This window comes from Xenopus laevis, chromosome 1L, assembly GCF_017654675.1.
Source record: "Xenopus laevis strain J_2021 chromosome 1L, Xenopus_laevis_v10.1, whole genome shotgun sequence".
NCBI classification, from domain to species: domain Eukaryota; kingdom Metazoa; phylum Chordata; class Amphibia; order Anura; family Pipidae; genus Xenopus; species Xenopus laevis.
Window position 1 is genome coordinate 21,797,629 of NC_054371.1, and position 60,948 is coordinate 21,858,576.

The window sequence follows — 60,948 nt, forward strand, 5'->3', positions numbered from 1 at the left end:
TAGTGATTTGAGTCATTTTTATTGTATTTGTTGCTTTGCTTCTTTGATTGCTTGTTTTTGTCATTGAGCAGGATCAGGTATTCTGACCACTGATCTCAATATTTTATTAATTTGAGAAATTTCATTCCATTTTTTAGGTCTGCGTTGTTGGTGAGTTGTTTTTTTTGGTGCTCTTTGCACTAGTAATATGGACCTGTTCTTGGACCCCCCTCCTGTACTGAAAAGGTGAGCATGGGAGGGGGAGAGGGATGTTGGCAGCAGAAAAGCCACCGCAAGACGGCAGAGGGGTCAGGGTCGCCCTTGTGTCTGGTGTAGCGTCCTGCACTAGTCCAGTTGGGCAGACACTTGCCCAACCCAGACCCACAAACTTACAATATGAATGGGAGCCGCTGGCCCGATATCAATCTGGGAACTGTATAAACTGGAAATGACATCACTAGTGGGCAGAAGTGATGTCACTCCAGAGGCAGGTCAACCAGGTCCTGGTGATAAAGTTAAACTTTACCACTTTGCAGGGTACCTGACCCACAGTTCCCAACATTTGAAAAATTAAAAGATGGACAAAACTTGTGCCGTGTGAAATGTTTTGGCCATGCCCATTTTATGGCCACACCCTCTAATTACCATGTCCATTTTACAAAAGTTGTCAGGTTATGAAAGTTTATGAAAGTTTCTGGGAGTTTTAGTGCAATGTTTTATGTGTTATAACAGTTTTGCTAATAAAAGTGATTAGCACTTTAAGATGCTAGTCTCAGTTCTCCCAAGAGACGTACTTATATTAAATAGTTACAATTGTTTCTTTGCTTATCTTAAATTGTTACAAATGTATCTAAGTGCAGCTGCTTAGTTTTCTGGGCTCTTTGCCAAAAGCCAATTAAGTTAGAGACTTTGTATCTTTTTCTGGCCGTTCAGGGCAGGAGATCAAAGAGAAAGTCGGGGCATATCAGTAACAATCTGGGACCGAGGTGTCAAAATCTGGAATGTGCTGCTAAAAACTGGACAGTTGAGAGGTAAGCTGACCCATTGCAGGACTCTAGTATGGGGCACACCCTTGGATACCATACACTTGCACGTGCAACCAAGCCCATTTGTGGTGCTACTGCACTCTGCAGCTTTTTCTTCATGGTGCACCATCAGCAAAATAAAAATGTATTTCTGCAAGTAAAACACTCTATATGTGGCAATGCAGCTAATTGATAGAAAATGTGGAAGAAACCTTGCAGCAATTACGTAAGCTGGATTGTTGCGTATAAAATGTTTAACATGCAGTAAAAGGTGCCATAGCTCTTATGTGACAACACAGCAGCCAAATCACTTGTTTATACAGGTATGGGACCTGTTATCCAGAATGGTTGGGACCTGGGCTTTCCGGATAACAGATCTTTCCATAATTTGGATCTTCATACCTTAAGCCAGCTAAGAAAGCATGTAAACATTAAATAAACCCAATAGGCTGGTTTTACTTCCAATAAGGATTAATTATATCTTAGTTGTAATCAAGTACAAGTTACTGTTTTATTATTACAGAGAAAAAGGTAATCAATTTTTAAAAATTTGGATTATTTCAATATAATGGAGTCTATGGGAGACGGCCTTTCCATAATTAGGAGCTTTCTGGATAACGGGCTTCCTGATAACGGATCCCATTCCTATACAAAAAATTGGATGGGATAAGAAAACAAGCAAAACATTTCATAATAGCTTGATAACACCTCTGGCCGTAAAGCAATAATTATGGATTCCGATAAGGAGCACGGATCACAAGTAGTCTTCTTTTTTACTGATAGAGTAATCCCTATGGGGCAAATATACTGAAGGGCGAAGTGACTAAAGCATGTGAAAATTCGCCAGCGTGTCGTCATTTTGGTACTTCGCTAATTTACTAACGGTCGCTGTGCGTAACTTCGCTAGCGAAGGAGATAGACTTTAGCGGCACTTCACTCCCTAACGCCTGGCAATGTTGCGCTCTGACGTAACTACGCAAATTCACTAAGATGCGGATTTTACTGATCTTGCGGCAGACTTTCCTTCGGTATCTCAGACCAGGTGAAGTGCAATAGAGTAGATAGGACTTCCTAAAAAAAATGGTTGAAATTTTCCCCAAAAAACGCTAGCTTCTTTTCCTTTTTCAGGGTTAAAAAGAGCGTAAAATCTTTTTGGGGTAACCGACTTCCCCCCTACATTTCCTAACATATGGCACATAAACAATACACTAGGCTCATGTGTAGGGCAATATAACAACTTTATTTTATTTTATTAAAGTTTATTTTTTTTATTTTTCAAAATGAACCAGTTAATAGCGCTGCTCCAGCAGAATTCTGCACTGAAATCCATTTCTCAAAAGAGCAAACAGATTTTTTTATATTCAATTTTGAAATCTGACATGGGGCTAGACATTTTGTCAATTTCCCAGCTGCCCCTGGTCATGTGATTTGTGCCTGCACTTTAGGAGAGAAATGCTTTCTGGCAGGCTGCTGTTTTTCCATCTCAATGTAACTGAATGTGTCTCAGTGGGACATGGGTTTTTACTATTGAGTACTGTTCTTAGATCTACCAGGCAGCTGTTATCTTGTGTTAGGGAGCTGTTATCTGGTTACCTTCCCATTGTTCTTTTGTTTGGCTGCTGGGGGGAAAAAGGGAGGGGGTGATATCACTCCAACTTGCAGTACAGCAGTAAAGAGTGATTGAAGTTTATCAGAGCACAAGTCACATGACTGGGGGCAGCTGGGAAATTGACAATATGTCTAGCCCCATGTCAGATTTCAAAATTGAATATAAAAAAATCTGTTTGCTCTTTTGAGAAATGGATTTCAGTGTAGAATTCTGCTGGAGCAGCACTATTAACGGATTCATTTTGAAAAAAATTTTTTTCCCATGACAGTATCCCTTTAAGGTTCCCTGGGCTTGTGTAGTGTAATGTATTTGCTGCAACATATACGTCCATTGTACTTTAACTTCCGCCATATGCAAATTAGCCAACGCTGGCGCAACTTCGATTCGCTTGGCGCAGTAATGCTAGTGCAACTTCGCCAGCTTTTGCCGTCCTGGACGCAACTTCAGATTTTAGTGAATTAGCGTTGTCCTGGCGAATCTACGCCTGGCGAAGTGTTGCGCTGTGAGTGAAGCCGTCGCCGGCGAATTTTCAGAGGTTTGTGAATATGCCCCATACTGGAAGTAAATAAATGAAAAATATTTAGCGATGGGCCAACTTACAAAATTGCAAAATAGTGAAAATTCGTGAAACGTATTGAAGTTGCGGTGACTTTTTTAAAAACAAAATGTGGTCAGCATTAAAAATATTCATTTATGTGACATGAATATAATATATATTTTTTTACAATTTTCCCCTCCAAGGAAAATCAGCTACCGATCATCCGCTGTTTCCAGGTGTAAATACATTTTCGGGTGTTAGTGTACCTTTAAAACACAATGAAAAGATCTAATCTGGCAGCCGCACACACACAGCTTTCTATGTATGGGGCTCGTGGGAATACTAACTGACAAGCTATTCTGAGAAGGAGGGAAAAGTGTAAGGCAAGCAATACTAAAAGTGCCCAGCAGTGATTTCCTAACATTTTGGGCATAATAGCATGAAATGACATGAACCAGATGTTCCAGATTCTGGCAGTTTTTTTGATGTGAAATAAAGAAAATGTTTTCTAGATTCTTCATATTTCATTTCGGATATTTTCGTTCTTTTGGCAGGAGTCGTATTTTACCTCCACCGAAAACATTTGCTTTATGAATAGACGTTCTTGTGCTCTCGTACAAAAGGAGACAGACGACGTCTGAATTGATTATTATGTTGTTTCAAATCCCTCATTTGGAAAAACGACGCGGCGGTACGAGAAATCTGACATGGCAGAAACGCGCAGGGTTTATTTTGGGGGGGGGGGGTGTATTGTGTTCTTAGATTGTGTTATTGTTGCGTGGTTGAGTGTTTAACTGATGAGGCTGGCCATTGAGAAACATGTTTGTTTTACATGACTATAAATATTTCACACAGCGGCCAATGCCAATATCACTTTTATAGCGGCCAAGTATAATACTGTTGTATTGTTTCTATTGTCAAGAATAACACGATGCCTTTCAGCCTGGCTGGATGAGCTTCTTAGGGATTTACAGACACAATGAGAACATCCCAGCCTGTGGTGGATTAAGATGTGGGGCCCCTAAACTACATCCACTGGTCCCCCTTCTAGGCTAAGGCAGGGTCCTGATACGTGCAGATCCAGACATTAGTGATGGGCGATTTTTTTCTGTTTCGCTTCACTGTCAAATTTGCGAATTTCCTGCGAAAATTGGCGGAACGCGGAAATTCGCCACTAAATTGCACCAGGCGAATTTATTTGGCCATCACTACCAGTCATGCATTGACCCTCAGCCCTCTAACAGGTTTGGAGCACGCTAGTGACATCATTGGATCTGCACCAGGGACATAATTGCAGAGAAAACAGACCCTGTGGCTGTGGGGGGACAGGAGGTATAAGGGGCCCCATGAGGGCCAAAACAATTGCATTCATTCGCAAACATTTGAGTTGTGAGTTTATTGGAGGTAGAATAAAACCTCACAAACCCGACCTTTGATAAATAACCCCCTTAATGTAAGCATGACTTAGACATTGGTATTCTAAGAATGACTACAATTAAGCTTCAACTTTTATATTGTGTTGGGTGCTCCTTTCTTCACCCAGGACTTAAGGTGGCCATAGCCAAGGGCTAAACAATAGGGACAGCTCAATATTGGCCACCTCAAGGTAGGCATATTGGGGAAAGATACACTTGTTTAGTGACCTTGTGTGTATGTTCAGCTTTACTGTAATAACAACAAACTAGTGTTTGCATGAGAGTCTGGAAGATAAATATGAAAGGTCCCAAGTAGATAGATCTCAAGTTGATCTAGGGCAGTGGTCCCTAACCAGAAGCTCGCGAGCAACATCTTGTTCACCAACCACTTGGATGTTGCTCTCAGTGGCCTCAAAGCAGGTGCTTATTTTTTAATTCCTTCCAGGCTTGGAGGCAAGTTGTGGTTGCATAGAAAACCAGGTGAACTGTCAAACAGAGCCTCCTGTAGGCTACCAGTCTATATAGGGGCTACCAAAAAGTCCAATACCAGCCCCTATTTGACATCCCCATGGACTTTTTCATGCTTGTGTGGCTCCCCAATTCTTTTTTTACATTTAAATGTGGCTCACCAATAAAAAAAATGGGAACCCCTGATCTAGGGTCTAGTCCAATTATTCCCAATTAATAATGAAACTAGGCAGGGTTGTCCCTTCTCTAGCATTCTTTTTTGCCATTGCTATTCAACCTCTCAACCAGAACCAATACTTGATACCAAAGCACAAGAAGGGAAGGAATATAAGGCAAGTGTATGTACTGATGATGATCTTTAGTTTGCCGTGACTGGGCCTTCTATAAGTATTAGGCATAAAGTACAAGTCACAGGCTTCAGTCACTGCTGATATATCAGAATTCAAATATTTGAATGCTTGGGACCTGGAGTTTTCCGGATAATGAATCTTTCCGTAATTTGGATCTTCATGCCTTCATTCTACTAGAAAATCATGTAAACATTAAATAAACCCAATAGGCTGGTTTTGCTTCCAAAAAGGATTAATTATTAGTTGGGATCAAGTACAAGTTACTGTTTTATTATTACAGAGGGAAAATGAAATCATTTTTAAAAATTGTGATTATTTGTATGAAATGGAGTCTATGGGAGACGACCTTTCCATAATTCAGAGCTTTCTGGATAACAGGTTTATGGATATCATAGCTGTATAATGAATTATATGATAGATATATCAAAGGCCCAATGCAAAGTCTAAGGGCAATGGCAAAATGGGCAATGGACATATTCATACATAAACGCAAAGTAACAGGAAACTGCCAGGAATTAATTAGAAGCAAAAAAGGGAATGAAAATATGCTTTTAAAGCGGGTTTTATAAAAATGCATAGAATTATGAAGAAGGGGGTATTTAAGCAACAACAGTATGCCTTTAATGAAGTTACAGTAAGTGGGATTCTGGTAGCAGATATTTCTCTAATGACGAAATGATGGTAAGAAAGGGAAACATTCCTAAGGTTTAGCATGTGTATATGTAAGTACAGTGACCTGGCCCGGCACACACTCTGGCTAATACTCCATCACTCAGATTCCTTTCCCTGAATGGGCACATAGATTCACATCACTTTCTATAAATCATACCGCTAAATTACATCTGACCTCAAGTGCTGAAATACCTCTCACTATTTACATAGGGAAGCATTCAAGTATATGCGTGCAACCCAACAGGATATTTAAAAAAAGAAAAAAAGAAAATTAAAAGAAATGAAAATAGCAGTTCATTCTCTGTGTGTTTCCATATCATTCTGTTTTGCACAATATTCAATAATGTATAGCAGCTGGAAAGGTTTATAGCAATTAATCATGGAGGGGGGGATTCACTTGGAAAGTCAGCGAGGGCTGAAGCTGGTCCGAGCCATTGATTTGAAACAATCTGCGTCGTTCAGGGGGGGAAAGTTTCGGGTTTTGCTGTGATGGGAGAACAGAATTCGCTGTTTAAAAAAAATGATTGTGAATGTTAGAACCTGTCATCAAAAGAGCCCATTAAGCTGGCAGGTAGGAAGCAATTTTGAAAAGATGGAAAGTAATATTTCAAGAGCTCTTTAAAAGCCTTCTCTGCAGTCTGCCATTAGCTCATCGTGTTTGCTTTGTAGGGAATAGGGATACTTGCTAATGATTCCACAGATAGCTTGGGAGATGGTGTCTATAGTAACAGTGGGATAATAGTCTCTGGGAAGGGAGTGTGACTGTGGGATAGCAGGTATAGTAGGGAGAGATGGTGCCTATAGTAACAGTGGATAATAGTCTCTGGGAAGGGAGTGTGACTGTGGGATAGCAGGTATAGTAGGGAGAGATGGTGCCTATAGTAACAGTGGATAATAGTCTCTGGGAAGGGAGTGTGACTGTGGGATAGCAGGTATAGTAGGGAGAGATGGTGTCTATAGTAACAGTGGGATAATAGTCTCTGGGAAGGGAGTGTGACTGTGGGATAGCAGGTATAGTAGGGAGAGATGGTGCCTATAGTAACAGTGGGATAATAGTCTCTGGGAAGGGAGTGTGACTGTGGGATAGCACGTATAGTAGGGAGAGAGATGGTGCCTATAGTAACAGTGGATAATAGTCTCTGGGAAGGGAGTGTGAGTGTGAGATAGCAGGTATAGTAGGAGAGATGGTGTCTATAGTAACAGTGGATAATAGTCTCTGGGAAGGGAGTGTGACTGTGGGATAGCAGGTATAGTAGGGAGAGATGGTGTCTATAGTAACAGTGGATAATAGTCTCTGGGAAGGGAGTGTGACTGTGGGATAGCAGGTATAGTAGGGAGAGATGGTGTCTATAGTAACAGTGGGATAATAGTCTCTGGGAAGGGAGTGTGACTGTGGGATAGCAGGTATAGTAGGGAGAGATGGTGTCTATAGTAACAGTGGATAATAGTCTCTAGGAAGGGAGTGTGACTGTGGGATAGCAGGGGAGAGATGGTGGTCATTTCTAATTTTGAATACAGATAGAATAGCAACTTGTAATTGCAATGACAATAGAAAACAGGATGAGGGAATTATATTTTCAGATGACCCCCTCAGTGACTTCTAATATCCTTATCCTTTACAGTAGGGGGTACATTATCCCTTATAATACATGAGTGATACTCAGAGTTCCCTGTATAACTCAGCCTGTAGCCTTGTGTCTTTATATGGTCACAAAACTCCTCAGTGACTTCTAATATTCATATGATTTACAAAGAGTGTATTATTCCCTATAAATAAATTCACACACCTGCATGTCCTTACTGCCTAATGTATATGTTTTTCACGTAGGCTTCATGTGAATTCTCTTTTTTCCATATCTTAGATAATAATAGTATGGAATTCTATGGCAGCTCTTCCACATGATCCTGCTTGTTATTTCTATAGTCTTTTTAATGTCCCAGAAGTGCCCATGTATTGTAACAGCTGTACTGCAGTGCCATCTGGCGACATTTGTATGTATTACAAGTATGGGATCTATTATCCAGAATTATCTGCACTATAAGATGGCACAGTTAAACATTCTAGTGCAAGAACTGCAAGGCTATGTAGTTCCCTACTGATGGAAGAAGTGGTAAGAGATTCGCTGAGGAGTAGTGCTACTTGCTTCCTTTTAATCAACCAGATTATATTTCATTCTTGCTATCAGAAGTGGATCCTTGGACCTTATGGCCTCCCCCAGTTATAGAGGCCAGGGGTCTGGGATTAAATATTCCTTATGAATGCATGAGTGATGTCCCAGCCAATCATGAACATAGGGGTCATTTATCAAGAACAGGGCAGGGTAGAGTCCTGTGCGGGTCCATTTTTTGGAACCCGTACTCGCAACCTGCTATCCGCAATCCGGACCCGCATTCTTACCCACTTGGACCCGCTACCCGATCCAAAAGTACCTTATCCGCAACCCGGACCCGCTGACTATCAAGAATCAGGAAGTGCAGTCATTGTAAACCAGAAGTGACATCATCAGAAAAAAGGAGTAAAAATTGATATTGAGAAGACCTGCGGTCCCTCTCCTATTCATATTCCAGTCTCTTATTCAAATCAATGCATGGTTGCTAGGGTAATTTGGACCCTAGTAACCAGATAGCTGAAATTACAAACTGGAGATCTGCTGAATAAAAAGCTAAATACCTGTAACTCAAAAACTACAAATAAATAATGAAAACCAATTGCAAATTGTCTCAGAATATCTCTCTACATCATACTAAAAGTCAATTAAAGGTGAACAGCCCCTTTAAAGGAAAACTATACCCCCGAACAATGTAGGTCTCTATTAAAAGATACTGAGTAAAACAGCTCATGTTTAAAACCCTGCTTCATGTAAATAAACCATTTTCATGACAATATACTTTTTAAGTAGTATGTGACATTAGGTAATTCTAAATATAAAAGTGCCATTTTAAGAATTACAGGCCACCCCCTGGGATTGTAGGATTCACTGTGCACACAAACAACAAACAAACCATACTTCTTAGGTCACATGAGCCAATTAACAGACAGAGTTGTGTCTTTTGCTTCCTCAGTTCTTCCTGTTACAGTTAGAGCTGCAGTATTTCTGGTCAGGTGATCTCTGAGGCAGCACACAGACCATCACAAAATGGAGGTTCAAGAGATATAAAAGGGCAATATTTATTAAATATATATTCCAGTTTGGTAAGATACTTTAATATGCCACTTAATTTGATTGCTTAAATTACTTAAACTGTTGCTTAAATATTCATTTTGGAGGCAAAGTTTTCCTTTAAATGAGCACCATGAACCTTGATTTTGCACCAGTTAGTGCTTTATTACTTGCACCTCAGGGCTCCATAAATGACCCCTCACATTTTGGAGTAGTTATTTTCCCAGATGCAGGTAAGAACTGGAAATCTGGGGCTACTCTACCATTGTGACCTCTGGCAGCTAAACGTCTCCTATAGCCCAAAGGATAAAGCAGAGGAAAAGTTACATTATCAGTGTTTATCTTCTGAAAGCACTCTGTAACCTCTTCCATTCAATGTTCCCTTCTTTGTCACGTATTTGTGCTCTTCTGGCTTCAACTCCCTTAGTACTGGTTGCCATAGGCACACTCCCTGCCCTGCCTTGGAACCTACAATTCCCACAGCTCTAAGAACAGGTCCATTAGGGTCTCTGTGGGCCTCATGCTCATATGTTGACCCCAGCGAGGGCAGAAGGAAGTGACGTGCAGGCTAGTCAAGATGGCGGCCGCTAAGCTTCAGGAATGCTCATGGTTTGGAACACATTTACATTTCAGTGGGAACAAACTTACAACGGTCTGTTGGGCTTAATGAAGCCTTTGCTCATGGATAGGAAACTGGCTACAGGATCGGGTACAGAAGGTGGTTGTTAATTGTACTCTTCTACTTGGAGTAAGGTTCTTAGTGGGGTCCCTCAGTATTAGGTCCACTTTTATTTAACTTGTTCATTAATGACTTAGGGGAGGGTATTGTAAGTAATGTATCAGTGTTTGCAGATGACACAAAACTATCAGCCCAATTAATTCCATCCAGGATGTGGCACTTGCAACAGGATCTCGACAAACTGGCAATCTGGGCAGCTAAGTGGCAAATGAGATTCAATGTTGATAAATGTAAAGTCATGCACCTGGGATGTAAAAATATCCACTTATACCCTTAATGGGACTGCACTAGGCAAATAAATTTTGGAGATGGAGTCCTTGTAGATAATAAACTTGGCTGTAGCAAGCAATGGCAGTCAGCAGCATCAAGGGCTAGACCCTCCTCCCCCAACCTACCTGCCCCCCCCCGGGCAAATGCCCCTAATTTTTTACTCACCCCTCCGTGCAGTTTTTGTAAACTACGGGTTGAATTCTCTTTTAAGGGGTGATATGATAACTGTATAAATATATAAGGGGATCATATAATAATCTCTCTAATGCTTTACCATTAGGGCTTTCCAGCTGACACGGGGTCACCCATTCCGATTAGAAGAAAAGAAGTTCCGCCTAAATATTCGTAAGGGGTTTGTTACAGTGAGAGCTGTGAAGATGTGGAATTCTCTCCCTGAATCAGTGGTACAGGCTGATACATAAGATAGCTTTAAGAAGGGGTTGGATGGTGTTTAGCAAGTGAGGGAATACAGGGTTATGGGAGATAGCTCATAGTACAAGTTGATCCAGGGACTGGTCCCATTGCATCTTGGAGTCAGGACGAATTTTTCCCCCTCTGAGGCAAATTGGAGAGGCTTCAGATGGGTTTTTTTAGCCTTCCTCTGGATTAACTGGCAGTTAGGCAGGTTATATATAGACTTAAAGTGATACCGAGACTAAAAAAATGAATTTTAGCATATGAATGTACATTAAATGTTACCTATAGGTCATGTTGATCATTTTTTGCGGAGAGGTTTGTTTTTGTATATAATTGTTAGTTGAAGTTCCTAAACCTGACTCTCTGACACTCTGAAATCTGACATCTCAGCTTGTTAGTTAGAGTTTCTAATGCTAACGGACTCCTGCTGCACAAATATGGCAGCCCCCTCATACAGGAACATGGGGGATCAGAAAGGTAATGTAAAAGCATCCTGCAAATACTTTATGGCAAAGTTAGAAGTAGCTTGCAAAGCCAATATCATAATAGATGTAAAAAAAGTTTAATTTCAGGTGTCAGTATCTCTTTAAGGTTGAACTTGATGGATGTGTGTCTTTTTTTCAACCTAACTTACTATGTTACAACATAACATTTTAAGGCACCCTAAAGTACTATATACCTGTGGGCACAGGCACGGTTGTGTGAGTTTCAGTCTACTTTATAAAATATGATTTATATCACTGAATGGCTTCCAGTAAAGTTTTCGTTGTGCCTTGTGTATGCAGACTACTACTACTACACGTTTTACGGAAATAAAGACAACAGTCCCATGAATTGCAAACAGAATTTATTTAAATTATCATAACCAATTTTTCTGATTCTCTTTTTTTCCTTTTTAAATAATAATTAAAAACAAATTTTCTTTAAAAAAAAACAAAAAACCCAAAAGGTGCATGATCAGTACAACACATCCGGTGGTGTGCCTTTTATTAAAGTCCAGCCGTGACTATTGATACGTAATCTATTCACAATGGGGGGAGCTGACTCTGTCCTACAGAGATATAACGGGAGTGTTTTCAAACCAGTTTCTTGGAAGTCACAGACAGAGGTATGGGACCTGTTATCCAGATTGGGACCTGGGGTTTCCAGATAACAGATCTTTCTGTTATTTGGATCTTCATACCTTAAATCTACTAGAAAATCATGTAAACATTAAATAATCCCAATAGGCTGGTTTTGCTTCCAATAAGGATTAATTATATCTTAGTTGGGATCAGGTACAAGCTACTGCTTTATTATTAAAGACAAATTATTATTAAAAATTTGGATTATTTGGATAAAATAGAGATGGCTTTTCTGTAATTTGAAGCTTTCTGGACAACAGGTTTCCGGATAAAGGAACCCATACCTGTATCTGTAAAGTATGTGATTGTTCCTAATGCCCAGAAGAACCATACAAGAGATGATGGTTAAATAAGGTAACTGTGAGACCCCAGCAAATCTGTAGTTTGATGAGCACATTTAACTCACCCCCAATTCTCATTTATATGGGAATATCCTGATAAGTTATTAGTGGAATAGAAGAAGGCCTTCTAGGGAAATGTGGCCTATTTAGAAGTAGGGGCATCACATACTGTACAGTCATAGATTATTGATAGTGCTACAGGTATGGGACCAGTTATCTAGAATTCTCAGTGCCTGGGGTTTTCCGGATAACGGATCTTTCTTTAATTTGGATCTTCATACCTGAAGTCTACTAGAAAATAATGTAAATATGAAATTGATTCCAATAAGGATTAATTATATCTTAGTTTAGAAGCTACTGTTTGAATATCACAGAAAAAAGGAAATCGTTTTAACAAATTTGGGTTATTTGATTATAATGGAGTCTATGGGAAATGTTCATTCCGTAACGGGTTTCTGGATAACGGATCCCATACCTGTACTAGCACAGGTAGAGGCAGCCCCAATATCCAAGGTGGATGCTCTAGTCTGGCTATGTGTCAATGGCCATTCCCTGTCCTTGATCTACGGAGAAAAAGCAATATGGCAGCTTAAAATCTTATGTATAAATGTTATAAGTAACTATGGTCTCATAAAATGAATGCAAGATACAGAACTTTGACTTTATATTACACAGAGCACTATCTGAGCGTAAAGGCTTACACTTTCTATATTGCACATATCACTATAAAGCAATATTTTCAGATCGCTGGCTAATTTTCGGGTTCCGTTTCGACTGGTTTGAAACAACTTCAGTCAATCCGAAAACTGAACGTAAAAGCAATTCAACGCGACACCCACAAAATTACACCATTGCACCTGCTATGGGGGGAGGAAGTGGGGGTTCAAGTCCAACTGACCAATCAAAGTGGCTAAACAGAAATAGTGCAGAAGCATTTTCACTGGACAACTGAGTGCAACTTTATACACAACTATGTGGCTACGGATACATGTTCTATAGAGCATTGTTACATTGTCAAAGTATTATTTGTTGAATTAACATTAAGCGACACACACAATATACATAAAAGCAGCAGGACGGACCATTGGTTTGTGATTAATATGCAGGACGATTATGCCCTTGAAAAGGAACAGAAAATAAAGACATTAATAAGGCATTATTTCCCTTTAAAAGGCAGCTTGAAATTCAATAGCGGTAAGAACAGTTTGTCCTCGATAATCTGACTGATACGCCAATATTATCTTTAATTAAAAGGGGTTGTTCACCTTTAAATTAACTTTTAGTATGATGTAGAGAGTGATATTCTGAGACAATTTGCATTTCTTTTTCATTTTTTATTATTTGTGGTTTTTTTTGTTATTTAGCTTTTTATTCAGCAGCTCTTTAATTTGCATCTTAAACAATATGGTAACTAGGGTTCAAATGACCCTAGCAACCATGCACTGATTTGAATAAGAGACTGGAATATGAATAGAAGAGGGACTGAATAGAAAGATGAGTGATAAAAACTCAGACCGTTCAGTTCTAAGATGGGATCAGTGACCCCAAAGCTAAAAAGAGTCAGAAGAGAAAGGCAAATGTTTCAAAAACTTTACAAAATAAATAATGAAGGCCAACTGAAAAGTTGCTTATAATCAGCCATTCTATAACATACTAAAAGTTAACTTAAAGGTGACCTACCCCTTTCAAGGGAGGCTGGAGCTCAACGGCAGGCTTGAACTGGAAAAGTCAGATAACTACTGCTGTAGAGTGTGTGCAATAGTACAACAGTAACACTGTGTATCTGCCTGAGCTTTAACACTCGTGTGTTAAAGCTCTAGAAACACGTGTCTGGCAGGGGACAGTGACATATTGGATTTGGGGAAGAGAGACAAGTTTACATTGGCTTTTAAAGGGACACCTAATTCAGATAAGCTAAACAACACTTAAAGGCCTTTGGGTGCCACAGCCTCTCAGATTAACTAATAGGTTAAATATATATATATATATATATATATATATATATATATATATATATATATATATATATATATATATATATATATATATATATATATATATATATATGTATATATGTATATATGTATATATATATATATATATATATATATTTTTTTTTTTTTTTTACAGGTATGGGGCCTGTTATCCAGATTGGGACCTGGGGTTTCCAGATAACAGATCTTTCTGTTATTTGGATCTTTATACCTTATGTCTACTAGAAATCATGTAAACATTAAATAAACAGGCTGGTTTTGCTTCCAATAAGGATTAATTATATCTTATTTGCGGTCAAGTAAAAGCTACTGTTTTATTATTAGAGAGAAAAAGGAAATAATTTTAAAAAATTTGGATTTTTTTGAATAAAATGGAGTCTATGGGAGACGGCCTTTCTGTAATTCAGAGCTTTCTGGATAACTGATTCGTGTGTGTGTGTGTGTGTATAAAATAGTACAAGATTCCCAAGGAGTGCTGCTGCTTTAAATGCATTGAAAAAAAAGAAAACACTGACAAATACATTCCTAGTGCATAATTCATAAAGCACCCGCAGGACTGGCTCATAAATAGATATTTTTCTATGCTCTTCATGGAGCCAATCCACCCTGAAAAGCAATAAACCATTATAATACATTCTCTGCCAGTAAGGCAACAGCAAGAATTTAAATTAAGGTTCAAGTGAAACAAACAAAAAATGCCATTATCGATCAAAGCGGCGGCGGAACAAGCAGTAAAAATACTTCTGTGGCAAGTCTAAAGGCCGTTGGGCCGGGAGTACATACACAGCAACAATTGCCCGCTGACCTAAGTGGTTGGAAACAGAAAGGACCTTAAAAAGGAAATGGTACCTTGTTTGTAAGAAGCTTTCCTACCTATTTTAAAGGAATTGTTTGCATAAAAATAAAAACTGGGTAAATAGATAGGCTGTGCAAAATAAAAAATATTTCTAATATAGTTAGTTAGCCAAAAATGTAATGTATAAAGGCTGGAGTGACTGGATGTCTAACATAATAGCCAGAACACGACTTCCTGCTTTTCAGCTCTCTTGGTTTCCACTAATCAGAGACTTGAGGGGGAGGCCACATGGGACATATCTGTTGCTTTTGAAACGGAGCTGAATGCTGAGGATCAATTGCAAACTCACTGCTATGTCTCATGTGGCCCCCCTTATAGGCAGTGACTTACTCAGAGTTAGAGAGCTGAAAAGCAGGAAGTAGTGTTCTGTTCTGTTACACATCGTCACGCCAGCCTTTATACATTACATTTTTGGCTAACAAATTAGAAACATTTTTTTATTTTGCACAGGCTGTCTATTTCCCCAGTTTTTATTTTTACACTTCCTTTAAAGGGCACTTTTTCCATATAATAAATGTAAAATTGTTCTTCTAAGCACTTTTGCCATTTATATTCATTTAAACTTCATGATATTAACAAAATTTATAAACTACGTAAAATGCAAAAGTGCGCAGAAGAGCTTTCGTCCGTTACTATGAAAATGGGGTGAAAAGTGAAAACAAGGCTTACTTCTTCTAAACGGGGCACATTTTGTCTTTCAAAATGGAGGAATGAGCTAGACAAGCACTGGCTAGACACCAGCATTCGGTCTGAACTGCAACCACCAGCATTTACATGCCTGGATCTGATTTAGGATATTACAATCGTTACGTTGCCTATTACAAAATAAAAATGCCAACGAAAGTCCCCAGTGCGGGTCCGATACCTATGGAATGACTGTAATTAACCTTTTGGGTCATGGAAGCTTTTATTTCACTCCAAAAATGAATATAGAGAAGTTGCTTGGCAATTATATCGCCCCAAGGACTTAAGCGAGTCGGGACACGGTAGCAGCTCTATGGATAGTTTACACGATGAGGGGAGGATGGTTTCCTTCACCGACTAATTCTGGGCTTCTGCCGCCTGCTCCTTCTCCACCTTTTCCTTTGCCTTCTCCTTCTCAGCCAGTTTCTCTTCCTTCTGCAGCAGTTCCATGATATCAGCGACCTGGCTTGTAGAGATGTCTATATCTTCCTTGTCAATCAGCTCCACCACCTGCAGGATGGGAATGGTAAAAGCAAATAGACTCAATCTCCAAAAAATCATGTCAGTGGGAAGCAAACCGTTGCCCTGGGCATAAGCCGTGGCTTTCTTGGAATGCTGGGAGTTGCAGTTTAGGAAGAGATGTCATCCTCATTTCTAGAAAACTTTTAAGTTTTTAAAGGAGAAGGAAAGGCTAAAATTAAGTAAGCTTTATCAGAAAGGTCTATAAAAATACACCAGTAAACCCTCAAAGTAATGCTGCTCTGAGTCATCTGTCAAAAGAAACACAGCATTTCTTTCCTTCTATTGTGTACTCATGGGCTTCTGTATCAGACTTCCTGTTTTCAGCTTAAACCTCCAGGGCTAGGGCTTGAGCATGCTCTCCCTGCCTCTCACCCTCTCTCTTCTTGCTGTAATCTGAGCCCAGAGCTATGAGTGAGCAGGGAGAGATTCAGGCAGGAAGTGATGTCACACCAAGCTAAAATGGCAGCTGCTATACTAAACAAACAGAAAGAACTTCTAGAGCTGTTTACTTAGGTATGGTAAAGCATTCTACAGAATAAATATAGTGTTATAGCTGCACTATTGTGGTTAATCTATTGGCAATAAACTGCTTTGGTAGCTTTCCTTCTCCTTTAAGAGGTTGTTCGTTAACTTTCAGTATGATGTAGAGAGTGATATTCTGAGACAATTTGCAATTGGTTTTCATTTTTTATTATTTGTGGTTTTTGAGTTATTTAGCTTTTTACTCAGTAGCTTTCCAGTTTGCAGTTTAAAAAATCTGGTTGCTAGGGTCCAAATTAACCAGTAACCATGCATTGCTTTGGAGAGAGACTGGAATATGATTAGGAGACAGACTGGATAGAAAGAGGAGTAATAAAAAGTAGTAATAACAATACATGTGTAGCTTTATAGAGCATTTGTTTCAAATTTGAAATTTGGAAAGAGAAGAAGGAAAATACTATGAATAGAAACAATGAAGACCAATTGAAATGTTGCTTAGAATTAGCCAATCTATAACATACTGAAAGCCAACATAAAGGTAAACCACCCCTTTAACTTTTAAAATGTTATAGAGTGGCTAATTCTAAGCAACTTTGGTATTTTTAGTCTTCATTTAAATGTTTAAATTATTTGCCTTCTTCTTCTGACGATTTTCAACTTTCAAGTGGTGGTGGGGGGGAATATACCCATTTAAAAAAAAAACAAATGCTCTGTAAGGCTACAAATGTATCGTTATTAGGGATGCACCAGATCCACTATTTTGTATTTGGCAGGACCCCCGAATCCATCGCAAAAGATTCGGCCGAATACCTAATCGTGTAGGAAGGGGAAAACATTTTTTACTTCCTTGTTTTGTGACAAAAAGTCACACGATTTCCCACCCGTCCATAATTTGCATATGCAAATTAGGATTCTGATTCGGTTCGGCGGGGCAGAAGGTTTCGGCCAAATCCGAATACTGCTGAAAAAGGCCGAATCCTGGCTGAATCCCAAACCGCATCCTTGATTCGGTGCATCCCTAATCGTTATTGCTACTTTTTATTACTCAACTTTCTATCCAGTCCCTCTCCTATTCATAGTTCAGTCTCTTATTCAAATCAATGCATGGTTGCTAGGGAAGTATGGACCCTAGCAACCAGATTACTGAAACTGCAAACTGGAGAGCTGCTGAATAAAAAAAATCTCAAAAATGAAATGAAAATCAATTGCAAATTGTCTCAGAATATTGCCCTCTACATCATACTAAAAGTTAATTTAAAGGTAAACACTCACTTTAAGAAGGTTGTCATAGAAACAATATATACTATTGCTTTATATTAACGGAGTAGTGATTGACCTGCCTCCCCCCCAAGCTTTCTGAAACCAACCTTAGCCACATCATCTAAGTCGATTTTGCCATCTTTATTCTCATCCAGTGCGTCGGCGATTCTCTGCAGCTTCTGCTCGGGGATTTTCTGGATCTGCCTCATGATGCTGATCAGCTCGTTGATGCTGACAAGGTTTTCCCTAAAGGCGAAATACAATCTGTGTACAGCAGACAGTTACAATTAAAATGAGGTGGCAGTGCAAGCGGGAAAAATACGAGGGGAAGAGGGTCGAGGAGGCTGCAATTACGCCAACGATTCATTCCTAACAGACCTGGAAGTGATTGCATTAACAGCGAGAATCAAGAACTTAAACTCTACGGTGTATTAATGATGCCCAAAATAGCGAGGGCCAAAGCACAGCAATGACAGTGTCACTATTACAGATACATTAAAGGGATACTGTCATGGGAAAAATCAGTTAATAGTTTGTAGAAAATGAGCAGGCACTTCTAGGAACCAATCTTCCAAGCAGACTTTTTCAGTTAAAACGTATGTATTTATTGAGGAGCACTAGGACACAGCCTAACGCGTTTCGTATCAACAGGACACTTAATCATAGGCTCATGTCCTTTAATAGGGCTGCTCCAGCAGACTTCTGCACTGAAATCTGTTTCTCAAAAGAGCAAACAGATTTTTTTATATTTAATTTCAAATCTGACATGGGGCTAGACATATTGTCAATTTCCCAGCTGCCTCCAGTTATGTGACTTGTGCTCTAATAAATTACTGTACTGCAAGTTGTCATATCACCCCCCCCCCCAGCAGCCTAACAACAGAACAATGGGAAGGTAACCAGACAGCAGCTCCCTAACACAAGATAACAGCTGCCTGGTAGATCTAAGAACAGCACTCAATAGTAAAATCCAGGTCCCACTGTGACTCCTTCAGTTACATGGAGTAGGAAAAACAACAGCCTGCCAGAAAGCAGTTCCATCCTAAAGTGCTGGCTCTTTCTGAAAGCACATGACCAGGCAAAATGTCCTGAGATGCACCTACACACCAATATTATAACTAAAAAATACACTTGCTCGTTCAGGAATGAAATTTTATATTGTAGAGTGAATTATTTGCATTGTAAATAGTGTAATTTAGGAGTAAAAACGACATTATAATAAATCATGACAGAATCCCTTTAATAAAGTCAAATACTTATAGATTATAAATCACACAGAGCACCATTTGAAAGACATTGGCCTTCTGGAACAGCTGAAACATGCCCATCTCATCTCTCCCCATGGGGGGAGGGTCATTTGTCAACCCATAGCAACCAATCAGTGCCTGGCTTCTTTCAGGCAACTGCAATGAATGTAACAATTCGATTGTTTGACATAGGTAACTGCTCACGGGCAAATATGCCCAGTGTTGATAAATGACCCCCGGGATGTCCAAACCATGTGAATAACCCAATTCTTACCCCACAGGAGGGACAGGTCCCTTTTCGATGTGCTCGTCCAACACTTTATCTTCATTCTCCAGTTCACAAATGATTTTGTCCATCTGACCAATCATCCGGTTTACTCTCTTCGTTAGTATCTTGCTCGCCTTTGTCTCTTGCAATACTTTCTCTTGACCTGTTTTAGAGAGCTCTTTCTTGATTTCCTCCAGGTCCTGCATCAACAATAAAAGGAGGAACAAGTTGCAAAGAGACATTGTTTCAGGCATCACAGTTACTCCTACCCTGGCACTTTGCAACCTTCTTCATTTATTTCTACAGTGGATCTACTATCACTAAAAATTCAAAACACTACACATATTCTATACAATTGTGTCTAAAAATGAAACAGATTATTAAAGGGGTTGTTCACCTTTAAATTAGCTTTTCGTATGATGTAGAGAGTGATATTCTGAAGCAATTTGTAATTGGTTTTCATTTTTTATTATTTGTGGTTTTTGAGTTATTTAGCTTTTTATTCAGCAGCTCTCCAGTTTGCAACATCAGCAATCTGGTTGTTCGGGTCCAAATGACCCTATAAAGACCAACTGAAAAGTTGCTTAGAATTAGCCATTTTATAACAAACTAAAAGATGAAGAGCCCCTTTAAGGCTAATGTGAAAATGTTTTCTTTTTATTGTTGAGAGGGGAAAAGCAGTTTACATGGTTTATACAGTTCCTCCAAAATAAGTAAAGTAAAACCAAAACATTTCAATATTGCATATGCAATGATATACAATGGAAGTGTCCATTTTTTAGGGATGCACCGAATCCAGGATTCAGTTCGGGATTCGCCCTTTTTCAGCAGGATTCGGACGAATCCTTGTGCCTGACTGATCTGAATCCTTATTTGCATATGTAAATTAGGGGTGGGTAGGGAAATCACATGACTTTACGTCACAAAAGAAGAATTTTTTTAACTTTTTCCTTTCCTGCCCATAATTTGCATATGCAAATTAGGATGGGACGAATCTTTCACTAAGGATTCTGCCGAATCCCAAATAGTGGATTTGGTGCATCCCTCCCATTTCTACTAGTGCAGAACAACAGTGATTTATATTTAAATGCATATAAAGCAGTTGTGTTTTTGTTGTTACTTGTCATTCAATGCGTATGATTTGTTATTGTCCTGTTGATAAGTATAAAGGTGAACTGTGACAATGTTAGGGTTACCTCGCTGTATTCCTGCACGTCGTCCTTTAGTTCAGAAAGTTCTCCTTTCTCCTTTGTAAGCAATTTCTTCTGCTCTTTCAGTTTTGTGCAAGCGTCACTTAATATGTCGATTTCTTCCTTGGTTATCTCTTCACCCTAAAAAGAGGGAAAAACCCAAAAGGGATAATAAGCTTTTTGCAGCACATTTTTGTTGTTCTCCAACCGTACCCTAATCTGCCGCTCCCGTTCCCATGTCAATATCATGTTGGGCAATGCAAATGTCTAACTAATTGTAGCATTTTATTAGTCCAAAACACATAATTTTACTTTTATACTACCCTGTAAATTAAAGAAACAGTAACATCAAAAAATGTAAGTGTTTTAAAGTAATAAAAATATAATGCAGTGTTGCCCTACACTGGTAAAACTGATGTGTTTGCTTCAGAAACACTACTATAGTTTATATAAATAAGCTGCTATGTAGCAATGGGGTCAGCCATTCAAATCACAGGTTACATAGCAAAAAACATATGCACTTTGCAGGATATAACAGATATTATCAGTTATCTGTTAAGTAGCCTGAGCCTTTTCTCTTTTTTAGCTTGAATGGCTGCCCCCATGGCTACACAGCAGCTTATTTATATTAAAGGGCACCTGTTGCGTAAAAATGTTATCCGCAACTAAAGGTGTGGTCTAATATAGCCAGCATTCTGAGCATAATGAGCAATTCGTGGCACATTTTCATTATATTGACCAGACATAGCTACAACAACTGGAGCTCACTCTGGGTGCGGGTAGTGTAGCTCTGGCAGGGGGCATTTTTAAAAACAAAAAACGACTGTTATCCCCAACCAGAATGCGGACTCTATTAGGGGTCTTTCTTCCGTTCACCCGCAGGGGAGCACATGAGTAAATGCACTCAATTATTGTCAATGGGGCGGTACTCACACAGATGCATGTATGTGCCAAATGCTGGGAAACTGACAATAGGTCTAGCCCCATGTCAGATTTTATAATTGAATGTAACAAAATCTGGATTTCAGTGGATTTCGGTGCAGAATTCTGCTGGAGCAGCACTAGTAACTGATGAGTTTTGAAAAAAATATGTTTTCCCATGACAGTATCCCTTTAGTCAATGGGTGATGTCCATGGATCAATTTCGAGTTATTTGCAGCCTTCCTGCCTTTCGAGTTTTTTGAGAGAAAATACTCAAATCAAGTTTTTTTAAATTAAGAACAGTGATCCACAAACAGTAGTTCCAGAGCAACATGTTGCACCCCAACCCCTTGTATGTTGCTCCCAGTGACCTCAAAGCAGGTGCTTATTTTTAAAAGCAAGTTTTGTTGCATAAAAACCAGATGTACTACCAGAGTCTCCTGTAGGCTGCCAGTCCTCATAAGCCCTTATTTGGCACCACCCAGTACCTTATTTCATGCTTGTGTTGCTGCCCAACTCTTTTTACATCTGAATGTTGCTCACGAATGAAAAGGGTCGGGACCCCTGCTCTAGAAGTTACCTCTGCATTTAAAGGGATACAGTCATGGGAAAAACATTTTTTTCAAAACACATCAGTTAATAGTGCTGCTCCAGCAGAATTCTGCACTGAAATCCATTTCTCAAAAGAGCAAACAGATTTTTTTATATTCAATTTTGAATTCTGACATGGGGCTCGACATATTGTCAATTTCCCAAATGTCTGAAGCTGAGCATAAACATAGTTATTGCCCTAATGCAATAGAATCAGTGCCAGGAACAGCACCACCGATTGTTACAGCAGGGTACCTAACAGTAATGTAAATCAAATATAACAGCCAATATTTGTTACTATAATTAAAAGACGCTTCCCACAGAGAGAGTGTGTGAGTGTGTGTAGTTGTATTAGTTGTCATTATATCAATTTCCTACCTTGATGCCCTCCAAGACTGGAGCTTTATCTATCAAAATCTCAGCTTGCTCCGAGGCGCTCATTTGGGCTACAGATGGTACAGAGGCCATATCAGCGGAGCCGATTTTCATATCCCCCGATAACGCCTCCTCAGTAGCCGACTGTACATCCACCTGAGTAGTGAAGGAGACGCAAACAATGGTGGTAAAAATAAGCCAATATCGTTTACTAGTGAAGTATAATTAAAGGGGTGGTTCACCTTTGAGTTAACTTTTAGTATGTTATAGAATTGCTCATTCTAAACATATTTCCAATTGCATTAATTTTTTTTTTTAGTTTTTTGTTTGCCTTCTTTTTCAGACTCTTTCTAGCTTTCAAATGACTAAAAAACAAATGCTTTGTAAGGCTACACATTTATTGTTATTGCTACGTTTTATTTGGGATGCACCGAATCCACTATTTTGGATTCGGTCGAACCCCAAATCCTTTGCGAAGATTCAGCCGAATACCTAACCGAATCCTAATTTACATACGTAAATAAGGGGTGGGAAGGGGAAAACATTTTTAACTTCCTTGTTTTGTGACAGAGTCTCAAGATTTCCCTCCCCCACCCTATTTGCATATGCAAATTAGGATTCGGTTCAGCCTGGTAGAAGGATTCGGCCGATTCCGATCCTGCGGAAAAAGGCCGAATCCTAGCCGTATCCTGGATTCGGTGCATCCCTACTTTTTATTACTCACTAGCAACCAAATTGCTGAAACTGCAAACTGGAGAGCTGCTGAATATAAAAATTAAATAACTCAAAAATCACAAATAATAAAAAATCAAAACCAATTGCTAATTGTCTCAGAATATCGCTCTCTACATTATACTAAAAGATAATTTAAAGGTGAACAACCCCTTTAAATCAAATAATTTTAGCTACAACTTGTCTTACTGACACCCAGAGCTTTTATTTGTATAAGTTTTTATAGGATGTACAATCCTAAATGTCTGGCTGTCAAGTCGGCATACGTGATGTATACAGTGAAACCTCAATTTTAAGTCCCCCGATTTTAAGTTTTCCCACATTTTATATTTTTTATTTGTGGTCCCACCAATTTATAATGCATTTCAATGGGTGCATTTCCCTGATCTTAAGTAATATTTTCCCTGATTTAACATCAAAATTTTGTTCTGATGTTCCCAAAAACTGCTTTTTTTCCTCTATGAATGTTATTATTTGTGAAATAAAGAGGCTTAAAATAATAACCAGATGTATATTATGCCATGGTTTTGTCTGTAAATGGTCAATTGCAATGAGTCTGCCCCTTATACAGTCCTGCACCAATCACTTATTGCTTTAGGTTGTGTATGTGACTGACAGAGAGTCTTGCACCCCCCATAGTGTAACATTAACCCTGCAATGTTTAACCCTTGTTATTAACGCACTAAGGGGCAGATGTATGAAGGGTCGAATATCGAGGGTTAATTAACCCTCGATATTCGACTAGGAACTAAAATCGTTCGACTTCGAATATCGAAGTCGAACGATTTAGCGCAAATCCTGCGATCGAACGATCGAAGGATTATTCCTTCGATCGAACGATTAAATCCTTCGATCGAACGATTAAATCCTTTGAATCGAACGATTCGAAGGATTTTAATCCAACGATCGAAGGAATATCCTTCGATCAAAAAATCTCAGGCAAGCCTATGGGGACCTTCCCCATAGGCTAACTGACTTCGGTATCTTTTAGCTGCCGAAGTAGGGGGTCGAAGTTTTTCTTAAAGAGACAGTACTTCGACTATCGAATGGTCGAATAGTCGAACGATTTTTAGTTCGAATCGTTCGATTCGTAGTCGAAGGTCGAAGTAGCCCATTCGATGGTCGAAGTAGCCCAAAAAACACTTCGAAATTCGAAGTTTTTTTAATTGGAATCCTTCATTTGAGCTTCATGAATCGGGCCCTAAATATTGTATCTCACACGGGCAGATTCGGCGAGATTAGTGGCCAGGCGACAAATCTCCACAATCTGCCTTCCGCCGGCTAAAATGCAAATCGCCTGGGGGCAGGCACAAGGAATGATTCTATTTCCCAAAGTTACTCGAAGTTTCCTCGTGAGACAATTACTGGCGACTTCGGAAAACAAAGCACTCCGTGTTCCTGCCCCCAGGTGATTTTCATTTTAGCCGGCGGAAGGCAGATCGGGGAGATTAGTCGCCGGGAAGAAGAGGAGATTTGTCGCCTGGCCACTCATCTCCCCGAATCTGCCCGTGTGGCCAGAGCCTAACACATTTCCCTGATTTTACATTTTCCCTGATCTTACATAATTTTTTCCTGGTCCCCTGAAAAAAGTTAATCACATAACACACAGTACTGGAATTCTGCCCGTGTACCTACGGATTTATTATAATTAAGAAGTTCAGCCGTTACCTTTGCTGCTGCCTGCTGGATTTCTTTGGCAGCCTCTGCTAATCTCTCCATCTCTTTCTCCTTGTTTTCTCTCCGTATGGCTTCTTCCTCCTGGAGAGTTGCTTCAAGTTTGGTTTTGTTATCCACTTTATCACACTCCACAGCTGCCACTTTAACCTGTGCTTCTTTGGCCTGAAAAACACCAGTTTTATCTTATATTATAACCGGCATCTTCCAAACGGAGGCCTTGAAAAATAGCTCTTTGCATTTGAAATACTAAAGCATTGGTAGGGGACACGTTATCCGGAAACCCGTTATCCAGAAAGCTCTGAATTAACAAAGGACGTCTCCCATAGACTCCACTTTATCCAAATAATCCAAATTTTTAAAACAGATTTCCCTTTTCTCTGTAATAATAAAACAGTAACTTGTACTTGATCCCAACTAAGATATAATTAATCCTTATTGGAAGCAAAACCCGCCTATTGGGATTACATGTTTTCTAGTAGACTTAAAGAGATACTGACATCAGAAAATAACCATTTTTTAAGATCTATCATAACATTGTCTTTGAATGATATTTATAATTTTGCCATAAAAGTATTTGCCTGATGCCTTTACATTACTTTTCTTACCCCCATGTTCCTCTATGAGGGGGCTGCCATATTTGTGCAGCAGGAGTCCGTTAGCATCAGAAACTCTAACTGACAGGTTAAGAAGGGACAGTCAGGTTGGCAAAACTGTCAGGTTTAGGAACTTCAAGTGACAATTACTTACAAAAGCAGAACTATCAGCAACAAACTATCAACATGACCTATAGGTCATGTCAATGTAGATTTATATTTTGAAAATAAATGTGTTAGTGTCAGTATCACTTTAAGGTATTAAAATCCAAATCACAGAAAGATCCATTATCCAGAAAACCCCAGGTCCCAAGCATTCTGGATAACAGGTCCCATACCTGTACAATATAGAAAAATATATAAGTACAAATAACCTATGAGAAATGCTAAAATAATTATCTCATCAGAGAAGTGCCAATTGCAGTCCCAAGCCGACTGCTCACATCTAATTGGACACGCACCCAGAACCTTCCAGTTGAATAGCTGCACATAATACAGGGAACACTGCTGTTCGCCGCATTGCTGAGCCAGAAATGAAACTATAACTCACAGAGGTGGAAGACAAAGGAACAGCCAAGGGTTCCAAATACTTAGTTATTTGTAAAACTGAAATGAAGTTTGTACCAGGAAAACACCTCCTCATATCGATGGTGCCTTTCTGTTTCTGCACAAGCACAGGATTTCCTTTTATACTGAGCCAAGTCAATGAAGCCAGCTCTCTAGTATCCATAGACTTTATTATTAAATATTGTGTTTAGCTCAAGCAGCTGTCTGGTGTGAATAGATGGAGATTATGAAGGTGAAGCGCTAAATCACATCTAACAGTCTTTATTAAATTAAATACAGGTATGGGATCTATGATCCAGAATGCTTGGGCCCCAGGGTTTCCCGGATAAAGGATACTTCCATAGTTTGGATCGCCAACCTTAAAGCATACTGTTGCGGGAAAACATGTTTTTTCAAAAGACACCAGTTAATATATACCCGTATATACTCGAGTATAAGCCGACCCGAGTATAAGCCGAGGTACCTAATTTTACCTACGAAAACTGGGAAAACTTATTGACTCTAGTATAAGCCTAGACACAACTACAGCCCTGTCTCCCAGCAGCGCACATTCTGCCAAAGCGACCCCCCCCGCGATCAACCGGACTTCTTTGCAAAGTTGATGGTGACAGAGAATTGCCAAACGAATTACTGTGTGCATTGTACCACTGTCCCACTACCATGTGCAGAGGGTGCTGTGTGATATTGCCATCACTGTTAATCCTTCATATAACCAACAGAGGGCGCTGTGTGATATTGCAGTCACTGTTATTCTTTCATATAACCAACAGAGGGCGCTGTGTGATATTGCAGTCACTGTTAATCTTTCATATAACCAACAGAGGGCGCTGTGATATTGCAGTCACTGTTATTCTTTCATACAACCAACAGATGGCGCTGTGTGATATTGCAGTCACTGTTAATCTTTCATATAACCAACAGAGGGCACTGTGATATTGCAGTCACTGTTATTCTTTCATACAACCAACAGATGGCGCTGTGTGATATTGCAGTCACTGTTATTCTTTCATACAACCAACAGATGGCGCACTGTTATTCTTTCATATAACCAACAGAGGGCATTGTGGGATATTGCAGTCTCTCCCCAAGTGCACTGTTGGTATAGGAATGATTAAAAGTGACTGCAATCTCGGCTGCTCGGTCGGGTACCGCTGACCCGAGTATAAGCCGAGGTAGACTTTTTCAGCACATTTTGGATGCTGAAAAACTCGGCTTATACACGGGTATATACGGTATATACACACATCCCACAAAGAAGGTCCGCACTCTCAGGACTTAAATTGAAATCAAAATGTTTTATTAACTAAACGACTAACGTTTCGGCCTCTCTGAGGCCTTTCTCAAAGTGACAATAGGCAATCCGAAAATGCATTATATACCTATGATGGTGGGAAAAAGAACTTAATTGGCTAACGTCATCATCATCACTATGCATCAAATAGTTAAATTACATGTAAAAAATTGTATTATTACTTAGCAAAAATAAATACAGCAATATCCACATTTATGTTAAAACACCCCTATTGGGCGAACAACAAGTTTAAAATAAGGTTAAAATGTATTTTGTAACAATTATTAGTCTTAATTGTAACTCTCTGTAATTCACAGCACAAACTGTTACTTGTGTTACAAATACCTACAATTGAGTCAAGATCCTAAGACAGACCTTTGATCTTGACTCAATTGTAGGTATTTGTATTTTGTTTCAAAAAATGTTATATTTCATTTTGGCGTGGGGCTAGACATATTGTCAGTTTCCCAGGAGCCCTCAAGTCACGTGACGTGCTCTGATAAACTTCAGTCACTCTTTACTGCAAGTTGGAGGGATATCACCCCCTTTCCACCCCAGCAGACTATCAACCAGATAGCAGCTACTCTAGTCCTGCACGGGTCCATTTTTTGGAACCCGTACTCTAAACCTGCAATCCGCAACCCGGACCCGCATTCTTACCCACTTGGACCCTCTACCTGACCCGACCCGCAAATATCTTATCCGCAACCCGGACCCGCGACCATCAAGAATCAGGAAGTGCAGTCATTGTAAACTGGAAGTGACATCATCGGAAGTAGGTGTGATCAGAAAAAAGGCAGTAAAACAGGAAGTGCTGTCATTGTAAACCGGAAGTGGCATCATCGAAAGTAGGCGTGATCAGAAAAAAGGAGTAAAAAATGAGAAGATCAGCGGCCCAACCCGCAGAACCGTGTCTTTACCCGCACCCGGAAATTCTACCCGCAGATCTTTGCGGGTAACCCGCAGGTAGCCGACCCGCTGCAGGACTCTAAGCTACCCAACACCTCTGCTGAAGGATTTGTTTGCATTGCAAAAATTGCTCCCTAGCCCCACCTAGCAGATAGCAACCACAGCAGGAAACCGCCTGCTTTTTTCCTGCTTGGGTGCTACCACTTGGCATTTTTATCTTTGCAAACATGACCTGAAGTCATGGTATAATACAATGGGAAGGGAAGAAACAATAGCCGTCTCAAAGCAGTTCCATTTTGAAGTGCTGGCTCCTTTTCAAAGCTCAGAATCAGGCACAATGCACTGAGATGGCGCCCCCACGCCAATATTACAGCTAAAAAAAAATACACTTCTTGGTTTAAGAATAAAATTTTAATTAGTAAAGTGAATTATTTACAATGTAAACAGTGTCATTTAGAAATAAAACGTGAACCATAAAAATCAAGACATCTGCTAAAAATCATTTAAATATGAAATAAAGCCAATAGTATTGTTTTGCCACCAATGTGGATTTGTGCTGCTTAGTTATCACAGTTATCATCATGCTTAGTTATTATTACAGAGAAAAGGGAACTCATTTTTAAAAATGTGAGTTATTTGCTTAAAATGGAGTCTATGGGAGATGGCCTTCCTGTCATTCGGAAGCTTTATGGATAATGGGTTGCCACATAAGCAATCCCAAACCTGTACTAAAAAATACATGACTAGCATTTAAATGGACTATATCATAAAAACATTATGTTTATAATCAACAGTGATCTGTGACCTATTATTTATTATCAGGGATGCTGCAGCCCAATGGCTGTTGAATAACTTTCTAATACAGTCTTGAATTCTGGGAGAGGTAGTTCAGCAGGAGAAGGCTAGATATATCTCATATAAAGTATTGCAGACATCGTCTGAACTTGCTATACACGCTATTGGCTATATTGGAAACCCACTTGGCCTGAAACCATCTGTACCTTATTATATGCCGATCACACTGTCACAATCCTTTCCCTGGAACCCTTTTGCCTTCCTATATACGGTAGATCGACAGATACAGGCAGATTTATCAAGGGTCAAATAGCTAATTTGAATTCTAGTTTTCGAGTGTCAAAATTCACACATTCTAAATTTATTCCCCCTATTTGAATGTAAATTACAATGTGAGATGTATCACACCTCGACTGTGGAAACAGTCCTAATTCCAATATTAGTCACCTAAAACCTGCCGAATTTATTTACAAGTCAATGGCAGAGGTCCGTTGGAGATGTTAATAGCCTTCCTGACATTGGAGGGGGTTTTTTTTCAGAGAAAAATTCGATTCAATCGAATATTAGACATCCAAATGTTTCCAGTTAAAAAAAAATTCACATGAATTCGAAATTCGACCTTTGATAAATGGGCCACTTACAGTACCGTTCCTGACACCATCTTGCCTTAGTGTCAGACAATCCCTCAACTGTAGCCCCTTGCCCTGACACCATCTTGAATTCCTATACCCAAATCTGTTGTCCAATAATGTAAGGATAAATCACAAAAGAAGAGTTATATGACAATAAAGAGAGCCGAGGTACATACCACACTTTCAGGCAAAGTCTGTAGGGTTGTTTTGAGCTGATCAGCTGGCGACAGTGTGTCGGGGAGATACAAAGCTCGGGATAAAAGGAGCAACGACGTAGGAATTTCCTGATCCAGGTGCAGCTCCAGCCACTAGAAGTGAACAGAGAACACGTCACTGGTTTTAGCAATAGCTTTTTATTAATTTCACTTTAACAACATATAGCCACCAGAGGTGGTTCCAATGAATGTTAATAAAAACAAATAAGCAAATAAACTAGTTCATATTTTAACTTGTTCGGGACCTGGGGTTTTCCGGATAACTTATATTTCTGTAATTTAGATCTTCATAATTTAAGTCTACAAGAAAACCATGTAAACATTAAATAAACCCAATAGGCTGGTTTTGCTTCCAATAAGGATTAATTATATCTTAGTTGGGATCAAGTACAATCTACTGTTTTATTATTATAGAGATAAGGAAATCATGTTTGAATATTGAGATTATTTGGATTAAATGGAGTCTATGGGAGACTGTCTTTCCGTAATTAGGAGCTTTCTGGATAACAGATCCTATACCTGTATAACTATGTGATGGTCCAGTGATAGAAGGTTTTACTTTAGAGATACTGGTGTTGGTATACTAACACAGATAAAACTTCATTAGCAGTATAGTAATCGACCACCAAATTTTATTTGCCAACCAGATTATTGCTTTCATTTTCTAGAGGTGCAACACGCACAGGCCAATTGCTGACCAGTTAACCCATGGGTCGAAATGAGCTATTTTTTTTCTGATCAAAGCCGATTGCCTACTATGGACAACTGTACTAGTGCGATTTAGCAACAATATAGTGCAAGTCTCTTTAAATGAGACAGTAAGCTCCCCGCTGGCACTGACCTGCTTAAGTTGCTCCTTGAGTCTCTCTTCTGTCACCCCGAGGGCCCTCATTCCTCTGGCACGACATGCTGCTTGCAGTTCTGTTACAGTCAGGGAATCCAGCCCTTCATCAGCTATTAGCTAAATCACACAAATATAAAAACAATGTCAAAGAGGTTCACTGGTAAAGGACAACAGTTCAGTGACCAATATCAAGCCATATGTAGTTATACAGGGTGAAAAATATATATAAGAATACTGAAACACCCACTTCTCCAATGTGTCAGTACAAGATGGAAAAATAATTCACCGGCACAACTTGGGTAATGCTGTTAGGGAAAACCCCTTGCTAGTTTATTGCATGCGTTTCGGGGCATGCTTGACAAAGGGGTTCCGCCCCAAAACGTTGCATCCTGCAATAAACTAGCAAGGGGTTTTCCCTAACAGCATTACCCAAGTTGTGCCGGTGAATTATTTTTCCTCTATACTGATTACGAGGTCACCGATTCCGCTCTCACCGGGCACCGGGGATTCACATTGATTGGACGGCCAGGTTGTGTGAGTGTAATCCTTTCTCTGAGTTCAAGATGGGACATGTAATAATGAAAACATCTTATAGCCCAATTGCAAAACCATACAGGTGCCCAATAACCATGATAAAGTACACAAATAAAAACATGGTTTTTGTTTGCTCTTAGAATAGCGTTTTCAGCCTTGTAAAGACATACATTGACACACAGCTTTTTTTCTCAAACAGTGAAGAAGAGTCCAAATCAGAGCAGACTCATCCCAGTCACACCATTACAGGTGTTTTTCAGCCCAGGGATGCTATAATAAGATTTTGGGCTTGCTAACACCAGTACTAGAATAAATTAAAAGGGGCAGATTTCGTCTCTTCTCTCTGCTGGCTGAAATATGGTGGTAGAAAAATTGCCCAAAGTGTTATCAGCCTTGGGTCTAATGTAGACTAGTGTTTCGTGTGTTAGTGATTTGGTCAGAATGAATTAGCATTTTGTTTTTTTTATAGCTTTTGGACACGCCTAAAAAAATCAGACTTTTTTTTTTTTGGGATACATGCACCAATGCATATGCTGTATGTTTTGGCAGAGGAAAGCTTTAAACGTCATAAAACTATAAAGAGGACTATGTAAAATGGCAGATCCCTGTAACGGATATTCTGCTTCCAATAGCATGTACATTAAAGAGAAACTGATATCAGAAAATACCATTTTTCATTATCTATCTACAACCATAACATTGTTTTTGAATGATATTTATAATTGTGCCATAAAAGTATTTGCCTGATGCTTTTACATTACCTTTCTTACTACCCTGTTCCTCTATAAGGGGGCTGCCATATTTGTGCAGCAGGAGTCCGTTAGCATTAGACAGGTTAATATGGGACAGTCAGGTGTTTAGGAACTTCAACTAACAATTACTTACAAAAGCAGAACTATCAGCGAAAAACGATCAACATGACCTATAGGTAACTTTTAATGTAGATTAAAACTCTTTCAAAAGAAAATTTTTAGTGTCAGCATCACTTTAAAAAAATACATTTCTTAGTTTTGAAATCAAGGTACAATGGGAAGTAGTTTATCATTTTTTTTCTTGGGATGAGTTGCTCTTTTCAAAAGGAAATATACAAAGATCGTATCCATTCCAGGTGATAACAGCAAACTCCATTTACTGAATTAAAAAGGGTTTAATTTATACAGAATGTATGTAGCAAATATTTGGCCTGCAAACACTGCCGGGGGAAAACAAAACAAAGCGTATCTATTTACTTTGTCATCTGCTTTAATGGATCTCAGTTTCATGGTGAGCTGAAAGCGCAGGAAGTTGTTGGTTCCAATTGACTGGAGTTCCAGCAGTTTGCAGAGAGCCACCAGTTGTGGTCTGGTCAGATTATCCAGTGTCAGCTCATCCTCAAACAGCTTGGAGAAGCGGACAATCTCCTCGTTGCTGGGCCTTTCTCCGGTGCTCCGAATCTGAAAGAAGCAGGAGAGAAGACACTTTGTTCAATTAGATCATCTTTGTCCAGAACCCCTTGTCCTGAGCACGACCCCTTTATGGGTATGATACTTTTTTCTCATTTTTGGGAAGACAAGTGTCTGTGGTCAAAATGCCCCATAAATCTTATCAAGTCCAATATAATTGTGAGGAATGGATATACATTATGTCTGAGTGAATCACGCCTTCATTCTATAACAAACAATCTAAAAATGGAGAAGGTTAATCTGATATGAGGCATTTATATGCCAGCTGTCAGTCAGCAGAGAAGCACCATAAACTGCTCCTGCCTCCCCATGACTTTAAAGCAGGGGTGTCCAACCTGCGGCCCTCGGCCCTGGATGGATATGAATGTGGCCCAGCTTGAAGCAGAGAGAAAAGGAAGAAAAAAAAAGAAATTAAGAAATAAATGTATGGAAATACAGAGAACATGAGAGTGAAATAACACTTTGTGCTCTCCAAGTCCAGACACATTAACCACCTCAGTCTGTCGCCTTGTTAGGAACAGGCTTACTATGTCAGGTTGTAACAATGTAGTGACCTATGGAGTAGGGAGGATGGGGAACTCTGCCCTTTGCCCAGTTAGTAATAATAATAATATAATGATAAGTCTGTTTAATATCCAGGTGTCCCATATTCCAGTGCATAGCTGCATCTGGTTATCCAACTGGTATTGTAGTTCTTTTCTGTGTATTTTCTTTAATTTTACAAATCAAAAGTGTTTGTGTGTTTCATGTGTGGGCCCCAGACAATTTTTATTTTTCCAATGTGGCCCAGAGAAGCCAAAAGGTTGGACATCCCTGCTTTAAAGGGACATATTATATATAAAAAAAAAAACAATGTTCCGGTGCATTAAACTCTTTTAGATATAGAAGGAATGAGCTTTAAAAAGTTGTGTTATGGTTACTTTATTGAAAATTTCTGCAAAAACCCCAGTCCTGTCCATCTGTTCTATTTCCTGCTCCTTCCTATCCCAGGGATACTCAGCTCACTGCACTGTAGGACAGGAACCAATCAGCAGTTAGGCTGACCTGATAGGGAACTGAAGTCTGTCTTTGCTTGTATGACTGCAGGGCTGTCCCCTCCTACTGTGCTTTTGGCAGGGACCGTTAGGAGACGCCCACCCCTCATTTGAAACAGGGACCAGAAAACGTCTATGGGGAGCTCCAAAAAAGGGGCTAATTTAAAACATCTTCTAGGCAAAAGGAGCCCCCCTATAAGATATATTGGATCATTCATCTGACACCCAACTCCTGAATGAAGACAACAGATGCTGAGAGAGGGAGATTAAAGATAAACTTGATTGTTCCAAAAACATTTCAGAATATTTATTTGATTGTATTTAGAAAAAATGTCTTATTTCAGTATGCTGAAGCTTATATTAAATTTTCATTTTCGGTATCGTTACCCTTTAAAGGCGAACCACCCCTTTAAGGGAAGGTAGCATTGGCACTTCTCCTGTGGCTGTAACACAGGGTAATCTAGAACAGTATTAATATGATGAGCAATGCAAGGCTGCAAGAACATACGGCAGTTCATCTTCCTCCCTTCATCAGTATGTATTTATAGCAGCAAATTAATTACAACAGCAGTATGGCTGTCTGAGCAGCATGTAGGTGAGTATTGAATTCCAGACTAAAATAAACATTTAATTCCAAGTACTGACATGGCAGGAGAGCTTACTAAAAGGGGTAAAAACCCAACAACTGTCAGTCAAGACCCAACACGTGCGTTTGCAAAAATCTTTTAAATTGCCAACCAAACAGATCTAGTCACATATATGGAAGGCTAAATAGTAGTGATTTACTCCATTGGCTCAACTGGATTTCAAACACCTATACTGGGAGGCTGGCTGCGGCCACTTCCAAATTGACTTATGAATGAAGCTTGAAGGGGTTGTTCACCTTTGAGTTAACTTTAGTATGATGTAGCGAGTGATATTGTGAGACGATTTGCAATTGGTTTTCATTTTTTATTATTTGTGTTTTTTGAGTTATTTAGTTCGGCCGAATCCAGCTGAAAAAGGCCGATTCCTGAACTGAATCTGCATCCCTACTATTTTCATTATACTGATGTATACTTGTGTACTGCTATTATTTCCAATAGGAAAAAGGCTAAAAATAAATAAATATCAGCCACAGTCCCAGTTGACAGGTGAATAATGACAAACTAAGTGAAAGGGGTAATCAACATGGCCGCACCCATATATATTCTCCAGCCTTCGAACGACCTTTAGGGCAGAGACAGATGAGATGATTTGGGGAGATTTAGGGCAGAGACAGACAAGATGATTCAGGGAAATTTAGGGCAGAGACAGACGAGAAGATTCTGGGAGATTTAGTGCAGAGACAGACGAGAAGATTTGGGGAAATTTAGGGCAGAGACAGACGAGAAGATTCTGGGAGATTTAGTGCAGAGACAGACGAGAAGATTCAGTGTCATTTAGGGCAGAGGCAGACAAGACGATTCGGGGAGATTTAGGTCAGAGACAGACGAGATGATTCGGGGAGATTTAGGGCAGAGGCAGACTAGAAGATTCGGGGAGATTAGTCACCAGGCGACAAATTGCCTCTTCTTCGGGTGACTTAATCGCCCCGAACTGCCTCCCTGCTGGCTAGAATCAAAATCCTCTAATCCACGTGAGGCAACTTCAGGCGACTTCGGAAAAAACAAAGCGATCCAAATCTGGTCTGTGATTTACATTCTAGCCAGCGGGGAGGCAGTTCAGGGAGATTAGTCGCCTGAAGAAGAGGTGATTTGTCGCCGGGCGACTAGTCTTCCCGAATATTCTTGTCGGTCTCTGCTTTAGTTGCCCAGGGACAAATCGCCTCTTCTTCGGGCGACTAATCTCCCTGAACTGGCTCCACGCCGGCTAGAATGTAAATCGTCGACGAGATGGCACTCGGAACACTTCCTTTCCTGAAGTCGCCTCATGATGAAACCTCGGGCGACTTCAGAAAACAAAGGGCTTTGAGTGCCATCCCGCCGGCGATTTAGATTCTAGTCGGCGGGGAGGCAGTTCTGGGAGATTAGTCACTCGAAGAAGAGGCGATTTGTCGCCGGGCAACTAATCTCCGCAAATCTTCTCGTCTGTCTCTGCCCTTTGTATTGTGAACAGGAGACCTCACACAAGGTGCATAGACTTTTTATGGACCATCAACATCAGGCTGTGGACTAGAGGTATTTCTAAGGAAAGAGAAGGCAACTACCAATGTTAAGTGTTATAACAGGGTATTCAGTTTTTGAATAGCTGAAAAAGCCCTCAATTTCCTCCGAACTTTATTGGACCGTGGGTTTAACTCCCTGCATGTCCTAAGCCACCCCCAGCCCACGCTCATCTGCTATAGCCCCTCCAACAACATTTAGGGCCCCCAAGAAAGTAAATCTTTTTATATACATATAATTTCTGTTACATGAAAGGGTAGTTTAATAAGTGTCCGTGCAATACACTCTCCGCTCTGAACCAATTTACCTTTTGGAAAAAAGATGAAAACTCAGCGGCCACGTCCCCCTTGGCGGCTTTATTCCTCAGTGCAATTTCCTCTATGGTGTCCTGCAAGAATTTGGCCAGTTCCAGCTTAACTCTGAGCTCCTTTTTCAATCTCTCCTCCTAGATGCACAGAAAAGTACCGTTCATTGTTAAAATCAGTATAAAATCGAATAGGATAGTTTACTGATAAAGATCAGGGTTTGAAACAGAATTTAGGGTTTAAGCACACGGGCAGATTTGGTGAGATTCGCCTCTTTGCCCCCTGCTATAATGAGAAAACGCCAGTGCCAATGCATTCGCGGCACTTCGATTTCTGAAGTTTCCTCACAAGGAAACTTCGGGCGACTTCGGAAAACGAAGCGCCACGAGTGCATTGGCGCTGGCGTTTTGTCATTATAGCAGGGGGAAGGCAGTTTGGGGAGATTGTCGCCCCACAGAAGAAACGACTAAATCTCCCCAAATCTGCCCGTGTGCTTAAACCCCAAGGGTAAAGTATATGTAAAGCATAGAATAGATTATGGCTAAAAATTGCTACATTGTAATTACCAAATTTACTGTATCAGACTAGACGTTTTTATTATTTATTCATTAGCAGTTATATATTAATCCCATCAGTCCCTGCCCCATTGGAGCTTACGGTCTAACATCCCTATTACACCCACCCACACACACCCACCCAAAACACACACACACACAAACACACACAGACACCCACCCAGACACCCACACACTTGAACCAATTTTTCTCAGGAGCCAATTAAAGTGCCTCTATGATTTTGGATTGGGGTGATTTGTGACAATCTGGTTTTCTCCACACTCCAAAATCATACAGGCAGGTTAATTGGCTCCTGAGAAAATTGGTTCAGAGCAATTTATTACACATGGGACTTCAACTCTCTTGCAATAGACAAACTGGTCAGGTTACCTTTTTCGAGAATGTTTCAAAGGTTGAAGGCAGCATATTCGGGAACAACTTCAATGCAACTGGCAGCAGGAACTCCATGAAGGGAACGATAATGAAGACGAGGAACGGTACAAGCCGAAAAAGGTCAGCGCATATCCTCAGAAACTATAGGAAAGAAAAAGTACCATCAATCAAAGTTGTTATCAGCTGGGGAGGTGGGGGGGGTTGAACTACGAAAGTTTGATAACCACTGCCCTAAAATCATGAAGGGACACACTGTGCTCTGACCATAGCCTGTTAGTCACTGTAAATTAATTCATGGGAAAATACAAACTGAGATGAGCACAGAATCGAATTCAGAGTATTTTAGGACTTATAAGAACAGGTATTGGACCCGTTATCCAGAAAGCTCTGAATTACAGAAAGGCCATCTCCCTTAGGCTCTATAATCATTCAGATTTTTAAAATGAATTTCCCTTTTCTCTGTAATAAAAAACAGTAGCTTGTACTTGATCCCAACTAAGATATAATTAATCCTTATTGGAAGCAAAACCAGCCTTATGTATTTAATGTTATTTAATGTTTAAATTAATTTGAAGCAGATAGTGTATGGGGATCCAAATTATGGAAAGACCCCTTATCTGGAACAACCCATGTCCTGAGCATTCTGGATAATAGATCCCATACCTGTACTAATAAACACTGTCCAAACACAAATATAAGGCTGGTGGAGAAAACAGCAATACACCCTTGTGTGACATACACATGCGGATTTGGGTTATAATGATTTTTTTCTACTTTCATACAGATATAGGATCCCTTATCCGGAAACCCGATATCCAGAAAGCTCTGAATTATCCAAATAATCCAAATTTTTAAAAATTAATTTCCTTTTTCTCTGTAATAATAAAACAGTAGGTTGTACTTGATACAAACTAAGATATAATTAATCCTTATTGGAAGCAAAACCAGCCTATTGGGTTTACTTAATGTTTAAATTAATTTCTAGTAGACTTAAGGTATGGAGACCCAAATTACGGAAAGATCCATTATCCGGAAAACCCCAGGTCCCAAGCATTCTGGATAACAGGTCCCATACCTGTATTAAGTCTGATATACCATGTCTAGGGATGGGCGAATTTGACCCATTTCGCCAAAAATTAGCAGCCGGCGATGTTTTGTTTTAGATTTTTTTTGACATGCGTCTTTTTTGACGCACAACGCCATACAAGTCTATGGGCGTAATTTTTGCGGCAAAACATGGCGAAAAGAGAGATTTTTGTACTTACCGTTAAATCTTTTTCTCTTGTCCTATATTGGGGGACACAGGCACCGTGGGGATGAAGATCCTGCAGCTGGAGATGGACACTATGTTGCAAAATAAGACTCCTCCTCCTGCTCTGGGCTTCATCCCCTGCCTCCTCCTACAATCCTCAGTTTCAACCGAAGAAGGAGCAAAGCAGCCCAAAACAGAAGAGAAATCAAAAATAACACCCTCTGAACTAAACATTAGAAAAATAGAAAAACCAACGTAATGGAAAAAACGTCACGGTAACCGTGAAAAAACAGTGTCAGAATAGGGAGGGAAAGCCTGTGTCCCCCAATATAGGACAAGAGAAAAAGATTTAACGGTAAGTACAAAAATCTCTCTTTCTCTTGCCTAATTGGGGGACACAGGCACCGTGGGGACGTCCCAAAGTTCCCAAAAGGGTGGGACACTGTATGGTAGGTGTCTAACGAACCGCAGCACTGAGCACCTTCCTCCCAAGAGCAGCATCGGCTGAAGCATGCGTGTGGAGCCTGTAGAAGCGAGTGAAGGGATGAAGGGATGCCCATGTGGCCGCTTTACAGATCTGATCCGCTGAAGCTTGGTGACGGAAAGCCCACGAAGTGCTGAGGGAGCGAGTGGAGTGAGCCCTAACCTTGATCGGAGGATCCTTGCCCTTGACAGCGTATGCTCTGGAAATGACGGACCGGATCCACTTGGCTAAAGTCGCCTTGGCGGCCTTGGTGCCCCGTTTGGGGCCATCAGGGAGAATGAAGAGCGCATCAGTCCTACGAACATGCTCTGTGGCTTTCAGATAGAATGAAACGGCTCGAACAACATCCAGAGTGTGGAGGTTGTGCTCAATCGGGCCTTTGGGATTTGGACACAGTGAAGGGACAACAATGTCCTGGTTCAAGTGGAACGCAGATACCACCTTAGGCAAAAAGTCTGGAGTAGGTCGAAGCACCACTTTGTCCATGTGAACGACTGTGAAAGGCGATTTGCAGGAGAGAGCCGCAAGCTCCGAAACTCTCCTAGCGGACGTGATCGCCAACAGGAACAACACCTTCTCAGTGAGGGTAGACAGAGGAAGCTGATCGAGTGGTTCGAAGGGTTCCTCTTGCAAGGCTGAAAGCACCAAATTGAGGTCCCACGGGGGCACAGGGCAGCGATACGGAGGGATGATACGAGTCGCACCTTGAAGAAAAGTCTGGATCTTTGGGTCAAGAGCCAGCTTGCATTGCAGGAGAATAGACAAGGCCGAAACCTGCACCTTGAGGGAGCTGAGGGCTAAGCCCTTTGAAAGACCATCCTGCAAGAAGGAGAGGACCTCCTTGACTCGCGCCTTTTGAGGATTAACGGCTCCGTGCTCACACCATGATATGAAGGTTCTCCCAACACGGTGGTAGATTCTTGCGGAGACAGGCTTACGTGCTCGCAGCATGGTGGGAATTGCATCCGGGGGTGCTCCTGAATCCCGCAGAATCAAGGCCTCAAGAGCCACGCCGTTAAAGCCCAGAGATGAGAATTCGGGTGGACAACCAGACCCTGAGTGAGGAGGTCTGTCCGTTGAGGAAGATGGAAGGGTCTGTCCGCGGCCATGGCGATGAGATCTGCGAACCAGGCACTGCGGGGCCAGAAGGGCGCCACCAATACGGTCAGGGTTCCCTCTCTTTTTATCTTTTTTATCACCTTTGGTAGGAGTGCCAGAGGGGGGAAGATGTAAACTCTGGAGAAGCTCCACGGAATCACTAGGGCGTCTACTGCGTGAGCCAAGGGGTCGAGGCTCCTGCTGACGAAGTACGGAACCTGCCGGTTGGATCTGGACGCCAGAAGGTCGATGTCTGGCAGGCCCCACCTTGCCACAATGAGTTGGAACACTTCGTGGTGGAGGCGCCACTCCCCGTGATCGATCGTTTCTCTGCTCAGGTAGTCTGCCAACCAATTTTCCACCCCGGGTATGTGGACGGCCTAGATGGCGGGGACGTTGTTCTCCGCCCAAGTCAGAATCTCCTGAGCCTCCCTGAGGGCCGCAAGACTTCTGGTGCCGCCTTGATGGTTTATGTAGGCCACGGCCGTCACGTTGTCGGACTGGATTCGCACGGGGTGACCCTGGAGTACAGTCGCCGTGTGTTCCAGGGAGTAGCGTATCGCTCTGAGCTCCAGAAGGTTGATGGGTAGCCTCTGTTCCTCCAGAGTCCAGAGACCCTGTACTGTGGTTTGGTCTATGACACCTCCCCACCCGCGAAGACTGGCATCTGTGGTGAGAATCTTCCAGTGATGGGGGGGAAAGGGTTTTCCCCCCGTCGTCCGAATTGGTTGAAGCCACCAATGGAGAGAGAGAAGCACACGACTTGGAATGGAGATCTTGCGATCGAGGTTGACTCGGTCCCTGCGCTGGTGTAGCAGGATGGTGCGTTGAAGTGGTCTGGTGTGGGATTGAGCATACGGGATGGCCGGGAAGGATGCCACCATCGTGCCCAAAGTCTGCATCGCTGATCGAAGGGTAACCTTGTTGGATCCCATGAGATATCTGATCCGAGTCTGGAGGGTCCGGATCTTGTCCTGCGGCAGAAATGCTCTCCCCTGTCTGGAGTCCAGTATCAGGCCGAGGTACTGTATTGATTGAGTCGGGTGGAGGTTCGACTTGTTGAAGTTGATCGTCCAGCCCAGAGATGTCAGGGTCTGGAGAACTTGAGATGTGTGCAGATGAGCCAGAGAGGCGGACTGACCCTTGACGAGGAGATCGTCTAAATAGGGAATGACGGTGGTGCCCTTGAGTCGGAGTTCTTCCAATGCTGCCGCCATGACCTTGGTGAAGGTGCGTGGGGCTGACGAAAGGCCGAATGGCAGCGCCACGAACTGCCAATGACTTCCGTCCACAAAGAATCTGAGGAAGCTGTGGTGAGCTGGATGATGGGTATATGGAGATATGCGTCCTTGATGTCTATGACTGTCATGAACTCGTTCTCCTCCATGGAAGTAAGGACTGATGGTATTGACTCCATTTTGAAATGGCACCGTTTGACGAACGGGTTGAGATCCTTCAGGTCTAGGACAGGTCTGAGCGAGCCGTCTTTTTTGGGAACCATGAAGAGGTTGGAATAGTAGCCCCTTCCCTTGGAGTGTGATGGGACAGGTTGAATGGTGCCCTCCATGGCCAGGTCTTGTATGACGGAAAGGAATTTGGCCTCCTAAGGGAATCCCTTCGGGAGGGGGCACACCTTCATGCGGTGTGGGGTTTATCTTGTGAAAGCTTGGAGGTGGGCTTGGAGGAAGACCAGGGTTGTCTTTGTTTGCCTTGAAATCGTGTTCCTCCAGAGTGGACTTATCAGATTGCGTCTTCGACCTTTGTCCTCGTCTGAAGGGCCAAAAAAAGGGGTCTCCTTTTGAAGGGGGGTCTCTTGGGTCTGGTTTGGGGAAGTAGTGTGCTCTTTCCCCCAGTCGCTTGAGAAATGATTTTATCCAGTTCGGCCCCGAAGAGGAGTTTACCTTGAAAGGGAATGCTGACTAGAGAGCGTTTGGAGGTTAGGTCAGCGGACCATGACTTTAGCCACAAATATCTGCGAGCGGCTACGGAGTGGGCGGAAGCTTGAGCCACCATCCTTGCCGCGTCGAGTGCTGCATCCCCGATGTAGGTAGTAGCGTCTGCTATCTTGGAAAGGATGTTGTCGGAAGTTGGATCTTCGGATCCTATGAGCTGTGCCGCCTGTTCCACCCAGACCTCCATGGCCTTAGCCACCCAGGCGATAGCAAAGATGGGCCGGAAGGCCGAGCCCGAGGCGGTAAAGGAGGACTTGCAGAAAACCTTCAAGGCGCTTGTCGATGGGATCTTTGAAAGCGGCCGCGTCGGGAACAGGGATGGTGGTATTCCTGGATAATCTGGAAACTGGAGGATCCACCGCAGGAGGTGAAGACCAGAGATCAATGCATTCCTTAGGAAAAGGATATGTCTGGGTGAAACGTTTGGAAAGTTGCACTCTGTGATCAGGGTTTTTCCATTGGGACTTGATGATTTCGTCAAGCAGTTCGTATGCAGGAAAAAGGCATGAGCTTTTCTTGTGACGCTTAAAGATGTTCTTTGCTGGCTCGAAAGAGGGAGAATCTTCCTCAATGTTTAGCGTGTTAAGTACTGCTTGAATAAGGCCTTCCACTTCCCCTTGAGTTATGGGAGTGTCTATGTAAGGATCAGGGAGTTCATGGTCGGAGTCCTCGTCTGACGGGACTTGACCTTCCTCTTCAGATGGAGAAGAAGTTCTCCGGGGGAGTCCGGAGGTGAAAGGATTGGGCGTTTTGATTTCCCTGGGCGGTGGGAGAATGAGAAGGTTGGGATAAGTGCTCGAGCACCTTGTCTAGGGTCTCGGGGATGCGGGCCCAATGTTGGATGCCTGCAAGTGAGACGGAAAAAGCCCTAAGGAGATCTGGGTCCGAAGTACTAGTCTGAGGTAGAGGAGGTAATTCGGAGTTTCTGCGGCCCCACACAAAGATTCAGACGAGGCTGAAGAAAATTTTGTTTTACAATTTAAGCAGGCTAAAAAGGAGACCTGCGGGTGAGTTAGAGCTGAGGACTTGGAGGTCCTGGGCTCATCTGTCTTGTTAGCCATATTGCTCCTTATTGGAAACTGTAGGAGTAATAGGAAAAGATCCAATAAACAGTGTAAAAACTTTTTTTTTTTTTTTTAAATATGAGGCAGGGGAATCGACCTCCTAGCCGAAGCAGAGGTATGGCTGTGGGCAATTCTCCAGGCAGGTGTGGTCTGTGGAGAAAACAACAGAAGTATGAATGGTAGCCCAGGGGGTCCATTTACCCTGTAATGTAGTAGCCCTTAGTAAGCAGTCATAATATGTAAGCATAGTCATCCACATACACGTAGTCATAATCAGAAGGTATAGAAGGGGTATAAATATGTATTACGTACCCTATCTATCTATACCATATATATGTATATATATAATATCCAGGGAAGTACAATTTTGTGCAGAGCCTCAGACTCAAGCCCAGATCCCAACACACCAGATACCTCAGTGTATGTAAGGGAAAGCCAGAATACGTCAATGGGCTAATAAAGGTATATATTAAGTCTCCCAGCAAAAGAGGGATATTCAATGCGCTGTTGGAAGAAGCGCGCAGCAGTAATGGAATGGCAGCGTGCGTAATGGAGGAGCGGAGATATATTTAGAACCGGCTCTCCGTGTGCCTAGAAGAACTGGGTGCTACCTGGTCGCAGAGGAATCCGGAGCAGACTGTGCAGAGAGAAGGTCCGGGTGCGTCTGGCGGAAAAGAACCGGAAGAGGAAGCGCATGGGGTGGAAGGGAGATGGAACGCTAGTGCGTTCCACCAGAGAAAAAAGGCGCGCGTCCTGCAAGGAGAGAGATGGCGGGAGGGCGGGGCAGGGAGGGAAGGATGGTGGAACGCAATGCGTTCCACCAGGAGAATGGCGGTAAAGGCCAGAAAAAAGGAGCGGCGCATAAAGTAAAAGCGTCGCATTCCACAGCGAGGGTGACAGAGTATAATGAATAAATGAAATTACTCACCTACTAGAAATCAGCCAGCTGAGTTGTGCCCAGTAAATGATGCCCCCTGTGAATAAGAGACACGCATATAAATATATATATGCACAGGTGTGAAATATATATGTATATGTGAGCTATTATGCTGTTATACACCCGGGTGGGTGTATATCGCTGATGCAGACCTCCGTAGAGCGGGAAAGCAGCGTAGGGGGTGAGGAGCCAGCCTGCAGACCTCCGGAGAGCGGGAAGGCTAAAGGGCAGTTATTAAGTAGCTGGAGAGGTGCTTGAGTGAATCAGTGGCCCCTTGGTGTGGCGTGATCTTAGACCTGAGGCCCTGATCAGTGCTCCAGCCACTAGACTTGAAAAAGCGTGTCGTCTCCTTCTGAGGACACTAAAAGAAACTGAGGATTGTAGGAGGAGGCAGGGGATGAAGCCCAGAGCAGGAGGAGGAGTCTTATTTTGCAACATAGTGTCCATCTCCAGCTGCAGGATCTTCATCCCCACGGTGCCTGTGTCCCCCAATTAGGCAAGAGAAAAATTCGCCCATCCCTAACCATGTCCATAGTCTATTTTAGAAATCTCCAGGCAAAAAAAAGTAAATGAATGTCTCGTCACCAAATTGTAAAAATGTCATATTTGTGACAAATTCACAGGTATCTTATGGTTTTATGGATTTTTCGTAATGCTGGCACATTTTAAAAAAAATCGCTGTAGACATGGTATAAGAAACTGTCGTTATTGTAATAATGTCATTTGTGTAGCAAAAAAATGTCTCTATACAGACTGAAGCCAAATAAGCCTTTCAACATTTTTTCCCCCGACATTTTTAGTCTGGCAGAGACATTTTGTCAGAAAAAGAGCCTGCAAAAATGTCATAGGTCTGACACACTCTCAAGGTTGTACATACAACACAAAAATAGCCACGCCTACTTTTCATTTCAATTTTTGGAAAATTGCTGGTAGAGGTGTACAAGTCAGCGCAAATACAACATTTTTGCGAGATTCTCCTTTACCAACATTTTCGTGAATAAGTCACGGCAAATACAACATTTTTGCGAGATTCTCCTTTACCAACATTTTCGTGAATAAGTCACGGCAAATACAACATTTTTGCGAGATTTTCCTTTACTACTTTACTACACTATTTTCCCCCTACGTATAGATATAGTTTTATATGAAGTGGCTACAGTTTAGGGTGTGTTTTTGTTGGCCACCCAAAATTTGAGACAAATATCCTATAGCTTTCCAAATATTGGACATTACAATGGGTTTGGTTTAAGATGAACACTACTGGTATGGGATCCACTATCCGGAAACCCGTTATCCAGAAAGCTCCAAATTACAGAAAGGCTGTCTCCCATAGACCCCATTATAATCAAATAATACAGATTTTTTAAAACAATTTCCTTTTCCTCTGTAATAATAAAACAGTAGCTTGTACTTAATCCAAACTAAGATATAATTAATCCTTATTGGAAGCAAAACCAGCCTATTGGGTTTATTTCATGTAGAAGTCAATGGGAGAGGTCCAGTGACCCATTTGAAGATGTTAATAGCCTTCCTGACATCTGAGTTTTTCGGAGAAATAACTCGATTCAAGGTTAGTCTAATTTGTTTCGAGTTTTAAATATTCCAATTTTTTTAATTAAATAACCTCCCAATCTAATTTTTAGTATGTTTATATTTATCAAGAGTTAAAAAAATTCAACCTTTGATAAATGGGTCTCCCAATGTCTTTGCAAATAATATCACTACCACATAAACTACGTGGAGCTTTAACTAAACAGATGAAGACGGGTTCCAAACATCACTGATTTTTTCTGTAAGAGGCTTTATCTGTTCTGTAGGAAATACTAATAGGATTGTTGAATCACAATGAAATACAGGTATAAATACAGTACGAGCAGCTGTCCGAGACTTACGGTCATTAGCAAGGAAAGAAAAAACCCTGTCTGCTGCTTGTTAATGAGTTACAAACTTAGTGAAGAATATGGTCTGAGTGGCTTATCTGTGCTACACAAGGTCCCTACAACTACACTGGGGAATAGCAGCTCAACAGAAGAATTTGCCGAACAAATGTGACAAGTTAAAGGGATACGGTCATGGGAAAAAAAACCACATCAGTTAATAATGCTGCTCCAGCAGAATTCTGCACTGAAATCGGTTTCTCAAAAGAGCAAAAAGATTTTTTTATATTTAATTTGGGAATCTGACATGGGGCTACACATATTGTCAGTTTCCGAGTTGCCCCCAGTCATGTGACTTGTGCTCTCATAAAATTCAGTCACTCTTTACTGCAAGTTGGAGTCATATAGCTGCCTGGTAGATCTAAGAACAGCACTCAATAGTAAATCCCGGTCCCACTGAGACACATTCAGTTACATTGAGTAGGAGAAACAACAGCCTGCCAGAAAGCAGTTCCATCCTAAAGTGCTGTCTCTTTCTGAAAGCACATGACCAGGCAAAATGACCTGAGATGCACCTACACACCAATATTACAACTACAAAAAGATACACTTTGTTGGTTCAGGTCAGGAATTACATTTTATATTGTAGAGTGAATTATTTGCAAACAGTGCAATTTAGAAATAAAAAGTACATCATAAAAATCATGACAACTGCTGAAATGTCGCCGATGCCCATTAAAGTCTATGGGCGCCATTTTTTTTACGCATGCCGCCATACAAGTCTATGGGTGTCATTTCTTCGACAAAAAAAGGTGAAAAAACTCGCCCATCCCTAGTCACGAGCTACTGGGGGAACCCATTAAGTGCAAGAGGCCAATGAGAGCCTATGTTGGGCACAACCATATGATGACAAATATATAGTGAATAAAGTACCCCAGCTTGTAAAATACAAGGATATTATACGTTACCGAGTTGACATCTAATAACCCCAAAAGGCTGGTTCTGCTTCCAATAAGGATTAATTATATCTTAGTTGGGATCATGGGAGATTAGTCGCCCCGAAGAAGAGATTTGTCACCGGGCGACTAATCTCCCCGAATCTGAGTATGTGTCTCTGCCCTTATAGGAGAAAGCACCAAAACCAATTTTCTGGCTAATGATAAAAATCGATGTGTTCGTACCTGTCGCCTCTCTCTTCGTGACATGGCATTCCCATTGAGAATCTGCCACAGCATTCTCGCTGCTATTTTAGTATCTATCCACAAGAGTCGGAAGCCATGATAATAGTGTTTTACTTCATCTATGACCTTCTGTCCCAGAGATTTCTTTACGGTTTCCACTTCGCTGACGTACACGGGGCCTCCTTCTTCCAGCTTTTTATTTTTATCCTTTAACGACTTCAGTGACTTTTCTACCACAGAGTCATCAAAAAGTGGTCGCGACAAGTGCAAATTGCGGACTGGTAGGTCCCATGGTCCCGTTTTAAGTGTTGTCCATGAAGTTGGAGAACTGGGGGATGTATAGTACCGTCTTTCAGATCTGTCAGTCCATAGAAGTCCATTGTCCCCTCTACTTGAGGCGACATAAACTGGATGGGCAGCAGTGCAACTTCTAAAACAAGCATTTCTAATGGGAAAAAAAAAAGAAAGAATATGGAGAGAAATTATCAGCAGGAATCTAATCAGCATGTGCTCAAATCTATTTCAATAATTCCTTAGTTTAATCCAGTAACTGAGGACTTGTAATCTTAAATGAGACATATAGGATATGCATAAAAACCCTAATTTTGTAGGCAATAACGAATAATAAACAGTGCTGGTTTTACCTAGGAATAAAAAGAAATGCTCCCATTATTGGAGATCTCCATAGACCTGTAACAGTCCATGTCTGTGTTTCAAATAAGGGATTTGTCCCAGAGCTGTCCATAATGTTCTTAAAGGAGACATATAGGATAATTGAAAACCTCTAATTTTGTAGGCAATCGTGTATACTGTATGGTGCTGGTTTTACTTTTAGCTGTAAATGAATATGGTCTTCAAAATGATCCCCTTTATTTGAGCTCCCCATAGATGTTCTCTGGTCCCTATTTCAAACGACGGGTGGGCATGTCCTAAGGGTCACTGCCAGAAGCAAAGACAGCCAATCACAGCCCTGCAGTCACACAAGCAAAGACAGGCTTCAGTTCCCCATCAGGTCAGCCTAGCTGCTGATTGGTTCCTGTCCTACAGTGCCGAGTACTGCTGGCCGACAATTTTTAATAAAACACATTTTTTAAGCACTTTCCTTCTATAATTAGAGGATAGTGATGTGCGGGCCGGCCTGATAACCATGGGACCTGTGTGCCGATGGAGCTCCCCTCCCTGCCCGCCACTGTCAAATGCCGGCTTCTGGGTTCTTCTTTTATAGACGCTGTGCTTGCTAGCCCCGCCCCTTTTGCGATGTCATTGGCGGGGCGCCGGATCTGCAAAAGGAACAGGGAAGTCTGGCTCGGGAGGGTGGGTGGAAGGTCGGGGAAATCCCGACCCCCACATAACTATTAGAGCAGTATAATGCACTGGCAGGTTTTTCTTTTTACACAATATGTCTCCTTTAATAAGGCTACGCCATATATCCCATTGCTATGAGTCACGTATAAGGGCACAGTCTGCTCAAGGCATTTGGGAGGATTAGCAGCTGCTATTTGTAGTTGCCTAAAATAGGTTTTATTGTGTTTAAATGGGGACTGGTTATAACTAGTAGTACGGAAACCTAGTTAAGCAGGGGTGTAACTGTAAAAGAAGCAGATCCTGTAAATACTGTGGAACCCAGGAGGTACGTATAGGGCCACTGTCTGGTAAGCAGTTTTAATCTATGTTTATATATTACCCCACCCAAAAAGAAAAGATTTAGGGGCCCAAAATGTAACTTCTAGTAACTCCTCTGTAAATACCATCTGGATGCACAAACATTTAACAAACACATAATTATTGAATGTATAATCATAAGTGAATCTCGGGAATGTTATAGCCACTGCCTGAGTACCAAATATGGCATCCCATAGAGTTCTACATATCAAATCAGAATGGTACCCAGCACGGTCTTACCAATCCCTGCCCAGTGCTCTCAAGATACGCATATTCAATCCCATCACATTAGAAGACCTTAAAGGGATTCTGTCATGATTTATATGATGTTGTTTTATTTCTAAATTACACTGCAAATAATTCACTCCACCATGTAAAACCTCATCCCTGAACCAGCAAGTGTATTTTTTAGTTGAAATAATGGTGTGCAGGTGCATCTCAGGTCATTTTGCCTGGTCATGTGCTTTCAGAAAGAGCCAGCACTTTAGGATGAAACTGCTTTCTGGCAGGCTGTTGTTTCTCCTACTCAATGTAACTGAATGTGTCTCAGTGAGACCTGGATTTTACTATTGAGTGCTGTTCTTTGACTAACCAGGCAGCTGTTATCTTGTTTTAGGGAGCTGCTATCTGGCTAAATTCCCATTGTTCAGTTGTTAGGCTGCTGCAGGGGAAAGAGATAGGGGTGATTTTTACTCCAACTTGCAGTACAGCAGTAAAGAGTGACTGAATTTATCGGAGCACAAGTCACATGACTGGGGGGCAGCTGGGAAACTGACAATATGTCTAGCCCCATGTCAGATTTCAAAATTAAATATAAAAGTGTATATTAAGTTGTAATATTGGTGTGTAGGTGCATCTCAGGTCATTTTGCCTGGTCATGTGCTTTCAGAAAGAGCCAGCACTTTAGGATGGAACTGCTTTCTGGAAGGCTGTTGTTTCTCCTACTCAATGTAACTAAATGTGTCTCAGTGGGACCTGGATTTTACTATTGAGTGATGTTCTTAGATCTACCAGGCAGCTGTTATCTTGTGTTAGGGAGCTGCTATCTGGTTACCTTCCATTGTTCTGTTGTTAGGCTGCTCGGGGGGGGAGGGAGTGATATCACACCAACTTGCAGTACGGCAGTAAAAAGCGACTGAAGTTTATCAGAGCACAAGCCACATAACTGGGGGCAGCTGGGAAACTGACAATATGTCTAGCCCCATGTCAGATTTCAAAATTCAATATAAAAAAAAAATCTGTCTGCTCTTTTGAAAAAAGGATTTCAGTGCAGAATTCTGCTGGAGCAGCACTATTAATTTGGGATTGGGAAGATTGCCCGTGTATAACAACCTATGCCAGTATGTTTTCCATAATATGAATATTGACATTTCTTACCTGTAATTTAATAAACGAAGTGAGGTGCAGCCTTGGCAGAAAGATTCAGCGAAATTACCTGCAACACAAAAAAAAAAGCAAGACTCCAATCAAAATCAAATGATTTGGTGGAAATGTCAGTACTGTGTTTCGATATTGCTTTATAGTGCACCAAACAGATATTAACGGGGGGAGGGGTGGTTCACCTTTAAGTTAACTTTTAGTATGTTATAGAATGGCCTTTTTCAGCAGGATTTGGCCGAATCCTTCTGCTCGGCGGAACCAAATCCAAGATTTGCTTCCTATGACTCTTTCCAACTTTCAAATAAGGGTCACTGACTCCATCTATAAGCAAAATATATTGTAATTGCTACTTTTGATTACTGATCTTTCTATTCAGGCCTCTCCTATTCATATTCTAGTCTCTTATTCAAATCAGTGCATGATTGCTAGGGTAATTTGGACCCTAGCAACCAGATTGCTGAAACTGCAAACTGGAGAGCTGCTGAATAAAAAGCTAATTAACTAGGGATACACCAAATCCAGGATTCGATTCGGCCGAATCCTTCTGCCCGGCCAAACCAAATCCGAATCCTAATTTGCATATGCAAATTAGGGGTGGGAGGGAAATCACGTGACTTTTTGTCACAAAACAAGGAAGTAAAAAATGTTCTCCCCTTCCCACCCCTAATTTGAAAACTAGGATTCAGTTTGGTATTCGGCCGAATCTTTCACTAAGGATTTGGGGGTTCGGCCGAATCCAAAATAGTGGATTCGGTGCATCCTTATAAATAACCCATCATACCCAAAAATTACAAATAATAAAAAATAAAAACCAATTGCAAATTGTCTCAGAATAACACGTTGTATGTCATACTAAAAATTAACACAAATGTGAACAGCTCCTTTAAAGTGTGTATAATTTTTTTTACAGATACCAATGCAAGCATTTAACATTATTATAGCTGAACCCAAATCTGTTCCACTGTCCAGTCACATGAAAACAAGGGGTTAGGTTAAAATTTTACCAAAGAATCGGCAGCGGGGGGCCTTGCACTCACCCATACCATCTGATGCATTTATAATTGTTATTCTTAATTTAAATGAAACCAATATTTTCTACAGCACATTACAGAGAGTGTTCACCATTCACATCAGCCATAATAGTTTCTTATTATCCTCTCATAATGACATAGGGTAAATGTTTTAATTTTTGAAACTTGAGAATTTAGGCAGCCATACACGGGCGGGTCCCTTATGGCATCTGACCAATCAGTCAAAGGGTTAAATGAACCAATCCCATACAAGAACGACACGTGTGTAAGTATGACGTGCACTGGCAGACATGAGGCATCAGCACATAACATGTTTAAACCTGACAAATGAATGGCATCCACTGTACAAAGATATCAGATCCTTAGGCAAGCGCACACACACCGAAAACCATTTCGTACAATTTTATCAGTGCAGATCTCCAAACATTAGTAGCATTATTGTATGTATCTTTTGTTAAAGGGCATGTAAAGGCAAAAAAATAAAATCCCATTTTTACTTTCTTTAATGAAAAAGAAACCTATATCCAATATACTTTAATTAAAAAATGTGTACAGTTTTTATAAGAAACCTGACTGTATGCAGTGAAATTCTCCCTTCATTTACTGCTGTGGATAGGAATTGTCAGACGGTCCCTAACTGCTGAGCAGGGAAACAATCATACTTATGAACAGCAGGGGGAGCCCCCACCTTACTTCCCAGCCATGCAGAACTCAAGCAGCTTTGTTTATGACGATCCCTAAGCAGCCCAGACCACACTGAGCATGTGCACAGTCTTAGTCTTGCAAAGATGTATAGCCCCCCTGGTGACCCCCTGTAGCCAAATTTAAAGGATAAATTATTTGTTTGATTATGCGTGTGGTGCAGTAAGTTAATGTTTATATTTAGTATACAAAATACAGCATTTCTAGCCTTATTCTATTTTAGACTTTACATGCCCTTTAAATTTCAGATATCCTGTTCCTATTTTGTATAAAAGAGGTTTTGATCCTTTGTATGTAGCAAGCCATGAATGACTTGAAACCCATCTTTATTATCAATTAAAGGTCGTTCACCTTGTTGTTCACCATAAATAAAGACACTTTTCAATTGCTTTTATTTATTAATTTTTATTTATTACTGATCTTCCAAACAGCTGCCTTTCTAAATCAGCTGAGGAAGGAATGGGGGGGTCGCAGACTCTCTACACTTGAAATTCGAAATAAAAAAAAAAAGTCGAAGTTTTAACTTTGGGTGAATAGACTGTATTCAAATCAAAGTTTTACCGCATTCGATCGAACTCGAATCGAAGGATTTGCCCCAAAAAACTTACATATTTCAAAGTCCACCAAATGACTCCAAATAGGTTATAGGAGGTCCCCAAAGGCTAAAACAGCAATTCAGCAGGTTGTAGATGGCGAATGGTCGAAGTCAAAGCTTTAAAGAATCAGTACATGATAAATTTCAATATTAGAATAGTCTAATTTTTTTCAAATTGAAATCGAATTTTGGACTATTCGATAGTCGAAGTACACTAAAAATAGCTCGAAATTCGAATTTAAAAATTCAAATTTTCACTTCGACCCTTGATAATTCTGCCCCTTAGTTGATACAATTCTTATCTTTGTCCCTGCTGAGCAGAATCCCTGATGGTTGTTCACGTTTGAGTTAACGTTTGGTATGATGGGTTATTTATAGGGATGCACTGGATCCACTATTTTAGATTCGGCCGAACCCCTGAATCCTTAGCAAAAGATTCGTCCGAATACTGAACCGAATCCTAGTTTTCATATGCAAATTATATGTGTGAAGGAGAAAACATTTTTTACTTCCTTGTTTTGTGACAAAAAGTCATGTGATTTCCCTCCCCGCCCCTAATTTGCATATGCAAATTAGGATTTGGTTCAGCCGGGCAGAAAGATTAGGCAAAATTGAATCCTGGATTCAATGTATCCCTAGTTATTTAGCTTTTTATTCAGCAGCTCTCCAGTTTGTAATTCCAACAATTTGGTTGCTAGGGTGCAAATTACCCTAGCAACCATGCATTGATTTGAGCAAGAGACTGGAATATGAATAGGAAAGGCCCCGAATAGAAAGATGAATATTAAAAAGTAGCAATAACAATACATTTGTAGCCTTACAGAGCGTTTTATTGATGTGGTCAGTGACCCCCATTTGAAAGCTTGAAAGAGTTAGAAGAAGACAATTAATTTACAAAAAAAAAAGTACATTACACAAAGCTCATGAACCCTTCATTCAATGTTTTCAATAATATTTTTCTCTCGGTTTCTCGGCCCAGGCTCCCCAGCATTTTTTCACCCCTCAATTTATGTTGGAGGATGTTGGCATCACATATTTTGTATGGTGTATGTGTTTCTTCAGCATGGGGACCACAAAGCAGCCTGTCCGGTATTACTGTTTAAAGGGCATAATAACCTTCTTGCTTTAGTAAAGCCAGTGGCTCTATAAAGCATGGCTGACTCACATTTATTATTGGCTTTGTGCTACAACTACACACCTTGTTACCAATTTAGTTTCTGTCTATGGTATAAACAGCAACAGGCAATCTAGAGAATAATGGTTTCACCTCCCATTTCCTTCATATAACCCGTGTTTCCCGTGAACACCCCTATTTTAGTTACTTCATAAAATACTTTTTCCTTCCTCCTGCCAAGGTGATTGGTGTTTGCAGTAACTAAAGGAACAATTTCACTGCTAAATAATCTCTCTCTTACAACCTTGGCAGCCTCTGAGCTTTTTTTCTTTTTCTTTTGTTACTGGAGGGATGGGCCTTGTGTTATTCAAAGCCCGTAGAACAGACTTTTACAGCTTTTACTTACAAATTCAGCTTTTGAAACTTTTATTTCAAAAACAAAGTTACATATTATATTTATATATTGGTTGACCTTCTACATCTTTAGCTGTGCTGTTTAGAAGTATTGGTTAGCCCAGATAATGCCAAGTGGCCTGTTATCCAGAATGTTGGGGACCTGGGGTTTTCCGGATAATGGATCTTTCTGTAATTTGGATCTTCATGCCGTAAATCTACAAAAAAATCCTTATATAAACCCAAAAGGCTGGTTTTGCTTCCAATAAGGATTAATTACAACTTAGTTTGGATCAAGTACAAGCTACTGTTTTATTATTACAGAGAAAAAGGAAATCACTTTAAAAATTTGGATTATTTTGATAACATGGAGAGGCAGATTTAACAAGGGTCGACATTCGAATTTTTGATTTTTTTTTATGGTCAAAACTGTCAAGGGATTCGACTAGGGAGATATTCAAATGCGATTAGAGTTTTTAAAAAAAATCAGAATTTGATTTTCGAGATTTATTATATACTCTGGCCTTTTAAAAACTCTAATTCGACTATACGCTACCTAAAACTTGCCGAATTGCAGTCAATGGGAGAGGTCCAGGGATCAATTTTCAGTTGTTTGCAGCCTTCCTGATATTCAAGTTTTTTTCCGGGAGGCGGCCTTTCCGTAATTCGGAACTTTCTGGATAACGGGTTTCCAGATAAAGGATCCCATACCTGTATTAGAGATATGGCGAGCAATGCCCCCTTCCTGATTTCAGGGATCAAACCTAGTATAGCAGTTTCAGATCCATCATTCATGGGGCCAAAAGTAAGAATAGGGGCTGTTATCCGTAATTCGGACCTTTCTGGATAACGGGTTTCCAGATAACGGATACCATACCTGTATTAGACATATGGTGAGCAATGCCCTCTTCCTGATTTCAAGGATCAGACCTAGTGTAGCAAAAGTAAGAATAGGGGCTGTTATCCGTAATTCGGAACTTTCTGGATAACGGGTTTCCAGATAGCGGATACCATACCTGTATTAGAGATATGGCGAGCAATGCTCCCTTCCTGATTTCAGGAATTAGACCTAGAGTAGCAGTTTCTGATCCATCATTCATGGGGCCAAAAGTGAGAATAGGGGCTGTTATCAGAGTTAGACTGACTGAGAAATTTCCAGCAGAGCTGTTAGTATTATATACGTTCCATAAAGTCAAGTCACATGATGTAAACTGCTAGAAATCCCAGTGGCAGTCACTGGGCCTGGCAAAGGGTTTCAAACAAAATACCTTTACAACAACATTTCAGTCACCCAGCCTCTCATGTGAGCTCCCCTTTTAGAAGGCAAATAAAAAACTGTAAAAAAATAAATAATAAAGACCAGTTGAAAAGTTGCTTAGAATTAGCCATTCTAGAACAGACTGAAAGTTAACTTAAAAGGGTGGTTCACCTTTGCGTTAAATTTAAGTATGATGTAAAGAGAGGTTTTCTGAGACAATTTGCAATTGGTTTTCATTTTTTATTATTTGTGGTTTTTGAGTTATTTAGCTTTTTATTCAAGAACTCTCCAGTTTGCAATTTCAGCCATCTGGTTGCCAGGGTACAATTTACCCTAGCAACCACGCCGTACCCGTAAGGAACATCCACAAGCAGACTATCACTGAGAAGCACCAATACAAGGAATTCTGAGGGGTGACCACTCGTATAAAATACGCCTGCCTCAGACAGAGCATTGCCAATAGCTTTATGGGAAGTGGTGACACACAGATTCATTTTAACCAATGAGGTTTCCTGCCGGGGTACAGCGCCAGCCAATATACCCAGAGTGCCTTTAGCTTTAAGTTATCTAGCAGAGGTTTTGCTTAAAGGGGAGCTTTCACGAAAATGAAAAATTATCATAAGCTGCAGCATACTGAAATAAGAAAATTTATACTAAATATGATCAATTAAATATTCTGTACTGTTTCTGAAATAATCAAGTTTATCTTCACTATTCCTCTCTCAGCATCTGTTTCTCTTCATTCTCTCTTCATGCAGCAGTTGGGTGTCAGATGAATGATCCAATTTATCTTATGGCTTCCATTCCTAGCAGATGTATTAGAGCTCACTCAACTGATTCCATTACAAACAAAATCTAACAGAATAACTGCCTTTTGCAGAAATCCTGCATGTAGAGAGACATGATGTCTGGTGAGTTTAATAGAGTGAGCTCTAATACATCTTCTAGGCAAAAGGAGCCCCCCTATAAGATATATTGGATCTAACTGACACCCAACTGCTGATGAAGACAGAATGAGGAGAAGCAGAGAGAGGAATAGTGAAGATAAACTTGATTGTTTTAGAAATGGTACAGAATTTTTAATTGATATATATTGAGAAAATTTCTTATTTCAGTATGCTGAAGCTTTTATTAAAATTTTAATTTTTATGATAGTTCCCCTTTAAAGGACAAGGAAATGCCAAACCTAATCAAAGAACTGTACACTCTGGTTTGCGGCCATTCTCCCTTAGTGCTGCTTAAAGCTGTACTGCCACTTTAAAAGTGTGTGACATCACAGACCCATCTCTGTCTCTCCAGCAGGTTCATTATAATAAAGGCATTTAATTGTCCCCTGGGTCCCCTCCCCAATGACAGAAGAAGCCTTGTCTTATCAACACAGACACAAATATACAAGAGTCCCAGTTTCTAATGACTTAGGGTTTTGTTCGGCAGCGCTTCACCAGCAGATACCTGGTTACTAGGGTTGAAATTACCCTAGCAACCAGCCCATGCTTTGAATGAGAGACTGGAAAAGAATAGAAAGGAATAAAGATACGGAATAAAAGTATTAACAAGAATAAAATGTTAGTCTCACAGCACAAGTGATTTTTGGCTGCGAGAGTCAGTGACCCCCCCCCCCCAACAACCAGACAAAATTTTAAATTAATTGGAAGCTGAATTTAACTTAAAGCTAGCTGAAAGGATGCTGATTAAATGCCCCTTTGTAACTTGAATGAAAGGTGGTCTGTCACTTTAAACTCGTGTCTGCTGCTGTTAAACTGCAACTATCAAGGTGCTGGGGTTATAGTTCAAGTAGTAAATAGAGGAAGACAAGTAGTAGATACAGGCCAGACACGCACTGCTCTTGCCATAGGATTACAATGGAATATGAGAAATAATGACACACAAGTGCTACTTACCCTTCATGACTTCTCCCCGGCCACAGACACGAGCCGTTGCCCAGGTGGGTCTCAGCACACAGCCTCGTACGAGCAAGGCGGCCATGGCTTCCCTCGGCTGAATATTCGGATAAGGTGAGGCAATAGACGGCTGCTTGGATTAATCCCCAAAACTGCTCTCAGACTTGGCTGCGGTTCTCTCCTCCATGTCCCGTTGCCAGAGGCCGAACAACCTCCTACAATCTCCTGACTGCGAACAGACCACTCTCGGCTAGGAGGCGGAGCCGACGTTACGTAATCCTCATCACTTCCGCCACTAGGAACTACTGCGGAGAACGGTCAGCATAGCCACGCCCACAAATGGGAAGACAAGTGCCGCCATTCATGTTAAGGGCAGTATAGTTCCAGGGCAGTCAATGACAGCGCAGTTATTCTGGAACAAACATACCCATGGGGCTCAGCGCTCGTGCATTGCTATACAGTGAATGTACTGATGGTGGCATTAATTTAGCATATGTCTGTCACATGGCAATGAACATATTACAGTGTGGAAACCTCTGGTGATTATCTAGTCATTGTCCTGAAAGCAGCATCAGTCTGGCTGTTTGTGATCTGCACACTGCTAGTTCTGACTCCTGAAACAATGTAGCAGAAGCCAGCTGACTAACTAACAGAGCAGGAGGAGAACTCCTATCACTTATCTGAGAGCGAGTTAAGGGCTCAGATTCGGGGAGATTAGTCGCCCATTGTCAAATCTCTTCTTCAGGCGACTAATCCCCCAGAACTGCCTCTCGCCGGCTAGAATGTAAATCGTCTTCGGGATGGCAATCTGTGCACTTAGCTTTCCAAAGTCGCCTCACGAGGAAACCAGACGACTTCGGAAAAATGAAGCGCTTCAAGTGCCTTCCCACCGGCGATTTAGAGTCTAGCCAGTGGGAAGGCATTGCGGGGAGATTAGTCGCCCGAAGAAGAGGTGTTTTGTTACTGGGGGACTAATCTCCCCGAATCTCCAGGTGTCTCTGCCGTTAAACTGCCAATATCGGTCCTTTAGACCAATTCAGCATCTTATCTGCCCGTGTATGGGGCATTCTGACAGGCCTCCCCGATCGATATCTTGCCAAATATCGCCAGATATTGATCGGGCAAGATTGGTTTTCCCTTGCGATCGGCTAGTTGATCAGGCCCTCGTCCAGCCGGCGCCAATTGCCATCATTGTACTCCGATCATTTGGCCCTAGGGCCAAAAGATTGGATTAGCCCAATATTGCCCTGCCTTTGGTGGGCATATCGGGGAAACAGCTGCTCATTTGGCAACCTTGCCAAATATCATTTTTGGGCCCCCTGAACTTTAAAACCACTGAAAGTAACTCGCACTAACACTACTGCACCAAAGCTAGTTTTCTTGGTTAATGGTTTTTGGCAGTATAGAGAGGTTATTTTGTCCAGACTTCCCGGTATTTCATGAACCTATGGGAGTTGTAGTATAGTGATAGTTGTTGGAGGTTGGCCGTCTCTTTGTTTTTTCTCTCCTCGGATCTGAGTCATCGTCTTGCTGCAGTGAGTGTGGCCCGTTGATCTTTTAACTCTGGACCCACATTTAATTATTATTATTTTTACTTCTGTTATCGTAGAAAAGAATGATCTTTCGTCTTAATGGACAATCGATCCGGAAACCTTGATGTATCGTGTGGTGATGTTGCGCAATCCCCCCGGAAATAACGTCACAGCAGTCGTTCTCAGCTGGGGTCCAGTATTCTACCCCTTCTACAATGGCCAGTGGTTTATTATACCCAAAGACAAAAGATGGTCTTACAATATATCCAATCAATGAGCATGTTATGCTATGAACCAATTGGTGGAACCAGCACACAGACACATGTCCATAGAAGAGGGGAAGGGAAGTCTACCTTCCCCCCGAAGGTAGACTTCCCTAGGCAAACAAAAGACACCAGGACAAAAGGCACTTCCCCCGGTAATATACATACACACAGACACAGTGATGTTAGCATGGCTTGTAAAGTACACCTTTGTTCAATGGTCCGTATTCCTCAATCCCAACCGGCGCCACACCCGGCATGCTGCAGTCATGCCTGATGAACACAAATCGTATGGGAATCGGAATGATCGGGCGATTGTGCAAAGGTCGGTCGTAAAGACGCTTATCCCGCATCGGTGGCGGCCATATGGCGAAATATGCAAAATTTCCACGTCACTTCTAATTAAAAAAGGTGCAGTTTAAAAAATGGTAAAATGAATGTAATAGAATGCTCGGTAAAATAACTAACAATGTTATTTACTTTTAATCACCAGATGGGGCCTAGTTGGCCCGGGGGGGGGGGGAAGTTTGGCAACTGCTGTGGATCTAGAGCGGACCTGGATGAGCCATTGCCAGAAGGATCAGGGGCGATCCTGGCCCCTCCGCCGCCTGAGGCAGCAGCAGTTGCTGCTGCCCCCCCTCCCCCGGAAATTCGCTCTTAAAGTACCAGGAGCAGCATTTTTGCTGCCCCTGGTACCTAGTGGGGCGCTGCTGCCTGAGGCGACAGCCTCAACTCGCCTCATTGGTGAAGCACCCCTGAGAAGGATGGGAAATTAAAAATTCACTAGCAAGCACTTTGCCTGTAAATCTGCAGCCTTAGCTGGTGATTTTCCAGCCAAGCCGGTTAAATACTCATCTACTAGTCCTAGATGTCCTGGAACTACAAGATAACGCTTATGGTTAGGTACACAAACACAGTAGGGATCATTTAGCAAGTGCTAAAACTCTAAGGGGGTTATTTATTAAAGTCCAAATGCCAAAAACTCAAAGAATTTTCTTTTCTTTTTTTACTATAAAATCGGAATTTTTAGTGGAAAAAAAACCCTCAATTTTTTTGGGATTTATTAAACCCAGAGGGTGTTAAAAGTCTGAATAAAAAAGTACTCCAACTCAGTCCTGCTGTAGAAGTAAATGTGAGAAGTCCCGAACATATACTGATCTGCGATGGGTTTCATGGAATAATCCGAAGATTTTGCGGTTTTCAGGCAAAAATACGAAAAAAAGAGTTTTTGGCATAAAATCTGTAACTAGGAACTAGCACTACTTCGAACCCTTACGCCAGGTGAAGTTGCGCTATGGCGAAGGGACGTAACTACACTAATTCACTAACTTGCGCATTTTACTGAACGTTACCTCTTGCGCCAGACTTGCCTTCGCCATCCTCAGACCAGGTGAAGTGCAATAGAGCAGATACGGATTGCTTCAAAAAAAGTTGAAATTTTTTCTAAGTCCCAAAAAACGCTGGCGACTTTTCCTTTTTTAAAGGTGATAGGCTGAAAAAGATCGTAAATTTTTTTGGGTGTACCCTCCTTCCCCCTTACATTTCCTAACATATGGCACCTAAACTATACAGTGGGCTCATGTATAGGGCAAAATAACAACTGTATTTTATTTTATGAAGCTTTCCCAGGCTTGTGTAGTGTAATGTATTTGCTGCTACATATACGTCCATTGTACTTTAACTTGGCACAGTATGCAAATTAGGCATCGCTAGTGTAACTTAGTTTTGCTTGACGAATTAACGCTAGCGCAACTTCGCTACCGTTCGCCTCCCTGAGAGGAACTTTTAGTGAATTTGCATAGCGCTGCCGAAACTAAGCCTGGCGAAGTGCGGTGAAGCTGTTGCTGGCGCAACTTCGGATCTTAGTGAATTTGCCCCTAGTATCTTTAAGCTTGTTGTAAGAAATTCAGAGATCAAGCACACTGTTTTCCTGACAAGTCATTGCACCGGATGTGAAGGCGATAGCCATAAAAGTGAATGGAGGTGATTTCAAGCATTTATTCACCTGCCCACAGAGCTCAAAACTTTCAGAACTGCCATGCGTGCCATCAAAGAGCTACTACTTGACTATCCCTGCTTTATAGGAACAATTTGTCCATTACACGTCCTATTAC

General features: G+C 41.2%; 1 protein-coding gene across 2 annotated transcripts; it reads right to left on the reverse strand.

The window, feature by feature from the left end:
* Positions 1-15,846: 15,846 nt before the first annotated feature.
* Positions 15,847-57,367, reverse strand: letm1.L (leucine zipper-EF-hand containing transmembrane protein 1 L homeolog). 2 transcript variants are annotated; one of them, XM_018227953.2, is made up of 14 exons: positions 57,040-57,367; positions 50,043-50,100; positions 47,004-47,448; positions 37,156-37,299; positions 36,213-36,350; positions 32,515-32,718; positions 30,749-30,868; positions 29,869-30,000; positions 24,897-25,067; positions 22,500-22,652; positions 20,616-20,750; positions 19,426-19,619; positions 18,012-18,168; positions 15,847-16,152 (listed from the first exon to the last, which is right to left on the reverse strand). In XM_018227953.2, exons 1-14 carry the CDS (start codon positions 57,122-57,124, stop codon positions 16,000-16,002), a joined length of 2,289 nt encoding a protein of 762 aa, XP_018083442.1. In that variant the 5' UTR covers positions 57,125-57,367; the 3' UTR covers positions 15,847-15,999. The 2 variants fall into 2 exon arrangements, with proteins under 2 accessions (XP_018083442.1, XP_018083451.1); XM_018227962.2 differs by having other exon boundaries at positions 18,012-18,150; positions 57,040-57,365.
* Between the last annotated feature and the right edge of the window lie 3,581 nt (positions 57,368-60,948).

Excerpts from the sequence above, each read along its gene's own strand:
- letm1.L (XM_018227953.2), bottom strand. The coding sequence starts at position 57,124 with ATGGCCGCCTTGCTCGTACGAGGCTGTGTGCTGAGACCCACCTGGGCA. Across the intron at positions 30,869-32,514 it reads CCATTAAAGCAGATGACAAA|CTAATAGCTGATGAAGGGCT; the intron begins GTAAATAGATAC and ends TGTGTGATTTAG. Across the intron at positions 16,153-18,011 it reads ACTTAGATGATGTGGCTAAG|GTGGTGGAGCTGATTGACAA; the intron begins GTTGGTTTCAGA and ends CCCATCCTGCAG.